Below are 72,089 nucleotides of genomic sequence, written 5' to 3'. Positions count from 1 at the left end.
GGGAAATCAGGGCCATACTTAGGGTGTAGATGTAATCCCAACCGTTGTCTTTGTTCTTCCCTCCATATTCATCTCACAATGAACTGAGGAAGAAAATGTCCAAACAAACCACCGTGACTGAGTTCCTTCTCCTGGGATGCTCTGACGTTTGGGAGCTGCAGATTTTATACTTCTTGGTGTTTCTAGTGATTTACCTGGCAGCCCTGATGGGCAATCTTCTGATCATCACAACCATAGCCCTCAACCATCATCTACACACCCCCAGTTTTCCTTTGAAATAATTTAAATGGAAAATATCTGAATATTCCAGATTGGAAACTTTGATTTCAACCAGGTTGCTAATATTAACATTATCCAGTAATAGTAAAATTTGAACCCAGACACTCTATTGCAACTGTGTATATTTCAGTTTCAAAAGTACACTTATTGAATGGCAATACTGAGAAAGCAGCAAAGTTGGTAGCCCACAGCATATTAATGCCTTAGATGGAGAACAGAGAATTGAAGCCCTCCCTCCAAAGCCTGCCTCTCTTATCCCAGCCAAGGACATAGAGAAGATGAATGGGATTAGAACCTAGACCTCCTGCTCTAGAGCCATATCCTCTGTCCCACACTGCTGCTGGCTAAACACACATGCTGTAAATGGGAACATACATGTAACAAGACATAGCCCATCCCACACAGAGCTCACAGTCCAAGCAGACCAAGCAGAGAAAGGGTCAGAGCGGAAACAGAGGCACTGGAGGGAAGTGACTGGTTCAAGATCACAGAGCAGGTCAGTGGCAGAGACAAGAATAGACCCCAAGTCTCCCGATGGCCAGTGACCTACACAGACATAACATGACAGAGGTAAGCATTGCAGCAAAGAGGTAGCTGAGTGATGTTACTACTCCATTGTTACACTTAGACAGAAGTGTGATCTTGTGTCACAAATCAATACATATGCAGGCAGCATGTCATCTATGTTGTGCTGCAGTGGAATCACTAAAGACAAGCTCTCATACACGATGCTGAGCAAGTCTATGTCATATTTCCCCGGAGAATGGATATCAGGCTGTCTTGGAGGGCTGTTTGTAGCAAGAGAGGATACAGCCTGCCTAGCATGTTGCATTGGGTTGTACTTTGATTCATCCTTCACACAGCATTTTATCAAGCCACATCCTGGGGCAGATCTTTAGATGGTGAAAACTGCAGTGGGGGAGGTTTAGGTTGGATATTAGGAAAAACTCAGAGAGTGATGAAACACTGGAATGTGTTACCTAGGGCAGTGGTGGAATCTCCTTCCTTAGAGGTTTTTAAGGTCAGGCTTGACAAAGCCCTGGCTGGGATGATTTACTTGGGGACTGGTCCTGCTTTGAGCAGGGGGTTGGACTAGATGACCTCCTGAGGTCCCTTCCAACCCTGATATACTATGATATTCTATGATTCTATGATGCAGCTCCATTGACTTTAAGGGAGTCATGTCAATTTGCACGTGTGTGATAACTCACCACTTCTAGTTAAATAGCAGTGACGAGTGCTGGGTATTGTTGACACTCACATAATGAGATAATGCTGCAGGGAATCAGGGCTACTCCCTATCTCACTCTAATCCCCACCACTGTCTATGTCCTTCCCTCCACAGCCATCACACAGTGAAATGAGAAAGAAAATGTTCAGCCAAACCACCCTGACCGAGTTCCTTCTCCTGGGATTCTCTGATGTTTGGGAGCTGCAGATTTTACATTTTGTGCTGTTCCTGGTGATTTACCTGGTAGGCCTGATGGGGAATCTTCTCATCATCACAGCCGTAGTCCTCGACCACCATCTTCACACACCCATGTATCTCTTCCTGGTGAATCTGTCCATCCTAGACTTCGGCTCCATCTCCGTTACCATCCTCTAATCCATGGCCAATTCTCTCATAAACACCAGGGTGATTTCTTATCCTGGATGTGTTACCCAAGTCTTTCTCTTTCTCCTCTTCATTGCAACTGATCTTGCCCTACTCACCAGCATGGCATATGACCGATATGTTGCCATCTGCCAACCACTGCACTATGAGAGAGTGATGAACAGGAGAGCTTGTGTCCAAATGGCAGCCAGTGCCTGGATTACTGGTATTGTCTACTCTGCCCTGCACACTGGGAACACCTTCAGGCTGCCCTTCTGCCAGTCCAGTGTCATCAGCCAGTTCTTCTGTGAAATCCCCCAGCTACTCAAGCTCACCTGCTCTGACTCATACCTCAGTGAAATTGGGGCTATAGCCTTTAGTATGTTTTTAGGTTCAAACTGCTTTGTTTTTATAATTGTGTCTTATGTTCAGATCTTCAAAGCAGTGCTGAGAATCCCTGCTGAGCAGGGCCGAGGTAAAGCCTTCTCCACCTGCCTCCCTCACCTCACTGTGGTCTCTTTGTTTCTTTGCACTGGCTTCTTTGAGTACATGAAACCCACCTCCAGCTCAGCACCAAATATGGATCTCATGATGGGTGTTCTATATTCCCTGGTGCCTCCAATAATGAATCCAATCATCTACAGCATGCGGAACAAGGAGATCAAAGCTGCATTAAAGAAATTGATTGCGTGGAGGTTAATTACCAAGTATTAAAATGTCCATCATTAGTACTTGACTGGGATTTCATTCTGAGCTTCTTTATGGATATAATCAACTGATGACAAAATTGTCCCCTTGAGAAAATAGGGTGCAATCTGTTAATGAAATCATAAAATCTGGACTAACTCCACTGAAGTAAAATGAGTTAATTTAGAATTACATCACTGTAAAAAAGATCAAAATCTAAATATCTATCCATAAATGTACACACACACCTTTCTATCTGTCTTATACTGCTAACGTCACCTTGCTATCTGAGCATGTTGCACAGAATATCGATAGCCATAGCTAAGTCACTAGTGGACTTCATGAATTTTCTTGCGCTTCTCCTTTTTAGGGGGATAAAATTTGTGATTGGGATATGAGAGTTTTGGCTTGTTTGTTTGCTTGGTTATTTCTTTTTCATGTTGTTTCATTTTATTTATTCATTGCTTGGTTTGCTTCTTTGTTCCAGGTGACTTTTGGGGAATAGGAATTTGCAGGGTGGAATATGTTTGATTAAATCTGGATATCCATTTATTTTGTCATCTATTCATTGTGTCAATATCATAATGTCTTTTAAAGGATTTTCTGGGTGACTTAAATTTTCCTTTCCGAAATGATGAAAAATTTAAAAAAGTTTCTGTAGATTTATGGATACCTGAATTCCTGTTTAAATGATTGTTTTAATGCTGATAGGATTTTATTGTCTTATTTATGATGTGATAGGGCACCTACTCCATATAAAATTATGTGTATTTTCTTTTTTAAAAAATAAATAAATAAATACTGTATTCTCCTTGCTATGATGAAAAGGCGTTTTGGAAGAGAAAACTATTGCAATGTTTCCTAAAGACAAACTGAGTCTGGGTAATAATCATAAAAGTTTATTCTACCAAACAACTGCAATGATTGATCTGGAATTGCTCATACTTTTTGTTATGTTACACTTTGTTCCTACAGTGGTAAATAAATTGTACTTTGTATGGTGAAGGCTGGGCTAGTCACTCAACTTGCTACTGGTCACAGCTCCTGTGGGAAGAACTGCCAAGCACAGTAGGAGAAATAACAGTGGGCGCACAAATTGCTATAGCCAATTTGAGAGGGAAAATCACATCATTCAACTGTAAGAGAGGGACAGGTGGAAGACGGAGACGTGGGGTGTGCACTTAAAGACCAGAGCAGAAAGCAGAGGTTATTCTAACCGTACAACCATAACAAATGAGATTTAGCCATTTGCTTCAAAGGATAGATTGGGATCTGGCCAGTGGTCTCTTATCCTCACGAGGATCCAATTGTGTCTAGGTCACATAAGTTGGCTGCATTATTGTTATTATTTATTGCCAGTTATCTCATCATAGAAGTCAATCAGGTTGGTCAGGCATGACTTGCCCTTGGGGAATCCATGGTGACTATTCTTGATCACCTTCCTGTCCTCCAAGTGCTTCAAAATGGATTCCTTTAGGACCTGCTCCATGATTTTGCTGGGGACTTAAGTGAGGCTGACCAGTCTGTAGTTCTCCAGGTTCCCTTTCTTCCCTTTTTAAAAAATGGGCACTACATTAGCCATTTTTCCAGTCATCCAGTACCTCCCTCAGTCGTCACGAATTTTCAAAGCTAATGGCCAATGGTTCTGGATTCACATCAGCCAACTCCCTCAGCACCTTTGGAGGCATTACATCTGGACACATGAACTTGTGCATGTCCAATTTTTCTAAATAGTTTTTGACATGTTCTTTCACCATTGAGGGCTGCTCACCTCCTCCCCATTCTGTATGCCCAGTGCAGCAGTCTGGAAGTTGATCTGGTCTGTGAAGATTGAGGCAAAAAATGCATTGAGTACTTCAGCTTTTTCCACTTCCTCTGTTACTATGTTGCCTCCCCCATTCAGTAAGGCTCCCACACGTTCCCTGATCTTCTTCTTGTTGGTAACATACCTGTAGAAACCCTTCTTGTTACTCTTCACAACCCTTGGTAGTTGTAACTCCAGTTGTGCCATGTCTTTCCTGATTACATCCCTGCATACTCTAGCAATATTTTTATACTCCTCAAAATTCCTCCACAGTCATCTGTTCAAATTCCACTTCGTGTAAGCTCCCTTTTTTAATCTAAGCTCTCAAAGCTTCACTTATAAGCAAAGGTGGTCGCCTGCCATATTTTCTATTCTGTCTGCATATTGGGATGGTTTGTTACTGCACCCTCAAAGAGGGTTCTTTAAAATACAGTCAGCTTTCCGGGACTCCTTTCCCCCTCATATTAGCCTCCCAGGGGATCCTGCCCATCAGTTCCCTACTGGAGTCAAAGTCTGCTTTTCTGAAGTCCAGGGTCCATATTTTGCTATTCTCCTTTCTTCCTTTTGTGAAGATCCTGAACTCAATCATCTCATGGTCACTGCTGCCTAGGTTGCCACCCCCTTCTACTTTCCCTACCAATTCTCCCTGCTTGTAAGCAGCAGATCAAGAGGAGCACAGCTCCTAGTTCAGAGGTAGGCAATCTATGGCACGTGTGCCGAAGGCGGCACGTGAGCTGATTTTCAGTTGCACTCACACTGCCCAGGTCCTGACCACCGGTCTGGGGGGCTCTGCATTTTAATTTAATTTTAAATGAAGCTTCTTAAACAATTTAGAAACCTTTTTTACTTTACATACAACAGTAGTTTGTTATATATTATAGACTTCTAGAAAGAGACCTAAAAACTTTAAAATTTATTACTGGCACGGGAAACATTAAATTAGAGTGAATAAATGAATACTCAGCACACCACTTCTGAAAGGTTGCCAGCCTCTGCCCAGTTTGTTCCTCCGGCATTTGTACCAGGAAGTTATCCCCATCACTCTCCAAAAACTTCCTGGATTGTCTGTGCACTTCTGTATTGCTCTCCCAGATCTCAGGGTAATTGAAGTCTCCCATGAGAATCAGGGCCTGTGATCTGGAAACTTCAGTTAGTTGTCCAATGAAAGCCTTGTCTACCTCATCCTTCTGATCTGGTAGCCTATAGCACATGCCCACGCCCTTGTTGCTCTTGCCTCTAAACTTAACCCAAAGACTCTTAACAACCTTTTCTCCAGTTTCATACTGGAGCTCTGAGCATCTTACTGCTCTCTTATATATAATGTAACTCCCTCACCTTTTCTGCCCTGCCTGTCCTCCTTGAACAGTTTATATCCATCTGTGACAGTACTCCAGTCATGTGAGTTATCCCATCAAGTCTCTGTTATTCCATTCACATCATAATTCCTTGACTGTGCCAAGACTTCCAGTTCTCCTTGCTTGTTTCTCATTCTTCTTACATTTGTGTATAGGCACTTAAGATAACTCGCTGATTGTCCGACTTTCTCAATATGAGACACGAGTCCTCCCATCTTGTCCTCTCCTGCTCGTGCTTCCTCCCGGTATCCCATTTCCCCACTTACCTCAGGGCTTTGCTCCCCTTCCGCTGGTGAACCTAGTTTAAAGCCCTCCTCACTAGGTTAGCCAGTCTGCTTGCGAACATGCTCTTTTGTCTCTTTGTTAGGTGGAGCCCATCTCTGCCTAGCACTCCTCCATCTTGGAACACCATTCCATGGTCAAAAGATCCAAAGCCTTCTCCCTGACACCACCTGCATAGCCATTTGTTGACTTCCATGATTCAACAATCTCTACCCAGGCCTTTTCCTTCCACAGGGAGGATGGATGAGAACACCATTGTAGCCCATGTGGAGAATAAGGAAAGGGTAGCAATCTGAGGGCTTGATGAGTCTCGGCAGTCTCTCTGTCACATCGTGAATCCCAGCTCCTGGCAAGCAGCAGACCTCTCCATTTTCCCAGTCAGGACTGCAAATAGATGACTCAGTCCCCCTGAGGAGGCAGTCTCCCACCACCATCACTTGTTTCCTTCTCTTGGAAGTGGTGGTCATGGTACCCCCATCCCTAGGACAGTGCATTTCATGCCTTCCAATCGGATGGAGTCTCCTTCTGCTCCCTTCCCTCAGATGTACCATCTATTCCACTCTCCACATTAGTACCTATGGAGAGAACATGAAAATGGTTGCTCATCTATATCTCCATTGCTGGTACATGGACGCTTTTCTTCTGGAGGTCACATGTTGCTAAATTTCTTCACCCTTCTTCTGTCCCGGCTGCACAGCCTGCTCTGATTCTTCAGAATGTTGTGCCCATAGAAGCATATCCTGACATTTGTCCAGGACATCTTCATTTTCTTGTATGCAACACAGGGTCGATACTTGTTTCTCCAGATCTTGAAACTTCTTTTCCAATATGGAGACCAGCTTACACTTGGTACAGACAAAGTCTCTTTTGTCCTGTGGAAGAAAGGCAAACATGGCACATCCTGTGCAGGTAACAACAGCTGAACGCTCACCATTCATATTACCTTTCTTCTAAGGTACCTTCCTCAGCTGTTGCAGTAACTACTCAGAGACACCTGCAAGATGAAAGCATCAATGCACTTTCTCCAGGTGAACTCCCAGGCAAACTCCCTCTCATAGACACATAGACTCATAGACTTAAGATCAGAAGGGACCATTATGAACATCTAGTCTGACCTTCTGCACAATGCATCTGCACAATGCAGACCACAGAATCTCACCCATCCATTCCTGGAACAAACCTCTAACCTATGTCTGAGTTACTGAAGTCCTCAAATTGTGGTTTAAAGACATCAAGGTGCAGAGAATCTTCCAGCAAGTGACCCATGCCCCATGCTGCAGAGGAAGGCTAAAAACCTGCAGGGCCTCTGCCAATCTGCCCTGGAGTAAAATTCCCTCCCAACCCCAAATATGGTGATTGGTTAAACCCTGAGCATGTGGGCAAGACTCACCAGCCAGCATCCAGAAAAGAATTATCTGTAGTAACTGAGATCCCACCCCATCTAACATCCCATCCCATTGGGCCTATTTACCTGCTAATAATCAAAGATCAATTAATTGCCAAAATTAGGCTATCCCATCACACCATCCCCTACATAAACTTATCAAGCTTAGTCTTGAAGCCTCTGTTAGCCTCCGCTGTTTGCCACTCATCTGATTTGCTGCTGACTGCCTTTTTATAATAGTCAGACCCTCTCAAGGCCTACCTGGAACAAAGAACTCCCAATTCACACTTTTCAAACAATCAAGCACACGGTGAAACTGACAAACTGTCTGTGCAACAGACACTCAGATACTCACCAACACAGCTCCTTTAATGCAGCACTTAGTGTACCTCCTCTTGGACAGATTCCAGGCAAAATCCCTCTGTTAGTCTGGAGTCACTGGAGTCAGTCTGGTTTCATACAGGTGTAACAGGGAACAGGATTCTGTCCAATATTTTCTTCCAACATGTTCAACTTCTTATGAGAGTTGGGTTCCAATATGAACATGAAGAGTCAAATATTTATGATGTGAAGAGCCGCATGTTGCAAACTTTCAAGTCTAATCCTCTTAATCCATCTGGTTGAGAAGGAGCAAGTGGAGTGACCAAGTGCTGGTCCCTAGAGGGATTTGAACTGGCATTAATCTCTGCTGCTTGGGACAAGCTTCCTCCGTTGGAACATTGCATATCCCGTGGTAGCCCTGCCTCGCTGTTTGTCTCCCTCTAGTGACTAAATCACATAGAAATGATGAGTCTTCTGCAGACTTTCAGCTGTGGGAGCTAGTTCTTCAGCACCAGCAGTATAGCATGTGCTTGCAGATCTGGCACTGGTGGGCCAACATGGATCTTTCAGAAGCACCTTGTCAGCTGAACGAAATCTGTTTAAAAAGCCAATGAGTAAAGGTCCTGGATTGTTTTCAAGACCTTGGCATTTCATTTTATTTTAAACTGATCTCTGGGGGGGCCCAGATCCCTTCCCCTCTGGATGAGCTCTGTTGGCATTGTGTTCCTCAAGGTAAAGCAGCAGGTGAGAGTGAGCAGGAGAAAATATCAAACAGTAAAATGGAACACGTGTGAGACTCTATTCATTGGACATAAATAAACCAGTTGTTAGCTTCACTGAAACCAGTGGCCATGGGTCTCCTTTCACCTTGGTTGTGATCTGACATCCAATGTAATCTCTCCTTTTCAAGCTATTCCAATGTGGATAAATAAAATGCCTCTGTGCCAGAAGGAGAGACAGAACAATGACCAAGAGATTGTCTGTCAGCAGCTCTAAACAGCCTGTGCTCCACTTCCCATGCCCTGCTGTGGACAGCACCATAGGAAATCCCATCTTAAGGGTTTGACACACAGCAGCCCCATGACTTCTGTTTGGTTTCTTGCCCTATAAACCCAAGGGGCTTTCTGGGAAACATCCAGGCAACAGTGTGGATCTTCTATTGTTGCTAAGACTGTTCCTTCTCCTAGCTGTAGAGCTTCTGGTCTGACCTCGGCTTCTTTCAGACTCTGTCTCCTGACTCGAACCCTGAAATCTGACTTGGACTTTGACTCTTGGTATTGATACTGGCCTGGAACTAACCAGAAACTCCTTGGCTACTCCTAGCCTGAGGTTTGCCCTGGCTCTGACCCTTGGTGCTGTTACGCCTGAATAAAGATATAGCAGACAAAACCAGGTATGCCAACCTGACCAAAGTCAGGCTAACAGAGGTTTTTGGGTAATCCTTGAGTGGAAAAATACTGAGAAGCAGCATGTCTCACAAAGCGCTGGGAAAAAGTGAGATAAGAGAGAGGTCTGCATTCCTGACATAGTAGCAGATGGTGCTGTGTTAGAAGCAGCTTGTTTGAAGAACTGATAAGAAGCCAGCCTCCCTGCTTTCACTCCTTGGTTCAGTTTTCTGTCTGTTTTTAACTCCCCTACATTCCTAACTTGTGGTGCTTGTTTAGATATTATTAATCATCTAATTTTGTAAACATAGGGGACTAGGCATGCATGTATACTAAAGGTGTCTAGTTTCTAGTTGTTAGAAGAGGGGGGGTGGGTTGCTCAAGTGAATGATCTATGACACGACGGAACTGTCTATATAGGCTTATAATAAGATATAAAGAGCTAGCTGGTTCTCTCTGGAGATGAGCTGCTCTTTATTGTCGTGTGCACTCTTCAATAAAGAGCTTTTGATTGGACCTTGCTGGTGTTCCCTGTCTCTCTCGCGGTCAGACAACGACCCTTGCCGTCTGGGTTCGAGTTCCCAACAGTGCTCACTGCCCTTGGCAGGATCCTGACGAAGACTAAGTAGCCTGGTGCTTAGATAACTGAGGTGGGATACTGGAAATCCAGAGGCTCTACAACAATGACTTTCTTTTCAAAGCATTTTTCCACTGTGGAACAGCTTCAGCAGGAGATACTGAGAGAAACCCTTGCCCAGTCACTTGGGCACTCTCCGGAGAGCTTTTAGATCCCTGTTCAAATCCTCCAAGTGCTTCAAAATGGATTCCTTTAGTACCTGCTCCATGATTTTGCTCCTCATGCAGTGGGGGACTGAGCACCCTCATTGCAGGGTTAAAAGTTATAGGAGAGATTCGCCTCTTCACTCTCACCTCCCGCCCCCACCATGGGTTTGTTTTGTGTGAGTTTGCATCCAGAGCCCAGTCTGCTAAGCAAGCTCTGAACATGCCTTCCTCATCGGGCCTCGCAGGTGAATTAAGGGGAGGGAAGCCAATTTTCCCTGGGTTCATGCATCACTCTGGGGCTTTGGTGTCCAGGTGCCTACAGTGCAGGCAGAAGCAGGAGTCCAAATAATGTCTTACTGTAGAAATTTAGACACCTAGTTTGTTTAGACACCTACAGTGTTAAGGTTGGAGGGTCAGTTGGAGGGTCTCACTGTCTCCTCTAACTCATTCTTTCTTTGCTCTGACTCCATATTCTCCCTTGTCTGAGGGCTCAGGCCTCACTGTGCAAATTGCTGGCACCTCCATCTCTCTTGGTTTCCAGGAGTATGAGAGAGACATGCTGACACTTCTCCTCTTTAATCCACACCCACAGCTGAATGCTGCTCCTCTGCCAATTGAGATGAATGGGACAACCCCCTGCAGCCCTGACCCAGACCAGCTGCCTCTCCCAAGTACTCAGAGTGACTCTCCAGATGATTCTGAGACCCTCTGGAACTTTACAGGAATTGGGAAAAAAGTAATTATCCAAACCAAGGTAGCTACATATGGCACTAGCCTCTCCTTCGCTCCTGACTCCTGTGAGTAACCCATGCTCAGGAAAGTGGTACCTTTAAATGCAGCAGAGGTGCTGGTGTAAACAAGGACTTCTGCAGTGAGGTTGGCTAGCCTGGACTGGGATGTGAAAGGGCTCAGTGTTACATTTAAGCCCTGCAGAGCAACCAGCTCATCATGTGTTTGTACAACACCTGGAGCAACAGGGTCTTGGGCCATGATTGGGGACTTTGGCTGATTGTACAATGCAAATAATAAATTATATTTGTAATGTCAGCAGTAAAACTAGCAGGGATTCTTTAGTCTCATAAAACATTTGATTAAAATTTCAATTTTTGATCCAAAAATAATATTTGTTTCTGCTGAATACTAAAAAACAAAATCAAGAACAAAACCCCCATTGGTATGAAAGTGAAAAAAACTTTATCTAAAAACGTATTTAACCCACCAACCCTTAATTGAAAAACTAATTTTCAGTCTCTTTTTTTTTCTTTTCAGGTTTTCCAATAAAAAATCAAAACCTTTTTGAGGAAACCTGACATTTTATATGAAATTGTTCTTTAGTTAAGATCCCAAATGTCTTTCAGAAAAAGATTTCATAGAAACTTTGTGACCAGCCCCAGTCATGAGGTGTAAGCAGGGAGATCTCATGTGATTTAGAAAGTTGTCTACATCAGGGCTGTTGTCTGTACCGTCGACATAGAGGACACAGCAATGAGTCTCCAGACTCAGTCATTTAAATCTCTTTGACAAACACTGTCAGGGGAGACATGGCCTTCTCCTGAAAAGGTACAGACATGAGCAAGCATCTCCATTTCATAAGGAGCATGTTCCACCACATGAAATTGCAGCTTGTGCTGATCATTAAAACAGCCATACAGCATCAGACCAATAGTCCATCTAGCTCAGTATCCTGTCTTCTTGACAGTAAGCAATGTCAGGGGCTTCTGAGGGAATGAACAGAACAGGGTAATTTTCGTATGATCCATCTCAGCTTCCAGCACATGGGGCTCTTTAGCACAACAATCCAAGTTGTGAAGGAAACTCAGAGTTAAATCTGAGCTCTGGCACCTGAATCCTGCGCATCAAACTCTGAAAAATGAGAAGAGTCATCACTTCAAGCTGCAAAGATCTTGGAGTTATAGGTAAGCACTATGTCCCCTACTACTCCTGCTTAGCATTGATATTTGCTCCTGTCATCCATGGCTACCAACCGTTATTTTTTTTTCCCATTTAGATTTTTAATTTGTCCCAGGCCCACCTTATTTTGCATTAAGTAACAGATTCTAATCTTTATACAATTCTCCATAGGAGCTTATGTCGTGCTCATCACTGTAGCATCTATTAGAAGTCAAGGCTTGAGTTTGTCCAGCTTTCCAAATTGTGTAACCATCTACCCCCATGTAAAGTGGATGGATCTAGACTGTTCTCAGTGGTGCCAGATGACAGAACAAGAAGTAATGGCCTTAAGTTGAAGTGGGGGAGGTTTAGGTTGGATATTAGGAAAAACTTTTTCACTAGGAGGGTGGTGAAGCACTGGAATGGGTTACCTAGGGAGGTGGTGGAATCTCCTTCCTTAGAGGTTTCTAAGTCCTGGCTGGGATGATTTAGTTGGGAATTGGTCCTGCTTTGAGAGGGGAGTTGGACAAGATGACCTCCTGAGGTCCCTTCCAACCCTGATATTCCATGATTCTATGATTAATTTCTGGCAATGAACAGATTATGTACATTTTCAGCTAAATTTTTTTGTCTTTCCAACCATTGATTATATTTTGTTTAGTATTGATTATTGTTTTTTTAGTTTTCAGCAGAAAACAATATAATTTTTGGATCAAAAGTTGAAATTTTGATTAAAACTTTCTACAGCGACAAAAGCATCCCTGCTAACTTTAATGCTGAAAATACAAATACAATTTATTATTTGCATTGTGCAATCAGATAAGATCCCCAGTCATGGGCCAGAAGCCGGTTGTGCTAAGTGCTGTGCAAACACAGGATGAACTGATTACTCTGAATGGCTGAAATGTAGCACTGTTAGGTCCCCGACCCTGGCTCAGTTGCCTCACTGCAGCAACCTTTATCCACACCAGCACCTCCACTGCATTTAATGATGCCACTTTCCTGATTACAGATTAATCACAGAAGTCAGAAGTGCAGGAGACTCTGGTGCTGTATTTACCACAGGCCTGATAAAATGAGGATCCCAGGAGCAACCATAGCCATCTCCATGGGCAGTTAGGAGAGGTAGCTGGCCTTGACCAGGCTGCAGGGGGCTGTGTTAGGTCACCCATAACCAGAGCCTTCTCCATGGGTGCTTAGGAGAGGCAGCTGGGATGGGCCAGGGCTGCAGAGGGTGGCCCCATGTCGCACGATTGGCAAAGGAGCAGTGCTCAGCTGCAGGTATGGGCTATAGAGGAGAAAAATTGAGCTTACCTCTCTTGTGCTTCTGGGAACCAAGAATTGCTGGAGACGCTGTCTGTTTGGCCAGTGAGGCCTCAGCCCTCAGATGAGGGAAGAGATGGAGTCAGGGCAGAGGAAGCATGAGGTAGAGGAAACAATGAGATCCTCCAACCTTAATACTATAGTATCCTAAACACTGTAAATGCCTAAATTTCTGCAGTAAGGGGTCATGACTCCCAGTTTGAGAACACCTGGTTTACAATAATATGAAGTGAAAAGTTCTTGAGAACAATCCAGGATCTTTATTCATTGGCATTTCAAACAGAATTCATTCACCTTATGGGGTGAATCTGAAAGCTCTATATTTTAACAATGCCATCTCCAGATGGATTGAACCCAGGAATGCCTGATCTGTAAGCACATGCCATACTGCTGGCACTCCCACCTCTGAAAGTCTGCAGAAGATTCATTGTTAAAATTGGGAGTCTTTCATGGAGGTCACAGAAGTCACAGATTTCATGATTTTCCAGGACCTCTCTGACTTCTACAGTGGTCAGTATGACTGACCTCAGGGCTGCCTGAGCAGGTGGGGCAGCTCTGGGGCCAGTCACACTGGTTTCTGCTCGGGCAGCCCCAGGGGATAGCTGTTTGGGTGGAGTCGGAGTCAGCCGCACTGGCCACTAATCGGGAGGCCCCAGGCACTTGCTCCCAGGAGCTGCCTGAACAGCATCAGTCTCAGGCTCTGTGCCAGGGTCACAGCGAGGCCCTGGGCCTTCCCTCTTAGCAGCAGTGGGGCACCACTCCCCCACCCCCAGACCAACAGCAGCAACAGTGCCCCAGAGGCCGCCAAAGTCCCTAAGATTTAGTCATGGGTATTTATAGTACAAGTCATGGACAGGTCACCAGGTGTAAATTTTTCTTTATTGTCCATGACCTGTCCATGATTTTACTAAAAATACTTGTAACTAAATTACAGCCTTACTCATAATTTCTATGTGATCTAGTCACTACAGGGAGACAGGGCAGATGGCTTTTACCACAGGTTTTATGTGCTTGTGCTTTTGCAGGCTATTTCTAGGCTGGAGGCACTGTGTGCAAATGATGCGATTTTATAGGCTTTATTGATTGAACATGAACTGTGCATCAGGAGATAAAGGCATCTGGTATCAAACAGAGCAGAGACAGATTGAGCAATAATTCAAAACAGCAAGAAAGAATACCAAGAGAGAATTTTTCTTTGACTCATGCGCAGAATCAGAATTGCTGAAGTAAAGTGCAGTCAAGTGACAGGGCTAACTCAAGAACTAGGTACTAGTGCTTTCACAGTAGAAACTGAGACTCCTCTCCTCACTGTGATTCCAAATGATGATATTTTCCAGCCAAATGACAATTCTGTAGTTCGCAAAATCTACTGGGTGGCTTTAACGTATGCAAAGCATAGATGAAAAAGTCTTCTTAAGAGCTTGCCTCCTTGCTGGAGTGAACCACAATGTATTTGATCTCTTGTAGGATCTTGTCTTTATTGTTCAATACATTTAGTCTGGCTGATTGAAGGAGTTTGGTGATGTCTCCCACATGGTAGAGAAAGCGAAGCATGGTGAATCTAATCCTCCATTCTGTCACATAGGCTGAAAGCAAAGAGTGAAAAGGTGTGAATACATTTTTAGGATGAGGATATTGATATTACAAATGTAGTGTCAATAACAATTAGAACTATTATTATGATTGCATTCTTGGGTCCCCAGGCCGTCGTGAGAGGAATATCTTGCTTCTGAGACTTAAGGAGAAGAATCAAAGGAGGCTCATATGTGGGGGAAAGGATTCCACAAATGCTCTACTCTCAATCCCAAAGCATCTGGATGTTTTATCTACAGCTATGAGCAGTGACATAGTTAATATAGTTGAAATCTCATCTTTAGGGGTTGGGAGTCAACAACCTCCTGAACTGAAATGGATACTTTGCACTTCCAGGGCCTGCGCTTCCATTTAGGCGACCTAGACGGTCGTCTAGGGTCCCAGGATTTGGAAGGGCGGCAGACTGCTCCGGTGGACCTCCTGCAGGCATGTCTGCAGATGGTCTGCTGGTCCCGCGGCTCCGATGGAGCATCCGCAGGCACACCTGCAGCAGGTCCACTGAAGCCGAGGGATCAGCGGACCGTCTGCAGGGACACCTGCGGGAGGTCCACCGGAGCCATGGGACAGGCCAGCCGGCCCTGCGCCTAGGGTGCCAAAAACACTCCTGCTGCTCCTGTGCACTTCTCAGAGCTATTGAATTAGGTTGTCTACAGACTCAGAGACTTTCCTTTAATTCTATCAAATTCATTCTCCTATTTTCCCTGATTTTTACCTCTCCCCCAGCTATTCTTTTCTCTTCTTGCTTTTCTCTGTAGTGTCCCATATGTAGCATGTTTGTGAAAAAACAAGGAGCAGATTCTGCTCTCATTTGCACTGAGGTAAATTAACATAGAGTACAACCTATGCCTCTACCTATCTAGGGATTTCAATGAAAACAATGGCATTTGGGTGCCTACATCCATTAGACTCCTTTAAAAATATTACTGCTGAGTTCTTATAAGACTCCCATCATTATAGGAACAGATCATTTAACATCATGACACTCTGCATTCACAGTGAAACAAAAATCAAGAGAAATAGAATTTGTGCAGAATGTCTGGGTGTCTGAGCTAGTGTAACACATGCCCAGACAGCTGAGAGAAGGTTAAAGGTTTTCCAACTTCTAGACTCCTTTCCATTCCTCTCTGAATTTGTCCTTATGTCCCAGACTCATCTCTTCATTGCACTAGCATAAATCTACATTTATTCCTTCAACCTTACTTGTGTAACAGAGTGAAGATTTGCCTCTGTGGCTTGACTAGCGCTAAAGAAAGAAGTTGCCTGATTCTGAGCTCAAAGAGTCATTTGATGAAACTGAAAATCTGCAAATGTGAAAATCATAAAAGCAAACACTTTTATTTACACACACACACACACACACACACACACACACACACACACACATTAGGTAATTAATTCACTTAGGCACTTTATAAATCCCACTAGATGCCTATCTGCATCTGTAGACACCTAAATACATTTGAAAATTGGGTGCAAAATGTTTACAAATGAGAGGAAAAAAGAACCAAATATAGATGCTACTGACAAAGGTCCCTTATGGCAGATAACTTTATAACTACCTAATCTGTGATTTCTCTAAACTTCTTCTTAAACTTCTATCACCAGATACCCACTAATATAGGACACGGGACTAGATCAATCTGACATTTTATCTCAATCCCTATGCCCCTTTGCTACCTTACCTCAGAGCAAACCAGCCTCATCTGTATTTAAGTCATCAGTGTAAGTGAAATGAGAGAGAGGTCAGTAGCATTTTAGAAAATAGGCGAAACGAAAGTTACCCGGGCAATTCACTCTGTTGAAAAGTGGGAAGTGCATGACGGTTGGAGCACCCTCTCCTCTGAAGATGTAGCAGTCGGAAGGGTTATCTGGCTCTAGGAGCAATTTCTCATCTATCTCAGGAAATGGGATGCAGTTTTCCTTACAGTATTTGGCAGTTTGCTTGAGGGCCTGTAAGTGAGGGAATCATGATTATTTTATTTAAAAAAACTGCTGCCCACAAGACCAGATAGCTCAAAACAGATAACTCAAAATCAGACTTTCTCTCTGAGTCCTCTACTAATTGACTAAGCAGAAAACCTCCAGTGGAAACCAGACCCTCTGCTCTTGGGATAGGAAGAATATTTGTGTAAAAACACATAACTGTCAGTAAAGAGACCCCCATAGCTGGGATTTCCAAAGAAGCTTAAAAGAGCAAGAATTTACCTCCATGGAAAAGTCAATATGGGTTGGCTTAACTCACTTAAGTGCCTTTAAATATCTCAGCTCACAGCCATAAGCATAGATCAAACATAGCACATTGAGTCCAACACACAAGAACAGAGCTAGAAGGTTCGCAGCAGCTAATAGCTGTTCAACAGGGATAGACAGAAGTGGTTCAGTAGGACCCGAAGGAGAGCTCCCTGTAAGCTCAAAAGCTTGTCTCATGCACCAATGCTAGTAGGTCCAATAAAAGAAATTACCTTACCCACCTTGGTTCAGTAGGAGACATTTTCCTGTACATGTCAACATTAGTCCCCAGTACTTGACACATGAAAGCTCAAGGCTACCAAAAGTTCATCTTTCAGTTAAAATGAAAAACAGATTTCCTTCCTTGAGATCACTATAGGGTACCTTTTCTAAGGCACACATGGGAATTTTTTGTCCAACTTCCATTGATTAAGGCACCAAACTGTGCATTGTGCATTGAAAATCTCCCCTTGCAGAGATCCATTGGGCCCTGGGACACCTCACAAAAATATTAGTGTTGACTCAAGTCAACTGACCAACTTGCTACTTGAATAGTAGGATTCTTTCCATTAAACATTCCCCCTGCAGGATAGAAGGGGATGGGATTTTTTGCTCCCTTCCTGTCCTGAACTGTTTTCCAGAAATAAAGTAAGGAAAATACTGCTTGATTGTTTTTTAAAGATTGTAAATTTCTTTGTTTGACGTTTATCACCTGGGGTCAGGGACAAAGTATTTTTCTGTGTTCAAATATCACCTGGCACAATTGGCTCTCATTATTAATTTGAATCACTGTAAAAATGTAACTGTGATAGGAGTTACCTTAAATGGTTCAAAAGGGCCATAGTCAAAGGAGAGAATCAGTTTCACTTTCCTTTCCGGGCGGAGAACCAGAGGGAAAGCACAGTTTATGGCTATTCCAGCATCTACCAAGGAGATGACTTTATCCTTCACCAGCTCAGTAGAGTCAAGAGCAGCTAAGGGAATGTAACCAAAAATAAAATTATCATACTAAGAGATTAGAATCTGCCTCTTATCAGTGGCAGGATTAATAAATAATATTCATTGCAACTGTGTTTTGGTAAAGTGTCTGTATCTTGTGCCCTTGTAAAGTAGAGCTACCCCCCACCTTCTGCTTCCTTTAGTGCCCATTTTACAGTATGGCTGCCCTTTCCTCACCTCTCGCTGTCTGCTGCCCCTAGTGCCCATTATACAATATAGTTCTTTTATACTTGATCCTTCCACCCACTGGCCATTATACAGTACAACCATCACTTTCTCCTTCCTGCCATTTATGGGGCATCATTATAGGCTGTAGTGGGGTGATCACCCGCTCTGGCCTTAAAGGGCTTAAAACAGCCCAGGAGAGGGCTGTGGCTGCGGAATGCTGAATGGAGAAGCAGACTCAGCTATGGCTACTTCCTAACCAGGGCCCAGCTGGCCCTTATAAGAGGGCAGTGGACCAGGAGCAGACAGGCTGAACAGGATATCTGAGAGGAGCAGAGCTGGGGAATTGGGCAAGGGAGCTGGGGAGCTCCCACTTGGAAAAGCCCCAGTCTGCGGCCTTGTCAAATGCCGAAAGGTACTAGGGTGCAAAGGTGCAGCCCAGGGTAGGCAGAGGTAGCCAGTCCAACCCCCCTTTGCCTGTGATGAGTGGCTTTTATACTGCAGTCTGCTCCAGTGAGTGGGGGCTAGATGGTGACTGGCATTAACCCAAGACTGAGGCAAGGTGTGGATGGGGGTTCCCCTAGGTGGGGACATGACTCCCACTGTCCGCAGTTTGCTGCTCCAGTGCAAAGGGGGCAGGAGGAAGGCACAGCAAGCACTTCCCTCGGCCCGTGCCTCTTCCCGCAACCCCCATGAGCCTGGAGTGGCAAACTGCAGACAGTGGGAACCGCGATCGGCCAAACCTGCCATCATGGCAGGTAAACAAACTGTCCCAGCCTGCCAGGGTGCTTACCCTGATGAGCCACATGCCAGAGGTTGCTGACCCCTGCTCTTCGATTATTCCTGTTGAAGGTAGGGGTCCGGTCAGAGACAGATGCATCGTGGAGGTGAATGCCTGGCTGCAAAGATGGTGTCGCCAGGAGGGCTTTGGCTTCCTCGACCACGGGATGCTATTGGAGGAAAGACTGCTAGGAACAGATGGCGTTCACCTTTCGAAGAGGGGAAAGGCCTTATTTGCGCACAGACTGGCTAACCTAGTAAGGAGGGCTTTAAACTAGGTTTGACGGGGACAGGTGAGCAAAGCTCACAGGTAAGTGGGGAACAAGACCTGGGAGATGGGTTGGAAACAGGAGGGAGCACGGGCTATAATGGCAGAGAGGAAGGAAGGTCAGGGCTAAGCTGGGAGGCAAGATCAAACCAGTATCTTAGATGCCTGTATACAAATGCAAGAAGTATGGGTAATAAGCAGGAGGAACTGGAAGTGCTAATAAATAAATACAACTATGACATTATTGGCATTACTGAAACTTGGTGGGATAATACACACGACTGGAATGTTGGTGTGGATGGGTATAGTTTGCTCAGGAAGGACAGACAGGGGAAAAAGGGAGGAGGTGTTGCCTTATATATTAAAAATGTACACACTTGGACTGAGGTGGAGATGGACATAGAAGACAGAAGTGTGGAGAGTCTCTGGGTTAGGCTAAAAGGGGAAAAAACCACAGGTGATATCGTGCTGGGAGTCTACTACAGGCCACCTAATCAGGTGGAAGAGGTGGATGAGGCTTTTTTCAAACAACTAACAAAATCATCCAAAGCCCAAGATTTGGTGGTGATGGGGGACTTCAACTATCCAGATATATGTTGGGAAAATAACACCGCAGGGCACAGACTCACCAATAAGTTCCTGGACTGCATTGCAGACAACTTTTTATTTCAGAAAGTTGAAAAAGCTACTGGGTGGAAGCTGTTCTAGACTTGATTTTAACAAATAGGGAGGAACTTGTTGAGAATTTGAAAGTAGAAGGAAGCTTGGGTGAAAGTGATCATGAAATCATAGAATTTACAATTCTAAGGAAGGGTAGAAGGGAGTACAGCAGAATAGAGACAATGGATTTCAGGAAGGCAGATTTTGGTAAGCTCAGAGAGCTGATAGGTAAGGTCCCATGGGAATTAAGACTGAGGGGAAAAACAACTGAGGAAAGTTGGCAGTTTTTCAAAGGGACACTATTAAGGGCCCAAAAGCAAGTTATTCCGATGGTTAGGAAAGATAGAAAAAGTGGCAAAAGACCACCTTGGTTTACCCTTGAGATCTTGCGTGACCTACAAAATAAAAAGGCATCATATAAAAAATGGAAACTAGGTCAGATCACGAAGGATGAATATAGGCAAATAACACAGGAATGCAGAGGCAAGATTAGAAAAGCAAAGGCACAGAATGAACTCAAACTAGCTATGAGAATAAAGGAAAACAAGAAGACTTTTTATCAATACATTAGAAGCAAGAGGAAGACTAAGGACAGGGTAGGCCCACTGCTCAATGAGGAGGGGGAAACAGTAACGGGAGACTTGGAAATGGCAAAGATGCTTAATGACTTCTTTGTTTCGGTCTTCACTGAGAAGTCTGAAGGAATGTCTAGTATAATGAATGCTTACGGGAAGAGGGTAGGTTTAGAAGATAAAATAAAAAAAGAGCAAGTAAAAAAGCACTTAGAAAAGTTAGATGCCTGCAAGTCACCAGGGCCTGATGAAATGCATCCTAGAATACTCAAGGAGTTAATAGAAGAGGTATCTGAGCCTCTAGCTATTATCTTTGGGAAATCATGGGAGACGGGGGAGATTCCAGAAGACTGGAAAGGGGCAAATATAGTGCCCATCTATAAAAAGGGAAATAAAAACAACCCAGGAAACTACAGACCAGTTAGTTTAACTTCTGTGCCAGGGAAGACAATGGAGCAGGTAATCAAAGAAATCATCTGCAAACACTTGGAAGGTGGTAAGGTGATAGGGAATAGCCAGCATGGATTTGTAAAGAACAAATCATGTCAAACTAATCTGATAGCGTTCTTTGATAGGATAACGAGCCTTGTGGATAAGGGAGAAGCGGTGGATGTGATATACCTAGACTTTAGTAAGGCATTTGATACGGTCTCGCATGATATTCTTATAGATTAACTAGGAAAGTACAATTTAGATGGGGCTACTATAAGGTGGGTGCATAACTGGCTGGATAACCGTACTCAGAGAGTAGTTATTAATGGCTCCCAATCCTGCTGGAAAGGTATAACAAATGGGGTTCCGCAGGGGTCTGTTTTGGGACCGGTTCTGTTCAATATCTTCATCAACGATTTAGATGTTGGCATAGAAAGTATGCTTATTAAGTTTGCGAACGATACCAAACTGGGAGGGATTGCAACTGCTTTGGAGGACAGGGTCAAAATTCAAAATGATCTGGACAAATTGGAGAAATGGTCTGAGGTAAACAGGATGAAGTTCAATAAAGATAAATGCAAAGTGCTCCACTTAGGAAGGAACAATCAGTTTCACACATACAGAATGGGAAGAGACTGTCTAGGAAGGAGTATGGAAGAAAGAGATCTAGGGGTCATAGTAGACCACAAGCTTACTATGAGTCAACAGTGTGATACTGTTGCAAAAAAAGCAAACGTGATTCTGGGATGCATTAACAGGTGTGTTGTAAACAAGACACGAGAAGTCATTCTTCCACTTTACTCTGCGCTGGTTAGGCCTCAACTGGAGTATTGTGTCCAGTTCTGGGCAACGCATTTCAAGAAAGATGTGGAGAAATTGGAGAGGGTCCAGAGAAGAGCAACAAGAATGATTAAAGGTCTTGAGAACATGACCTATGAAGGAAGGCTGAAGGAACTGGGTTTGTTTAGTTTGGAAAAGAGAAGACTGAGAGGGGACATGATAGCAGTTTTCTGGTATCTAAAAGGGTGTCATCAGGAGGAGGGAGAAAACTTATTCACCTTAGCCTCCAATGATAGAACAAGAAGCAATGGGCTTAAACTGCAGCAAGGGAGATTTAGGTTGGACATTAGGAAAAAGTTCCTAACTGTCAGGGTAGTTAAACACTGGAATAGATTGCCTAGGGAAGTTGTGGAATCTGCATCTCTGGAGATATTTAAGAGTAGATTAGATAAATGTCTATTAGGGATGGTCTAGACAGTATTTGGTCCTGCCATGAGGGCAGAGGACTGGACTCGATGACCTCTTGAGGTCCCTTCCAGTCCTAGAGTCTATGAGTCTATATAAACCAATAAAAAAACTGTTTCCACTGATAATCAAAATTTACTGGTAAGCAAAATAAGAAAAATGCTTCCTGAGAATTTAAATTAGAGTAGTTATAAAATAGACGAATGAATATTAAAAATCGGTATGATTTGTTGATTTAAGGATATTAAGTTTGTATATTTTGACTTATGATGTTGACAATTTGTGTTTTAATGGTTTTTAAAGATTTAAATTTTTGAATCTCTGTGTCTACTGTCATTAAATATTCATTTGATTATCCTCAATTTTCATCAGCTGCTAGGATTTAAATTGATAAGAATTAAAAATGCTTAAAATCTATATTTTCATGCATCTGAAAATTTAAATAAGAAACCCCAAAATGTTTACAGTAAGCATTGACACTGTCTGTCAAAATTTAAAAATAAAAATGTAATTCTTCCAACCTTAAAAATACTGTATAGGAAGATAACCCTTTCTCATGTTTCTGTGTGATGTATTTACCATCAAAACAGGACATCCACACCACAGAGTCAGTAATCCATATTTTACTTACAACATTTGTAAAGAAAGTTATTATTCGTTCCCCATTTCCAGGTCAAGAGACCATGAGTGGTTTTTTGCCACATTCTAGCGAAATCCACCACTGAGCCTGTGAGAGGGCACAAACCAGAATTCAAATATCAGATCTAAATATATAAATATATTCAGAAACATCTGAAAATCAGCTGAGATTTTCTTATCTCTTATTTGCTAATGCAGACAAGAAGCTGAGGGAAAAATAACCAGCATGTCTTGTATATAGAGCAAAAATTAAAAAGCAAAGCTGATTGTGAGGAAAAAAAGGGCATTTGTTACTGAGACAGACAGACGCAGTAGTATTCTGAGAATCTCAGATTCCCTCATTGTGCCACATAATGACCCCCATATGCTTGTTTGGATTAATTTGAGATATACCTATCCCCTAGAACTGGAAGAAACCTTAAGAGGTCATTGAGTCCAGCCCTTTACCCTCACTAGAAGGATCACATACTGATTTTGCTGTAGATCCCTAAGGGGCCTTCTTAAGGATTGAACTTACAATGCTGGGGTTAGCAAACCAATGCACAAACCCCTGAACTAGCCCTCTCCCCCAAATGAGAGTTGTCAGCTGTCAAGTTCTTCCCTGCACAGAACACTTGATGGCAGCATAAATCATTTCCTGTATTTCATTATGTAAAATATGTGGCTCAGTTAGTTTAGCTGCTGACATGAGCTGTGCAAATAACTGATTTTTGGTTCCACTATTGAACAAACAATTATAATTTAAAAATCCCAAATGAATATTAAAAAAAAACAGTGAAAAGAGAAAGTAAACAAAAAAAATCATTTTAGGTAGAATTAAATGTTTGGCTGTACTCAGAATGAATAGAGAGAGAGAGAAAGAGAGAGAAGGTTTTAAAAGTTATTTTAAGTGAAATTGAACCATTTTAAAAATTGTTTTAAACTGAAAAATCAAAACATTTCACTTTGAAAATTTCTGTATGAAATATTTGGGGTTTTTTTCTGATTTATTTTTGTTATAAAATAAACAGTTCCGAAAATTTGATGCAAATTCATGAAATATTATGGCTGACCCAATTGTGCATTTTTCAGGAAAGAAAATTGAGCTGAAAAATTTCACCCACTTTTAGAGTTGAGTTCCCTCAACTCCCAATAGAATTGGTTTGATCTGAGGAAACAATCTTCAATTGTTAAACACCCAAAATGGCCAAAATCCAAACACAGCCTGCTTATAATAATAATTTTGAGTCAATCTAAACATTTTGGTCAACACAAAATGACTTTTAGATGCCTAAGTGCTTTTGAAAATAACACTAGGCACTTAAATATCTTTGAATTCTGGTGCTATGTGACAAAGGAGCAAAATCCCACCTAAAGTTAACAGGGCTTATTCTCTGACCTCCTGTTCATGCCTTTTGAAAACACATTCACTGATATTGGTGAAGGGGCTCAGAAACTTTCATAAAGAGTACGACAAAAATCCCTACACATAAACAGGGCTAGTCCACAACAGCTTTGTGCTGAGCAGATATTTGTCAAAAAATGACAGCATGAGAATTATTCTTCATGAGGAAGGGTGAACAAGAGCCGAGGGATTTGTTTAACTGAACAGTTCATTGAGCCTGAGTCTCTCCTCACAAAGATGCAAATATCTCCTCATGCAGCCAGTGTACAAGAGGAGATTCAAACTCAGTCCACAGGGGATTAAAATAACTTACCCACTCCATCTTTAATGTTTTCAGTAATTGGCTTGTTCTTAGTATCTGAAAAATATATTTGAGTTATAGATCACTGCACACTCTCATTGACATTAATGCAATCACCTAGGCAAGAATCCAGATAAAGATAATGAAAATATAGTCACCACTTTTGATTTTTAATGAACCTAAGGGAGTTAGGTGCTCAAATATAATTAGATACCAATGGAATGTGTGTACCTAATTCTCTTAGTATCCTTTGAAAACCCAGCCACTGTGAACGGTATTCACTAAAGTCTCACCCTGACAGAGGCAAGTTGAAGGAACAGAGGAATGCTTGTCTCTTATTCTCTAGATCCACTTTGTCCTCACTGAGAGCTCTTTGGAAATAACTTGTGAAAATTATACTCTTCAGTTCTGGGAACATTTCCTATTTCCATGGCAAAGCTTTCTGATGTAGATGGATCTTGAAAAAAATACACTGAACTTTGGCCCTTGTGGAGGGAGGTCTCATTTCAGTTTCAAGAATCTCCACCTTTTTTTGGTTTGTCTCTTCTACTACTCTGGCTCTACTAGGAAGCCAAATTACAACTAATTTAGCCATGGCTACTTACATAGAATTGTAGAAATGTAGGAAAGGAAGGGGCCTTGATAGGTCATCTAGTCCAGTTCTGTGCACTGAGGCAGGACTAAGTATTATCTACACCATCCCTGACAGGTGTTTGTTAATCTGTTCTTAAAGACTTCCTATGTCAGAAATTCCACAACCTCTTTAGGGAATTTATTCCTGTGCTTCACTACCCTCACAGGAAGTTTTTCCTAATATCTAGCCTAAAACTCTCTTGCTGCAATTTAATCACAATGCTTCTTGTCCTGTCCTCAGTGGTTAAGGGGAACAATTTATCACCCACCTCTTGATAAAAATCTTTTATGAATTGAAAACTGTTGTCATGACCCCCCTCAGTCTTATGTGTGCAAAGAAAGCTCTTGCTTAATATTTTGGGAGTGCAATGAAAATTCCACCTCCCTGCAGAGAAGGAGTCTCTTTTTATTTCCAGAAACTCACAATTACTCAGTGGTAGCCGCCCCACAGGACAGAGAATCTGTACAAAACATTAGACTTTAAAGCTCTGGGAGTGGGCTGTGAATACTTGGTCCAAGGACCCATCAGGAACTGTGTTCATACAGATTTAGATGTGTCACCTAGAGACGATGAGGGTGAGAATTATTGTTTGCTCTGAAAGACTAGAAGACATGACCCCCAGTGATCTTGGCAAATGCAGTAAGCTAGATTCTTCTGTCATTTACTGATGTGTAAATTTATAGTAACTGCAATGACTTCCTCTTCCCAACGTATGCCACTGTTGCAGAGAATAGCATATGACTACAGAATGCCCAAATCCTATAAGCTGCAGTATTCATTGGACAGATTGGTAAGTAGGTTTAAAGCCAGAAGGGACCATTAGATCTTCTAGTCTGATCTATTGTATAGCATGGGTCACACAATTTCAAACAGTTACTTTCACCAAGCCTGTCAACTTGTGTTTAACTAAAGTATGTCTTCCAGAAAGGCATCCAATCACACTTTGAAGCCAAAGAGATCAAGATTCCACCACTTCCCCTGGAAGTTTATTCATAGAACATCAGGGTTGGAAGGGATCTCAGGAGGTCATCTAGTTCAACCCCCTACTCAAAGCAGGACCAATCCCCAGACAGATTTTTGCCCCAGATCGCCCCCTGAAGGATTAAGTTCACAACCCTAGGTTTAACAGGCCAGTGCTCAAACCACTGAGCTATGCCAATGGCTAATCACCCTCACCATTAATATGTGTGCCTTACTTCTCACTTTGATTTGTCTATCTTTAACTTCCTGCCATTGCTTCTTTTTAAATCTTTCCCTGATAGATTCAAGAATATGCCTGTATTTTCTCACTGTGAATGTATTTAAACACCATAATCTAATCACCTCTTGGACTTCTTTTTTCATATATTAAACAGACTGAGCTCCTTAAATTTCTTACTGTATAAGACTTGGCATCATTTCTGTGACACATCTCTGCATTCATCTTCAATGTCTCATTTTCAAATATGGACACCAGAATCAGACACAGTATTCAAGTATCAATTTCAGGCAATGGATTGGGAATCAATTCAAGGCAGTTCTACTCCTGGCTTTGCCAAAAGTTTTCTAGGTGATATTTGAGAAGTCACTTAGGCTGGGATTTGTAAGGTATTAAACACTCATATCCCATTGAATTTTAATTTTAACTTGTTGAGATTCCTTTGAATTTCCCCATTTTATTTCTTATTGAACCTCAGTTCCCCATCCTGAATTTTTGAAAGCTTCTCAGATACTTTGGTGGTGACCATCAAAGAGTTGCCATATTATTTAAGAAACAGGAGATTCCAGGGAGGCTTTGGTCCTGAGCACATATTTAGGAAACAGAGAACATGAGAATTACTCATGAGACTATGTCATTAACAATCTGGATATGATTATCTTCTCAAGCAGGAGTAGATCAGAAGCAATTCCACAGCTGTCAATGCAATGGTGCTTGTCTGAAAATGTGTTAGCAATCACTTTACTTGTAAGGGGTTTCCTGATCAGACTTGTAGGCTATGGGGCTCTAAGGGAGGCATGGGATCTAGGTTTTTTAAGCAGTCATTCTGAATAAAGCCAGCCTAAATCAAGGTGGGGAGAGTTTTGCCTCTCTGTCTTAGGGGGAAGACTGCTTTTTATCTCTCTGTTTTTATTTCCTGAGTATTAAGGTCCTGTTTTTGCTTTTTTTTAAATAAAGTAATATTACGCTGCAACCTTCTAGCAAGAGTATGTAATGCTTTTATCCAACTTCTCTGTTGGAATGCTAGGAACATAAAAGCAGTTACAGCTATAGGGTCAGAGTGAAAGATCCAAGATTATATATACCTACCTGGTGAAAAGCCTCCAGGTGAAGCTCCTGCTGGCTCACCGTGCAATGAGCCTTCCATATCACCTGAAAATGTCATATGGATTTCCAGTCATTTCACGCAGCCACAGACAATAACACAAATATCAAAGAGCTCGTTTAAACTGAAAACTTAGGTCAATTTAGCTACTTCTTTCAAAAGTGTGAAAAATTCACAACCCTGAGAGATGTAGTAAAGCTGACCTAAGCTCCAGTATAGATACAGGTAGTTTGATGGAAGAATTAGCCGAGCTACCTCCTCTCAAGGGGGTAGACTAACTACAATGATGGAAAAAACCCTTCCATCGCTGCAGGAAGTATTGACAAGACAGCACCATGGTGACACAACTGCAGCACCATAGCTGTGCCATTGTAACAACTCTAGTAGTGGAGACAAGGCCTAAGAAACAGCACACATATAAGAATGAAGACATTCTCCAATAGCTCAAGGACAAAGTTGTTAGCTGAAATACCTCAGGATAGATTCTTCCCTCTCCTTTCACATGGCTATAATCAATGTCCAGACTTTATTATTTCCCTTCTTAACTACTGCAGCCTCTTCCTCTATTGCCTCACAAAAACATTCATTAATCCCCCTCTGGTTAGTCCAGATTCTACCCCTAATGTCATCCTCCCCGTTGTCTGGCAATATGGCCACACCAGCTCGCTTTTGGAAAGTTTTCTGTCAAAACTATTTTTAGCTGCAAAATAAGGGTGTGAGGAGTTTGGGTTGTTAGCGACATTATTATGAAAATCCCCCAAAATTTCAATGAAAACAAAATTGTATATATTTAAAATAATTCCATTTAATCAAAAAGCTATTCTCCCTCTCTCTCTCTCTCTCTCTCTCTCTCACACACACACACACACACACACACACATGCAAACATGTATGACATGGTCTAGTTTGTTGATTAGCACTATACTGAATTCCATAAATAAACATTTCTATATTTACAAAATATGGTTGCAGATTCAGAGGCTGCAATATTCATTGAAGGCTGGGTATCACAGAGGAGAAAGCCAAGAGATGGAGTTGTGAGAGTGACCATGAAAAGGAAGCACAGAGATTGAGCTGCTTGGGCACAGAGCTCTTTGAGTTGCAGACATGGGGATTTCTGAGCAAGGAAACTGCTGGTTTTATTGGTCCTACTCTGTTCAGGGAGACATGATTTACTGTACATTTTTTTACATATATATATATATATATATATATATATATATATATATATATATATATATATATATATATATATATATATAAACACACTTACCAGCTTCAGGTTCAGTGGAGGGTATTGGAAATCCCTTGACTATTCCTTCCGGACAACCTGAAAATGTCATTAGGATTATCAGTCATTTCATATACCCACGGACAATCACATAACCAAATAGGAAGCAATATTCAGGTTACAAAGATCATGGTCAAGTGAATATTTTCCAGTTTCATAAGGAACAAAATCTATAGAAATTAGAAGAAATCCAATTTTTTTTTACCTGAAATAGTTTTTCAACCAAAACCAAAAGTAAACCAAATAAAATTTCTGCAGGTTGAATTTTTTCATTGTTTTCATGAGTGACTAGAGTAAGAAAACTGATTTTTTTACTGTCAATTTGTTTTGGTTTTGATAAAAAAATAATTTTTTTAGAAAATTGTTAATGAAATATTTTTTATTTCTAGTATTTCAGTGAATAACTGGTATTTTTTCCCCCAGGGGAGGGGAAGAGAATGACCCTTTATAGACATCAGCAGTAGGCACATTTGGTAAGTAATTGGAGTGACCACGGACTATGATGACCTACTTTCTTTAGATGGTGAATACGATTCTTTTTCTCCCTTAAAGAAGCCAAAGAATATGTCTAGGGGGGAAAAAATCTTAATTAGACAGGTCAATTATTTCACAATACATTGACAATAATTCAGTCCTTTAGAACACAAATTTTAGACCGCAATGATTTAGGAGAAAAAATATATTGATGAAATTATACCACATCTGTTTCTGTCTACTCCCCACCAGTCCTGTCACTAAATCTCTATCTTATCATTATCGCATGTTGAACACTCACTTAGTGTCCTGCTGTGTCACCTCCAGAAGTGCCGGGGACACTTGTAGAAGTTGATGTCACTTCTATTTGTGATTAAACTAAAGGGGGACAAAGTGACACTTGGAGTGGGAGTGGCTTATATATCCCTTTCTGTCTGCCCATATGACTCATACCATCATCTAGACCTCTTACTTCCCATTTAACACATTGACTTATTACGGCCTTTTTAAATATATAAAACTAGAGCTGATATAAGTGTTTTGACCAACATTTTTTCCTGTCTGAAATGTGGCTTCATCAGAATTGAAAACTTCCATTAAATATCAGTTTTGACTCCAATCTAGAGAGTCCCATCCAGCACAAAGTTGAGGATCTGAGCCCTGACTCCAGTGTGCTATGAGAAGAGAAACTGGCATACCTTTTATGACTTTTTCATTTTCTGTTTTGCTGCCAATGGCACTTCCCCACAAACCTGAAAACAAGAAGGAAAAGAGTATAAAAGGATTTGACTCTGTTTACTTACACAGGTTCTACTTAGGGTTGATCAAGGTATTTTCTTCACACCTGAACCAAAACTGATTTTTTTTTAATTTTTGTTTTGTGAAAAAATGTAATTTTGATATTTTGTTCTGATTTGGAAAAGGAATTTCTTTTGATAACTCAAAATTTTGTATGGCTTATGGAAACTGTCTTTACACCACTCAGCTATCTACATAAAAGCTGTCAAATATATGTAAATATTGCTCCATTTTAGAATCCCATGGTTTACTTCCGATATCTATGCATCTAACCAGCCTCATTTGTCTCCATCTGCTAAGAAAAAGGGGCATGATCATTCACCTTGTAGGTAACTCATGTTTTTCTCTTCTTTCTGCTTCTTTAGCTCCCCATTCTTGTATTCACTTCCAAAATATTCCATGGGTACACTTGCTCCATAGCCAAGGAAGCTGGCTTCATGGGGGGTGAACTCAAACCAGGTTGCTGAAAAATAAAAAGAAAGAGTTTGAAAACAAAGCCATGCAACAGTTTTGAGGTGGCAGATGAATAAGACAGCAAGGGTGGCATGAGGTATTCATAACTCAGGGGAATGTGAGCGTGCTTCAAACAACATCTACATTAATAAAATTTCTTTCCATCCATATTGTCGCATCTTCACATCCATCCTTGACTCCTATTCACATTCTGTATGAAGCTGTTGGTCCTCACCTCCCAGTTTCCAACTACAACCCCACACCAGCTGTGTCTCAGTTCAGAGTTCTTACCACTAAAGCTGAGCAAATAATGTAAATTTTAATTCAGCGGCTGAACCAGTTTGATTCAAACTGAAAAAAAAACATTCCTACTTTTACACTAAATTAAAAAGTAAATAAATCATTTTGAGTTGACAGAAAATGAAACATTCTTTTGTTTTATTAATTTCAAGTCCCACAAAACTTTTTTAGTTGACTCATTTTTTTTCTCCTTGATTAATCGGTTTTCACTTTTCTTAATGACCATATTTGAAATTAAAAGACCATTTGAAGTCAAACCGTAAAAACAAAATGTTTTACACTTACAATTTGTTTCCCTAACTGAAACTATTCATTATATTTGAATTCAACAAAAAGGGATCTGAAAATGCATTTTTAGTGGAAAAAAAATTATTGAAAATATTTCCCCCAGCTTGATTTGATCATTTCCTTTGCTCCAATATTGAATTCCCTATCTCCTCACCTCCTACCTTATCTTCTCCCATTATCAACTTCATGCTATCTTCCAAGAAACCCCATCATGCAGAGTTCTCTCAGTGTTCCAGAAGGCCTATGTGATTCCCTAATTCATCTACAATTTCTCCAACTGGTTCTCACCACATTTTAGTCCCTTAGCACCTCCCCAAAATGTGTGAACTACCACCTGGTTCTAAACCACATCCAAATTATAAGAGAAATTCTTGGCACATCTAGGGCTGTGTAGAAGCTGTTATTTCCCATTTGGAGAGAAACTCCACATTTGTGAAACTTGGTTTTGTTCTGAACTGGAATGAAAACAAAACAAAATGAAAAATTCCTTGCAAAAAGAAGTGTTCAAGACAATTTTAGTTTGGTCAATCAAAAAAGTTTTATTGTGATTTTGACTTTTTATTTCATGTTAATTTATTTTTTATAAAACCTAAAGTAAAAATAATTTTGAAGCAAAATGTCTTCTTGAAACTAAAAGTTGAAAGGCTTCATTTTGGTATTTTTCTAAATTGTTTTCTTGGAGGTCAAATGTGACCTATACTCACTGAAAGTTTTTACTTTGTTGGATCATTTTTAATTAGCTCAAGTAATAGCTAAAAGTGAATAGAGTGATGGTTGGTGAGTTTCTTGTGAAATGCTCCAGGAATTTTATTGTGTTATTAATGATATTAGCTTTCTGGATGCTTCAAGATGCATAATTTTATATTGTTACATCTGAATAAGTAAATAAGATAACAAATAAATTGTGTCTCCACCTAAAAAGACATACTAAACTAGGACAATGGGAAAAAGAAAACAATAGTGAGTTTGAATTTTTCTCAACAAAAGTTTTTGCATGAACAAAACTTATTCCCAACAGTAGTAGATGTTACCTGCATTTTTCATGTTTTTGAAAATTTCTGCCATAATTTTACTGATATTTTAAGGATTTTTTAAGGTTTTGTTTCACTTTCTCCTTTCTCACTGAAAATCAAGATTTTTGCTGAAGAAAATCAGCTTAAAATATGTTTTTGATAAAATTTCTAGGGGAAAAAAAGGAAACAAATATTGTAGAAAATGTCATGCAGTGTGGAAAAGGGGCCCATTAATAATCCTGCTGAACAAAAGAGATTTACATTTTTAAAAAAAAAATTAATTTTTTTTTTCATTTTCAATCAGCTCTAAAGACAACTTTTACATCTCTGCTGCCTCGAGGAGTTGCATATAGATGAAATAAATGACAGGCTTCCTTGCACTGACATTTCCTGTAGATTTAGTTGTTTGTTTTTACCTGGAGAGTATTCAGTTACTTTGGAAAAACTTCGCTCATCCACTGCTGCATAGATGGGGTAGGGATTATTTCCATTCTCAGAAGCACTCTGCTGCTCAGACAAGTGTCCCTTGTCCAGCTGTAAAGACAACATTTTATACGTTCAGACAAACACACTCTTAATTTTAAACCATGATTGTAACATTGCCTATAATCCCTTCCCTTACAGCTTGGTCCAAACCTGAGCTCAGGCATCCAACACATTTCCACATGTTGAGATGTTAGCTAGACAGATGTGGAGTTGGCCCCAGCCACCCAGGGGTATACATGAAGTAACTCCAGTAACTGCAGAATTCAGTGGAACCACTCAGCATTTATTTATTTATGAGGCCAAACCTTCCTCAATGTCTAAGTGGTCAAGCCATTAGCCTAAGACTTAATCCCCACTTCCTCTGAGGACACCCAAGACCCGTTTCTGTGCACACACAAATCAGTTTGACTTGGCTCTGCATGGACTCCGGACCCAAGGTCTTAGGTCATTAATAGAGTGGTGGGTCAGAGCCAGCGTCCCACAGCGACTCAGGTCCAAGCCCTCTTGTTTTGCTTTGTGGACTCAAATCAAGCCACAGTCTCAAGTCAGAAGATCAGGCAGTACAATATGACCACATTAGCATGGCTGTGACACCTAGGTCCAGCAGCTGTAGGTACATCTGCATTGCAAAGCGAAACCCACAGCATCAAGTCTTAGAGCCTGGGGTCAATTGACTTGGGTCATGGGGCTTGGGTGGTGGGGCTAAAAACAGCAGTACAGACATTCTCCTGTGGGCTGGAGCCCAGGGTCCGAGACCCAACCCCATCACCAGGTTTCAGAGCCCAGCTCCAGCCCTGACCTATGTTATTATTTTTAATGCAGAAGCCTGAGCCCCATGAGTCCAAGTCAATTGATCCCGGCCCTGAGGCTCAGCATCTCAGGTTATTCTTTGCAGTGTAGATGTAACTTTTAAGCCCAGGTTTACACTGCAGTGTGGACACTCCAGCCTAGGCTTGGAAATGCCAGGTACACCATCCTGGGTCCCACAGACCCAAATTTACAATGCAGTGTAGACATACCTTATGTGGTCTTGAGCAAGTCAAGCGGGGCCAGTTTTTTAAATGTAATTAGGTACCCTGTGGGATTTTCAGAAGCATGTAGGCACCTAAATCCCATTGAAATCAATGCGTGCTAAGTGCCTGCGTGCTTATCCCACAAGATGATATCTTGAAAATCTGGCCTTTGGGTGCTCTTTGCCTCAGTTTCCCCTCTGTACACTTTCCCACTTCACAGAGATGTAGTGAGGCTAAACACACTAAAAGATCATGAAGCGCCATAATACATTGGTGAGTGGGGCCATACAAGGACCTTACAGAGTTACAAAACGGAAAGTTTTTCACCTACCTCATGTAACATTCCATAGACCACAGTGTAAGCCCAGAACTCAGTTAGAGAGTAATTTTCATCTTTAGCTGCCTCAAGAAGCAATTTTGTTGCCTTTGGGACACTCCAGGTGTATTTGGAAAGTCTAGCACACATACTTTCCTCCAAGGCCTGCAATTTCTCTGTCCAGTCCTCATTTTTGTAGAGATATGACATACACCTATTACAGAGGCAAAATGCAGATGGTAAGAGGAACAGGATGTGGGCTATTTTCCACAGCCACTTCAATATCTGCATACTTATTTATTAGAATATCCTCACTCGTCGTTCTATCATTGCAATGCATTTGTAACCTACAAGGATCACATTGTTGGCTGGATAGGTGCTGTGGAAAGCCACAGTATCAGCAGAGATAAAATCCAAATCCCCCAGGTCCTTACCAGGCTGAGCAAATGGAGAATCTCTATTAGCAATATACAGGGTACCTGACACTGAATTTGAACAGCTCTGGTTACATTCAGGACATTTGTAACATCCACAGATCTGTCAAGACCATCATGACTCTGCCTCCCTAACATTGACTTCAGTGGGACTATTTGTTCAGAAAGATTTGGAGGAGAATGATGGTTCAGAAATTAGGACACTTGCCTAGAACTCGGGAAATGTGGGTTCTGCTCTCCCAGAAATTGTAGCCCTAGTTCCCAATAGGAAAAGGGGGCTCAGGCACTTTCCTATCTCACAGAGGTGTTCTGAAAATAAATAATATGGTGCTCAGACACTATGTTAATATGGGGCAGATAAGTAACTATGATAATTAGGAAGTTGCCCACTGGTATCAGTCTCCCTTTGAATTGCATCAACAACAGAATGCCTAACTCCCTTAGGCTCCTGTGTCAATTGCTACTCACTGTGAATAAAGCAATCAGTACGTGGCTCTGTTAGATTAGCTGGATGTTCTGGAGGACACAGTCTCTTTTTCCATTGAGAAACTAACTCTCCACCCTATCCTACAACCTTGCAACCATTGTTGTCTCTTTTCCACCTGGATAGCCCCGTCTTGTGTTACACCCTGTCACTTGTTCCAGTTTACCGAACCCCAGTTATGTCCATTTCTCACTGTTTCCATGGCCCAAACCATTGTACACACTCTGCCCTCTTGAATGGAGAAAAAGGGGCAACAGAAGGTAGCAGGCACCGTTCTGCTACCCTGCTTTTAGCACTAACGCCAACAACAAGTGTGCCAAAAAAGACAGGTCACAGAAGATCCTGAGTTTGGTTTAAAAATCATGAGATTTATTTAAAAAAACATGGGTTCTTTTTACTTGCCTTCTGGCATTTGAGATGGTAGGGTTCACATTTCCAAGCTTTTCTCCACAACCACCAGAGCTAGACACTTGTGCTTCATAATATAATTAAAGCCTGTTTTACACTAGACTGTTTGGCCAGCATAATTTTTGCTCAAGGGGTGTGAAAAATCCATACTCCGGCTTGGCATAGTTAAGCTGACTTATGTCCCTATGTAGGTAATGCAAGCTCAATGGAAGAATATTTCTCCTGGCTTAGCTACTGCCTCTCAAGGATCTGGATTACCTACACTAACGAGAGAACCTCTCCCACTGGTGTAGCTGTGTCTACACTGAAGCATTACAGTGGCTTAACTGCATCAGCTCTGGCATTTTAAGGGTAAATAAGCTGTAAGACTCACAAAAAACCCATGATTAAAGGATTTTGGCCTTTAAGGGAAACACCAGATATCAAGCAATTCACAATCACACTGCAAGATCTATAAATATTACATTAGATGTATAGGGCTTGGCCCCTATTATTTGTGCTCAGATTGAAATCTTAGGAGGATCAGACCTAAAAGGCATGTCCACACAGCAATGTAAGCCCAGGATTAGCAGAACTCAGGTCAGCAGGCTCTCGGTCTGCTAACCTAGGGCTTGAGGATCTATACTCATTTGTAACCTCAGGTTTGGAATTGTTGAACTCTGGGTCCCAATGTGGGGCTCCAGAGTCTACACTGCATTATGCAGGACCATATTTTGTCACTCATATCCCAGACTTTCTAGAGTCCTCCCAAAATGTGAATGCATTAGCCCTTTGTTTGTGGTGCAGTATGGGAAAATTTGACTGTCAATAGGAAAAAGGAAGTAATCCCTTGGGACATCTTTGGTTGACTCCCAGAGCATGAGTCCAGTGAGACTGTGTCTACACTGCAAAGCAATAGATCTTGAACCCTGGGTCCTGGTCTGACTCAGGCTAAGACCCTCTATCCTCATGGAGTCCTGGGACCCTGGGTCTAAGCTCTGGATTTGCATGATTTTTGGGTAGATGGAAGAGGTATTGAGTTTTAGCCTGGACTTACATTGCAATGTATGTAGGCCAAGGCCTTTCTGCAGTAAGAAAAAACACGCATAAGAGGACAGCAGCCACAAGGAGCTAAGAAGCAGGGAGTCACGTCCCATCTAATTTGCATCAAAACAATATAATATCAGGCTGCTAAGAATGAACTCCTGCCCTAAAAGTACCACAATCACCAGGTAAGGAAACAGATCTTAGGATGTTTATAGACAGCTTTGTTTGATAGTATTCTGTTTGCAAAGAAACCACTTATCAACAGCTGTGATGGTTAAATCCATACTTCTATTGTTTTGCCTTTATGGCCCCTACTTCTCTATTGTTTGTATGGTTCCTGTGTAATTATTTTATTGTTTCTGTCCATTGCATAAATAATTTCTGCAAGATTTAAATCAGCTAAGGTGTTGGAGCATGACTGGTTAAAGAATTGTTTCATAATGGGCTAGGACTGGTGAAAAACACTGTTTAGTTTAAAATGATTGATTAAGATATTGCTAAGTAGAATCCAGTTTTAACTGTATAAACTCGGGTCCATAGGGAAGTTCTTTGGCTCCTCCCTCCAGGACACAGCTCAGGATCAGAGCTGCCAGACCTCAGCACCTGGCAAAAATACCACACAGAAGCTGGAGCCTTGGAAGATCTAATATTGATTGGCCATTGAGTAAAGTTTATCTGCCTTATCAGGAGTAGTGAGAATTGTGTGTGTAGCATGTGTATTCTGTTTTGGTAACTATTAATAAATACAGGTTAAGGATATTACTGCGTAAGTTTCTTTTACTCGTAAAAGAGCCCATGAACCCTCAGAAGGTTACGTCCTGGGCCCAGGACTGGTAAGGGTTAGTGTCTTATGCCCCGACCCCATGCTGGGAAAGGGTGGGGTGACTAAATTAACTGGGTTATGCCTCGAGCTTTGGTAGGGTAATGATGGCATGGGGTGCCCTAGATTGTGCTGGTAACACATGTATTCTCACCTCCTGAGGAAATGGACAGACAGTGTTTTCCTATTGGTTATGAAGTACTCAGCATGTCTTTTGTTATTAATAACAATAGCAATACTTTCCCTTGGCTGTCAGTTCTATAGAAGGACACATTTTCATTCACTCTTGACATGCACCTACCAAGTTGAACCTGAAACCCCACACAAGTACATGATGGTGTCCAAGAGACCATGTTTTTGTAGCTCCTGCAGGGTTCCATGAAGGGCGATCATGGCTCGTAGACCTCCCCCAGCTCCCAGGATGGCGATATTGGGCACATCATCCTGAGGAAAGGAAAAGAGATGACAATGTATAAACTGGGATTACTGAGGAACCATCATTGCTCATCTAAGTTACTTTTATGGTATCTGCAGTCAAACACCTGCCATTCCCACCTAGAATATCCCCCATCATGTAATTTAAAAAAATATCTTGTAGGCCCCAATTCTTCAAGCATTCACCCATGTAAGTGTCTTTAATTACACTAGTTTAAATGGGACAACTCCCATGAGTAACTTTACTCACAAGCTTTCCTGAGAGCAGTTATGAGGCCTGATTTTACATTTTCATCTACAAGAATAACTCCAGTAGCTGCTATAATATATGACATTTGTATGAATTATGTAATCCATGTAGCATGAATATTGTTAATTATCAGAACTGCTGGAAAATATTTCAACAGGGTTGTTGTTTTCTTTTGTTTTGTGGGGGGATTTTGATGATAAAATCACCTTTTTGTTTAAAAGGAATTTTTTTTATTGATATTTTAGGAGTGTCTCCAAAACCTGGAAAAAAAGAATCAAAATTGATATACAGTGAGAGAAAGAGAGACCTCAATACCACTATATATGTGGTTTTAGGAAACAGAAAAAATCAGGTTTGAAGATTTAAAAGAAATTGTGAAAAAAATCAACATAAATGAAAAAAAATGTTTTCTTCATTTTTCAGAACCTGTTCTTTCCATCATTTATATTTAAACATGTATTTAAGTCCATCCCAAATCAGCAAAGCAATTAACCATGCACTTAATTTTAGCCATTCACTTATGTCCCATTGGATTCCATTTGTTTTATCCTAAAAGCTTTGAAAAAAACCAGAAAACAAACAAACAAACAAAAAACCCTTACAACTTTTTGATGAACACATTTTCACTAGCTCTGCATAAGTAATCATTACCATTGTCAATGTTCTGTATGTTCCTCTATAATTCTATAAGACTTTTTATAGACTCCTACCAGATTACAGGGAATCCCAAGGCTATCCAGGCATTTCTTCACCCGCACCTTTCTGTTATTTGTTCCTAATTTTTCCCCTTCTGAGAGTTCATGGGAAATTCTGATTTTACCTTCACCCTGGGGGAAAAAATGTCAAGAGAATGTATCATCTCTGAAAAATCTGTCAGGGATGGACAATGTACAGAGATCCAGATAAACCATTAAAGCATATTCCAGGTGGAACCCAAAGCCTGTTTGGAAAGATTTCACACATCTCTCCTACACTGGAATTACAGGGAGAACAATTCTGTGAGGAGAAAGAGAGATAAAGTGGGTGAGGAGGTATCTTTTATTGGACCAACTTCAGTTGAGGAGAGAGACAAGTTTTCAAGCTCCACAGAGCTCTTCTTTAGATCTGTGAACAGTACTCTGAGTGTCACAGATAAATAGAAGGTGGAACAGCTTGTTAAGCATAAGGAGTTAACACACGTTGCAAGAAATCGTTCAAAATCTAATATCCTAGGATCAACACGGTTACAACTACAATGAAAACAGTTGAGAAATTCATGGACACTTCCCAGCACTTGAGCCAGCCTCAGCCAACCCAGAGTGAGCTAAGCTGCTTCCTTTCATATGCCCCCTTCACTGGAAGCATGCCATCAAGGAAGAAGTGGTGGAGCCTCTTTGACCCAAAAAATGTTTAATTCCTGTGTCGCCGGTGCAGGGTTGATATATCCCATCACAGAAGGTAAATGGAAAATAAGTATTGGTCATGATGAACCCTACTGTTCAGAGTTTAAGATGTATTTTAGGAGCCACTAAATATAGCAAGATTGGCCCGAGTCTGCGTTACACCTCTACTTCTATATAATGCTGTCCTTGGGAGCCAAAAAATCTTTCTGCGTTATAGGTGAAACCTCATTATATCGAACTTGCTTTCATCCGCTAGAGTGTGCGGCTCCTCCCCCTCGGAACACTGCTTTACTGCATTATATCAGAATTTGTGTTAGATTGGGTCATGTTATATCAGAATAGAGGTGTATATAGTGTGATAGACCCCAGCCACTTGGGTACAGCAGAATAGCAGAAGGCAGATATAGTGGCCACTGGATTAACAGGGTTTTTTTCCCTGACTGATCAAAGCAGGGGCTGCTTCAGGCTAATGAGAACACCTGACTCTAATTAACCTGCAAAGAGTCAGGTGAGGCCATTAAGCTAATGTGATGACCTGACTCTAATTAAAACTCTGCTGATACTATAAAAAGGGCTCACTCCAGTCAGGCAGGAGGGAGCCAGGGAGCCAGAGGAGAGGAAGTGTGGCTGAAGGGCTGGTTAATGAAGACACCCTCGAACCATTGGTAAGGGATCCCTAAGGTAAGGGTGAAGAAGGGAGAAGCAGGAGAGCTGTGGGGAAGTGGACCAGGGAAATGTAGCAACTCTGGCAGTGAAAGATTGACTGCCAACAGCTGCTACCATTAGGGTCCCTGGGCTGGAACCCAGAGAAGAGGGCGGGCCCGGGTTCCCCTCAACCCACCACTACAGAACCATCTCCTGGCAGAAGAAGTCAGGGCCCTGTCAGGACAGGAGGCTAATCCATTCTGAAATAAGCCCTTAGGGACAACAGAGACTGTGGGAGTTCTCTCACCAACCTCCTTGCTGACCTATGATGAAAAGGGCTCAGTGGACTGTAACCCTGGCGCTAGAGAGAGAAGGGCTACATGGAGGGTCACAGTGAGCCACTGAGGCTAGTATAAACCGCCTTGAAGGGCAGGACCCACGGGGGTAAGGTCAGAGCTCTGTCACAATAGCTACAATGAAGCAATGTGGCATTGCTATTGAATAAATGGAACACATGAACTTCAGAAAAAATTACACAAAAAAAGCTGGAGATGAAATTGCTTGATCACCCTTCATGTTATAATTAGTTAATAAATGGTTAATAGATGTTATAAGCTCACTGAAGACAGAAGCAGTGTGCATTATAGGCAGTGATAAGCACACCAGTAAAATATATTATGGTTGCTTATACCCTATAACTAAAATAATCTGTTGAGCTGCTGGATCCTATAATAATTGATTAGCCATTTATTTAAAAATCTATTGATCTTTTATGAACTCTTTATGAGCTGTTTGTGACTGTACCTTTAATATGAAATGTGATGAAGCATTTCCAAGTAACAATAGGTAGGAAAACTGCAAAATGTAAGAGGAATGCTATACCTTGTGTTTATGAAATATTTCCATTTTTGCTTTCCTCTTTCTCTGTGATTTCAAATTCCTCCGTCAGTGAAAAAGGAAAATTCCACCTCTTTCAAGACTTCCAAAGCTCAGGCCAACATCTAATTTATTCTTCCTTGCTTTAAAGTATACAAGAGAAAATGAACATTTAATATAGTGACATAGGAAGTGCTGAAGTACTGAATCAGCATCTAGGTCCATCTAGCTCTGACTGCTACCATGGACCTTGGTCAGTACCAGATATATTTCAGAGTATTTCAGAGTGTATGGGGATAGATATAGATAGATAGATTCTTTTGTTTTATTTAAAGTTATTTTTGTAATGTGGTAATGGCTCTAGTGGCTACATTTTCAAGCTTAAGGGAGTGAAAGTCACCTCTGCTACTTGCTTCAGATTTAGAGTCTCTAGGAACACATAAATACCAAGGGTAGTGAGAACACAGACATCACAAGTACAAGGTCCAGTTTCTTTGACAAGATTTGTTAAAATTACAGTTAAAGCTATGATTACCCAAGCATATAGAAATCCTACACAGACTTATGCAGAAGTTACAAATATAGTTATACTCACAGTCTTAACAATAGTGTTGTGGTCTGGTGGGTCTCTCATGGATTGATCATCAGTAAAGGGATGATTTATGCTGGAATTTCCCATAGGGAGCTGAATTTTCCCATTGTTGGCACCCTCTTTCTCTAATGTTAGTCTGTCTATATCTACGTTCTGTGCATGTCCATAAAAGTATTAACCCTCCTTTTCCTTATTGGTCTGATGACCTCTAGAAACTAAAGGGACCCTGATTTCTATAGGTTGTGTACGTTCTTTTTATTCTTATTAGCATTGACACACAACCTATATCCTGTAGCTAAGACATGTCGAAAACAGATAAAATTAATCTTCCAGATAATGTTTTGCAATATTACCACTTGGTTCCTCTTTCCCCGTAATCTTAGGGTATCTAGTTATTCTTCAGTCACTTACTTATGTCAGCATTTCTTAGCTCCAAGGCCGAAAATAGCTAAGCTAAAATCTTGTAGGCACGAGTCTACAGGCCTTGTGTTTCAACTCTACTTACTTCGATACCTAATACATAATTACCCCTTCTAACTGCTCATCAATCTTATCCTTCTATAATCCTACAATTTAACTCTCTTTAGCATACATTGATGATATATGACATAATATGTTAGTTAATTATAACATCACACAATAAATGAACAATAAAGTAAAATAATTGTCTACAATAGAAAATAGACAGATTGAAGATAGAGAGATAGAAAAGAGAGAGGGAGACAGAAAGAGAGAGAGATCCCGGGACGTAGAAGGCAGCCAATTTTTTTTTCAGACACCTAACTGCTTTTGAATTTCAATCGGATTCGGGCACCCAATTCTCATGGATCTGCAGAAAATTCTAGCCATATTTGTAATGTATTGCCCTCTTGCTACAAAAGAAAAGAGAATGTCTACATTCACACACTTTCAATTCTTTTAAAGTTAATTATAAAGAAATATAAATAGACACATAGATAAAAGATATAGATGATACAAGATAGATAAATAGAATCCAGACAGATAGAAGAGAGACAGAGAAGATAGATATATAGATAAATAGATGGACAGATAGATAGATCGTTCATCCTGGGATTTTCAAGCCAACCTATTTTTTTTTCCAGACACCCAACTCCTTTTGGATTTGGGCATTCAACTCTCATAGGCTCTGCTGAAAATTCTAGCCATATTAGTAATATATTTCCCTCTTGCTCTAAAAGAACAGAGACATTGTTCATTCACACAGCCTCAGTTATTTTAAAGTTAATTTATGAACAAAGAAAATCAGTCCAGTCCAATGTTGTCATTGGCCTTGTTCTCTGACAGATCCTCTCAAGAGAGCATACACAAGGAATTGACCTAGAAGAGAAGCATTGTGGAACACAGCTGGCCTTGTTCTTTTCAGTGGATGTCAGGATATACATCTATAATCATGATGTAATACTGAAAAATAGGTTTTGTGTGCCCCTAAATAAACTGCCAATCACCCTCTTGGTTTGTTGTTCCCAAGATATGGGCCTCCAGTCCAGGGTAATAAAGGAAAATACTTGGAGGACATGTATATAACCTTCTGATAAAGTGATTGATATGGGCAGTATTCTTTTCAAAGCAAAGTATCTTTTTATTAATGTATCTAATAATCGCTACTACAGTGTAATCTAAAATTCTCTTGTAATTTAAAGAGCAGTTAGACTACAAGAGCCATAATATAAATGATTCTAAGCAGTTCACTTTGCTACAGAAGGCCAGGCCATAACAAATCACAGACAACAGTTTGTAACATTTGTTAAATACTATAATTAAAAACTAGCAGGCTTACTATGCCCTTTGGCTTTGCCGTATTATTTTCTTGTTGCTGTCTGCTGCTTGCAGCTTCTGCTTCTCCCTAGTCAGCTCTGCTCCTCTGTCTGTGGTCAGGTCTCTCGGCAGTTTTTAACTTCTTTCCAGCAGCTCTTCTGGCTACTACCTACTTGTCTTCTGCCTGTCGATGGTCTGCCCTTTATACTGCCCTAGCCTTCAGTGCTTTTATACGATCTATTCTTAACCTTAGATAACATATACTCACTGTCATGCATTAACTCATCCTTGGATGTTGCCAGCATTTCCCACATGCTCACTCCAGCTGTTTACTTAAGAGCTATGACCTTCCCTAATGAGCTTTTTGTCGTTGTGCTATAGTGGAACCCCTTGGATTTTTGCTAATGACCTTTAATAACCCTTAGAACCTTCTACTTGGCCTGCTCCATCTAGAAACACTTTGTGACTGTGCCTCATTCTGCGCTCAGCTCTAGTCATGTGATCTATATTGTCCAATGGTAAGTGACTGCAGCTGTCAATGGGAGCTGTGCAGAGGGAGCTTGGGGTAGGGGCAGCGTGTGGAGGGAGGGTCATGTCACTGCTCCCAGGGAGCATCACAATAAGCTGGGTAGAGAGCCTGCCAGCCCCTCCAATCACCCCACCTGGAACCACCGGGGTTCCCAGGCTGTTCCCACCCAAGCACCCTCGGTGACCTATGGACTGGCACCCCACAAGATTTAGTCTGGGGTATATAGTACAAGCCATGGACAGGTCACAGTCTGTGAATTTTTTTTTTTACTGCCCGTGACCTGTCCATGACTTTTACTAAAAACACCTGTGATTAAAATGTAGCCTTATTGTTGATCCACTCTCTAAATAGGTGGATGAATTCCTCTTAAAGTAAATGCTGCTTTAGCTACAACAGTCTTAGTGGAACTAGTCTTCTCTCACTGAAGACTCCACACTTGGGCAGAGCCAGACAAAGGAACACAGTTTACTGGGTAAGTCTTCCAAATGGGTTTGCAGTTCTTGGGAGTGCAAAAAAATTGCACATTCCAAATAGGCCTAAATCATCACGGATGATAGAGTGAACAAATTGCACCATCAAATTAATGCTGCAGAATCAGGTAGATTCCAACAGAATGCAATGGAGACACTCTAATTCCTCTCATTTTAATGACACTCAGGGTAAATCCAACTCCCTCCACAGGCAGTACAACCATTGAGGTAATGACTGGGCCAATCATGTGAATGCTGCAGCATTTCTTCAGGCATGCCAGTGACATACAGCTAGAGAGAGTCAAACTGGAGACCTATCTACACTCATTAAAGAAACATTTAAGCAGATTCACTTGCCAGTAGCTGTTAAATTGGGAAAATCCAAACAAAAGACAAAAGGCTACTCTGATAAAGATGAAAGAGAAAACATTTGGAAAATTGGAAATCAGAAGATGCTCCTATCATATGTTGTACCAGAATGCAATTTCTGTAACCAATGAACTGGGTCACACTATATTATGGATGAACTCAGTTCCTCTCTGTATACAGAATTAGGATCACAAAAGAGAAAAGAAAGGTGACTGCATTCTATCATGCTAATCACTTAATATTGTACCATACAAGAAATATATTTCCACAGAAAGAGGAACCAGAGAAGTGTAATGTAAAAGAGGAAGTGGAGGATTAGAAACACAGCCTAGAAGAGGGAAAAGAAAAAAAATGCATGTCATTACAACGCTGATGCTGCAATACTGCTGTAACGCTGCACTTCAAACAAAACAAGCAGACTGCTCCAGTAAAACAAGAACCTCCAATGCAAATGACTATTATTTTGAGACTAGCCTCAAACTTGCCTCTTGAGGCTCAGGAGCCAACATCTGGGCACGAGAATGAATAAGCCAAGATAGAATCATAGAAGATAAGGATTAGAAGAGACCTCAGGAGGTAATCTAGTTCACCCCCCTGCTCAAAACAGGACCAACACTAACTAAATCATCCCAGCCAGGGCTTTGTCAAGCTTCTAAGGGTAGAGATTCTACCACCTCCCTAGGTAACCCATTCCAGTGCTTCAACACCCTCCTAGTGAAATAGTGTTTCCTAATATCTAACCTAGACCTCCACCACTGCAACTTGAGACCATTGCTCCTTTTTCTGTCATCTATCACTACTCAGAACAGCCGAGCTCCATCCTCAAGGACTACAAGAAATTACAACACAAATTTCAACTGAAATTTTCTTTGAATGGGATATCAATCTGCACAAGAACAGTTTATAACTAAGATTTGTGATAAAATACTGTTTACCTCATGGACTAATGGTGCAACTTTAAAAATACATAAGGTGCAAAGTCATATGTCAAGTCTATCTAAATAGCAGTACATCTAGCACTGAAAGATGAGCATTGTGGAAGGATTGTGTATTGTGGAAAGATTTTCCATTGGAGATCCAGAAATTTGGAGGAGGGTATGTACATTATTTTCCAAGAAAATTTTAGTTGGTCAAACAGTTCTTCCAACTGCTCATAACAAATTTAATCAAAAGGTTAAAGGAGTAATAGGTGAGAAATTTGTTCTTGAATATGATATAGAAAAAATGATCAAATGACTTTGTTAAATTGAAGGAACATATCACTCCCTTAAAAGTAATCCAGAATGGAGAGGATATAAAACATATGTTACAACTGAAGATAAATCTTCAGCAACAAGTGATGAAATCCCATATGGATCATGGAAAAAAAAAACCAAATGCCAAAACTCAATAAACAAAATGGAGCACTGACCATATATAACTTAGACTACAAAAATAAAGGATAATATGAAGCCTGTATCGAAATTAAGTCACTGAGTAGTGTAACAGTTATTAACAAATATTTTAAGATAGAGGTACAGGCAATAGTAGTGAAAAAGGACTATGGGTCACTGAACCCTGTGGAATGTCCAGTTCTACAAGAAGGCCTTGCTAGTGTTCTTGCTGCCATGTCTATACCAGGGGTACTAATTAAACAAGTGCAATTTATGCATATCACTGATGTGTGAAATTTATCTAATTGCCAATGAATAAATTTAGTTATTGTTAGGATACTAAAGTTGAATTTTTCTTTTCAGTACTCCTAGTACTCCTTATAAGTAAGCTTACTTTTTATAAGCAACATATACAAAATATTGCCTGTCTAGGTATCAATATAAAAAAAACAACCTTTCTGTTCCCAGAAGAAAATGAGGGCTTAATCCTTTTCAAATGTTAACAATATTACAGGTTTATTTGGTACCGGAATGTCAATATGAAATAAGGTCAATGTTGAAAAAATCAAGAGACATATCCATTATGTGGTTGAGGAAGAAACTGATCAAGTAGTTGACCCAATGTTGAAAGAAATGCATGATTTAGCAACTCCAGAATGATTAACGTACATTAAATAACCAAATTGTTTAATAAAACTCAAAATCAGATGAACCAACTGATAAAATACAATGTAATAATGATTAGGAAAAAATAACTATTTTGGAAAAGAAATCATTTGTTCAGCTTATGACGAATATATATTAAACACTATTGATAATACCTTATAATTCTTGAAATTAAGAAAAGTACCAGAATTAATTAAAGGCAAATAGATTTTACATCAGTATTCAAGAACACAGAGAAGAAAAAGTCAAATGTCAAATTAAATGTTAAAATAAATATCATTTGGTTCAATTAAAAACTTGGAATCTGGGATACCACATCCAAATCATGCCATGTTATATAAAGAAAACTTGTGATATTTCAAAATCCTTATATGTCTCGTTCAAATTATCATTACCCATGTTTGATTCAAATAAGCATGTATTTAATCAATTAACTTCTGTCCATTCCATGGATCATCTAAAAGACAACATCTACTGAGAATGAATGAACGTACTTCCGCTGGTGATATATCATCACAATGCCCAAACACGGAAAGTCCCACAGATAAGTTGTTGCTCTCAATGGGAGCTTCAGTGGATCTGCAGGTGCAATGTGTTTGAGGTAACATTTCCTCGAGAGTATCAGAGGGTAGCCGTGTTAGTCTGGATCTGTAAAAGCAGCAAAGATCCTGGTGCCACAGGATTCTTTGCTGCATTTCCTCGAGAGAGACCTATGACAGATAGGAACAGTATTGTGTAGTATTAAATCACAAGTAATTTTATTATTGTCAATTTAGATGTGTGGTCATAAATCCAAATTTTTTTTTAAACCACAAGTACCTACAATTTCTAGGCATACAACAATAATTCCCAGTACTAGTTTTTGAAAATGAAATGGTTATTCTTAGCAATCTAGATTATCAAAATCTTATCAAACAAAGTGCTCCAGTGTTTCATGCATTTATACCACCATTAATTTTATAGCTAAAAGAGTTGTTGGACAGAAGAAATTCACATTAAATTTAAATTAGTAATGACAGGACTAAGGCAGACAAGCACATACAATTTGGAGGGTAGCAGCTCAAATGGAGTATTCACCACTCCTATAAGGATGGAAATTGGATGGAAGGAATGGATTGTTATCCATAGTATTCTCACTGTGAGTATTATTTTTACAGTATTTTATACAGAAAAAAATAGAACCATAAGTAAACAAAGGGTTAAGCCCAGTCTTGTTCAGTCTAACCTATTTTCATGGTCCTTTCATCTACAGGGAACTCACCAGTATCAACTAGAACTGCTGCAAGAGACTAAACAATTTATGAGGATATGTGTTGCACAAACCCACATCAACTTCCCATATGCAGCTGCACCAATATCCAGGAAAAGAATAGAGCCACCACTTAACATGATCCCTAGAAAAATAACTAATTCCTAATAAGTATAAAACAATAAAGTTACACATAAATTTAAGTTACATATGTGTTTTATTGTTATAAAAATTACATTTGCTTTTTATCATTAGGTAATATGTGCGTGATAGGGTTCCTATTACGCTTCATTTGTTTCATAATAACCACCCTGTCAAGGGGGAAGCTGTAGCCAATTAGTTTTCTTTTAATATTCATTAATCAACTGATATTCTATGTTATATATAACCATTGTATGCTAAATACATTTAAGATGTTGGATTATAGAAGGATAAGACTGATAAGTATTAGAAGTGATAAGTATGCATTAGGTATATAAATAAAGCATGGCTGAAATGCAAGGCCCACAGGTTGAGGCCTGTAAGATTTTAGCTTAGCTATACTTGGCCATAGGCTTTAGAAATGCTAGACATAAGTAAATAACCAAAGAGTGAAATTTTCCACCCATCAGTCCCTTTTTGGGTCCTCAAAAAAAAGGCTTTGGAGAGAAATATGAGAGCAAAAAATACTGACTGAAATGTGGTGGGGGACGAATTGAATGTCACCATCATGGCGGCCGCCCTGACAATCTCCTGGGACTTTAGGATGCACTGTGACATTGCTGGGCCTTTGTCGTCATGAACCTGTGAGATGTCTTGATGAAACCAGGCCAGAAAGAGGGCTCCAGATGATGCCGTGCTCTGGCTGAATCCCAGCCACCACCTGGGATGTGACAATTTGCAACTCCCCTTTTCTCCTCTCTACATCATTTTCCTTCCCTGACTTATTTCTTTTCTTTCCCATCTCTCTCCTTCTCCTTTTCCCTTCTGTCTAACAAGAGTCTGGCTTAGCCAGCCCAGACTGTATGTTTTGCAACACTGCTGTGAGTCTATGACCAGAAAGAGGCAGCTAAAGGCAGTGACCTAAACCATACACCCTAGTACAAGTTTGCCCTATCTGAAAGTGGCCGATAGGACCACATGCTGGGCTTGTGTTTCTCCAGCAGGAATATTGCAACGGAGAGTCAACACACAGAGAGAAGTTGCATTTTCTCCCTTTGCATTTTTTCTCTCTCCCCTTTTGTGTGTATTTATCTTGTTTGGTTTTTAGGAAATGGGATCAGACTTTAAAAACAGCAACCATTACAGTCCCAGCCCACTTCGGCTGAATTTATTCCCTTTTCTCCAAAAGAGTAGTTATTACCATCTTCATTACCATCTAAAAGAATGTCAGACAAGGAGTTTTACTTCTAAAGTTATAGCTAGATGGAAAGAGAACAAGGGATGTTGTTAGCATGAAAGCCTTATTTAATATTTTACATTTAATGTACTTTAACTGGTTTTCCTTCTTTTCCGAATCTTTAATAAAGAGTTAAGGGAATGCTTAATGGTGAGTTTGCCATAATGCTTAGCAGGCTGAGGTCTCTGTGTACCAAGCCTTGAACCTTTGAAAAACTGTTTAATTTTATTTATAGGGTTATGTTAACATCTTTGACTCTTTGGAACCAAATATTCCAACTAAATTAATATAACATCCCCTCTTATTGGCTGCCTATTCGCTGCCTGTGGCATACAGTAAAGTTGAGGGTTGTGATACTTCAGTGGGATTTTGGTTGTTTGGTTTCATGTGCCGGTGCTGAGTGATGGCCTGTTATATGCATGTGATCAGATAAGATGATGTGGTGGTCTCTTCTGGCCTTAAACTGTATGACTCTTGTAGGAAAAATATGAAATTAAAGAATTAAAGTTAGTGTAAGCTTGGTTAAAGAAATATGTGTTGTGAAGAGCGGCCCTGACAAGCCAATAGAAGGAAGGCCTTGAAAATAATAGGTTGCAAGGCCAGAAGGAATGAAATAGTGAGGATTTCTGGTTCAAAGAATAACTAATGAAATAAAAGGCAGTTTCTCAAAAGAAGGCCTCTGACAGATTGGCGTGGATGCAAATTATTTTAAATAACACAAAAAAAGTTGGTCTTCAAATGAGCCAACATGTCCCTTCCCACTCCACATACCAGTGTTATCTCAGACATCAAGGCCTACGTGAACTGGGGACTGATACATACCAGTGTTATCTCAGACATCATGGCCTACGTGAACAGTAAAGGAAAGCAAGAAGAAGGGGAAGAGATAGGAAGGAAAGGTCTTGGAAAGAAAGGAGGTTGTACATCGTATCTCTCTTTAGACTGGAAATAAGGGTGTTTTGTCTCAAGTTTTTTAGCTGAAGTCAGAATAACATCCCTTGTTTGTTAAAAGGTATAAAAAGTCAATTCTTAAAGGCTTCTTGCTACTACCCTCACAAATATATTGGAGCTGACTAATACGGGTCTAAGCGCCCCTGGGTTTAGCCCTTTTGTAAGAACCTTGATCAAATGCTCATACATATTTTTTTACTGTTTGGGGGTAGTGACTGCCTATTTTTAGGTGAGTCCGCATGTTTAGAACAAGTGTGCAAAATGCCATTTAGCCTTTTGATTTAATAAAAGAATTTATGGATAAATTGGTGTCTGGTGGTTTCCCGTATGAATAACAACAGATTTAAATATTAAGAATTCCAACAAGTCTGTGTCATATATCCCAAAAATGTTGCCATGCATTCAGGATAATAAATAGCCAGCAATCTGATTTTATCCTATTGTGGTGATTCACTCTAACTAATGGATGGGATAAAGAAATGAATGCCTAATTTCAAGTGAAATTCAGTGTGAGTGATGATAAATTCCCCCAGACTTCTTTGGAAATCCAACCCTGTATGTGCAATGCATGAGAAATGTGTAATGTTCCAAATATTGTACTGAGTTAATTATAGGTGGAGCCCTAGCATGTGCAGAGCAGGGCAAGCCCAGGACCAGCTGGAGCTTGAGGGCAGAATTAAAATGTCTGAAGGGCTGGCTCATAGAATATTAGGATTGGAAGAGACCTCAGGAGGTCATCTAGTCCAATCCCCTCTCAAAGCAGGACCAACACCCACTAAATCATCCAAGCCAAGGCTTTGTCAAGCCAGACCTTAAAAAGCTTAAGGATGGTGAAGAAGCACCTCTGTAAAATTAGAATGCAAGATAATCTCACAGGGCAATCAGATTCAAAACACAGAGGATTTCTTTCTGAGCAAATCTTTTAAGTTACACAAAGAAAACCGCTCTCCCTCTCAGCCCAGAGAAAATCACAAGCCGTAATACAAGTAAGAGAGTGCATTCCCTTGCTAGTACTTACTAATTCTAATGGAGTTGGATTGCTTGCTTCCTTGCTATGTATCCAGCAAGCACATAGAACAGACAGACAAAAGAACAGACAAAAACAAAGCCTTGCACCTCACACATCAGATTTGAAAGTATCTTGCCCCCTTATTAGTCTTTTTGGTCACGTGTCAGCCAGGTTACCTGAGCTTCTTAAACCTTTACAGGTAAAAGAATTTTGTGCCTTTGGCCAGGAGGGATTTTATAGTACTGTATACAGGAAGGCTGTTACCCTTCCCTTTATATTTATGACAGATGGAGATTCTGCCACCTCCTATGCCTTTCGGTTGATGGGGTCTTCTTCTGATCCCTTTTGGAAGAGGGCTCTTCCAAATCCTTCTCCACAGTATTACCTGTGCAGAGAGCCTGAAAATGGTTTTGCACCTTTATATGCACTTGGGGTTCATAGGTTCTCCTCTTTCTCCCACTGGAGGTCACATACTGCCAATATTCTTCCCCATTCTGCACCACCCTCTCTGATTCTTCAGCATGTAGTGCTTCCAGAGCCAAACACTGACTTCTATCCAGAAAATCTTCAAAAGAGAAGAAGAACTTAAACTAAAATGTACAGTTTCTGAGGTCAAAATCAAACAAGTTATTCACACACAACAATTTTACTAAAAACTTAGCAGAGTGCATGTTATGTAGAGTTCATCAATTTATGAAGCAGGCCCTGTTGTAGGATGCAAAAGTTAATTCTGTTGCTAAGACTTCGGCTGAGCTGCTGATTTTTCAGATTGTCCCTGCTTTTAAACAAGCAGGCAAAAGAGGGTGCAAGAACAAGGTAGTGAAACATGGAGGAAATATGGCCTGCTGCTGATGTTGAAAAGAGCAGAAATGCTGAGCAGGCAGAGTGGATACAACAGATGGATCAGTGGCATGGGACAGAGTCAATGATGGTTGCACAAGGAGATAATCACCTTTGGATGAAGGAGATGATTTGAAAATATTTGTTTTGGTTCTTGGTGGGAAAGTTTATTTTTTGACCAAAAAAAAACAGGAAGAAGAAGAAATAAAGAGTAAATTTTTTCAACTACAAAAAATTCTGAAATGCAGATGTGATGCACATGAAAGCTGTCTTTCACATCATTCTCTTCTATGGCCCACATTCCCATGCCGGACTCTGTTTCTTAAGATGTACCTCTTGCTGAGTTACCATGGTGCATAATGGTTGTCTTTGGCCATGGTGTATCATGAGTGATATAGTTCAGCTGGATAATGTGGCTCATAAGGCAGATTGGGGTCATGAGGAACCAGTACTACAGCCCCCACGAATACTAAGCTAATATTTCCAAATAAAAATAACATTTTGAGGTATTTAGGTTTAGAATGAAACATCCACATTTTCTAGTTGTTTTTGTGAAATAGTTCTTTTGTTAAAAACCAATAGCAACAATAGCAACTTTATGTTGAAATACAATGGGAAAAAAGTGAGATTGTCAGTTTTCAATTTTCTAACTTTCTCAGTTATCCATATCAGCTGCACTGCTCTGTGGTTCAGAAAACCAACTGACAGGCACATGACTATGCAAGAATGAGTCAGCATCTTTCAGGACAATCCCAGGTGATGATAATACAATGCTTTCATCTAGAAGCAAAACTGAGGCACTTCCGCAAGGCAAAGCTTCAGAAAAGAGCAAAGCATTTAAAGGAATTAAACTAGTCCATTGAAACATCAGAAAGCCTCTTTTGAATGAGGTGATATTCCTTCCTCAGGACTGGTAACAGACATCCCCATTAAATAATGTGGGATGCACACAAACCACTCAGGAGAAAAATGCTAAGTCGATAAAGAAGCCTAACACAAAACTGTCATCCCGTCAGTCCAGTCACAGAGCCATTATTCCCATAAATAAATTGTGAGGCATTGACTTTGAGTGAATAGAGCACTGGAGTGCAGGTCAGGACACCTGGGGTCTAGTGGATACTCTGCTTCTTTTCCTTTGTTTACTCTTCCACTACCTGTCTGTTTAGATTAGAAACTACTTGGAGCAGGAGCTGTTTCTTACTGTCTATTTGAAGGACCTGACAGAATGGAGCCTGACCTCAGCAATAGTATCAATAATACTGTAATTATTGCACAGGGATTTATTGGAACTCTGCAAGTATCAGCTCCAGCACACACAGGCAGATTCCTGCTACCTCCCTCCCCCAGATCATATTTAAAAACAAAATAACATACCAGACAACAATTTAGCACTAAGACAAAAATGCAGAATCTTCTGTTGGTGGAGGTGATGTCCACATTGATCATTATGACTTCCCCCCTCTAGTTAAATAAGAATCTTAATCAATAATTCCTAGGAATCCAGATAGTCTTCCATCCCTGCACATCCAATAAGAAGCAGCATTGGCACACCAACTTTGAGGCAGCTAGAAAATCAGTGAGCAGAACAAGGCCTGAGTTCTGCACTCAGGCTATCTGAAAGAGGAATGGCGGGAAATGGGTATCTAAGAATGGGATTCACAAAAGCCAGAATGATAAGCAGCTCTGCTGTCAGGAGTTCAGCTCCCAAGTGCAGGCTGACACCTGTCTCTGAGCTGTAAACTCTCTGCTGGCATTAGGCACAGATGTCACTTCTGTGAGGAGAAGGAGGACTTACTTCCTCTCTCTTTGACCTGTAGTTAGGGTACTCAACTAGGGTGTGGCAAGCCTCTAGTTCAAGCCCCTGCTGCCTGAGGGGAGAAAGGATTTGAACAATGCTCTTAAGGAAGTGTCCTAAGCACGAGCTGGTAGGATGCCCTGATTTAAAACTCCTGAATCTCTCCAGCTGTTGATAAATAATTTATAGACTCATTGGAGCAGCGGGACTGGATACTGGGTAAGGGGACAAATACTACACTACAGGGATTTTCTTGCTCTCTCTGACCCTTATTGTCTGCCCAGGTCCAAAACAGCCCAAATACCTCAATATACAAGACCCACTGTTATAATTTGACAGGTATGTGAACAGGTAGAGTGAGAGTGGCCGTTAGCTGCTCTAGCTTACCATATGATTAATTTTAATATATCACTCTGTTGAATGTTTTGTACTAATTCTAACTTTAATAAGCTTTAGGGTGGCAATAGTTCATGTGCAGGTGTAATATATATGAATTTTCTAGATCAAGCATTAGATGCTGCAAATGGAGCTGACTGAAAAATTTCCAATGCAGTATTTTTCTATTGGAAAATGAAATTTTGCCAAAAAACAAAACTTTCCTATGGAAATGTGATTTTGATAAAATGTTTTTTAAAGAAATGAAAAAAGTGTTTTGATAATATCAAAATATTCACTTTTGTTATCATTTTCATTATGAAGCATTTCAAACTCAGAAGTCTCCAAGATTGCCTGGCCAGAGCCATCCCACCGCCTATGGGGAAGGTTGCTGTAAACTCTGCCATCTCTGGAAGCAACAGCCAACTGTGAGCAGATATCATCATCACCACTGAAGATCAGAAGAAGATCATCATGATGGACGTCACAGTGCCTTTCAAGAACAAGACCCAGGCCTTCCATGATGCCCGAGCTTGAAAAGTAGAGAAATATGCCCCTCTGGCCAAAAGCTTGAGAGCTAGACATTACCAGGTTCAGATACATGCACTGATTGTCTGAGCCTTGCGCTCATGGGATCCCAGTAACGAGAGAGTGCTGAGAGAATGCGGAATCAGTCCACACTATGCTCTGCTAATGCAACAACTCATGGTGTTAGACACCATCACGTTATTAAGGGACATCTACATAGGACACATCACCGGACATCGGCAATACCAGGAGGGATGAGCTGGAGTGCCAATGAGAAGCACAGTCAGGAAAGTAACTGAGAAAGTTCCCTCATGGATTGTATTCCCTAAATGGACAACTTACCGAAGAGGAACAATCTCCACTCATTGTTATATTTTGCTTTCCACAACCAAATCTCTGTGCAACTTTTCATGAGTGATGTACCCGAGTATTCAGATTCTAATATCAAAACTGCATTGTTAACTTTGAGTTATTGCTGATTATGTACTCTATGTATCATATGACTTTAAAAACAAGCTTTGTATTTGTGAGTAATCTAAGCACTATACTCAGATGTACTCTTTCCTCAACCTATGCATTCTATAATTATTTTAACATTAGATTTAATAAAATTTCAAAATCTGTTCTTATCAGTTTAATTACAGAGGCATAACCTACACCTTCCAGAAGACTCGAACTTCTCTCCTGAAGAAGACTACTGCTTTGAAGGTGATTTCTACTTCTGCTGCTGCAGAAGAAGTTTTTTATGCTGCTTCAGCGACTTTAGGACAGACAGAGAAGTTCCACAGAAATCTTCTACTGCTGCTTGGACCGCTGCTGCTCCACCAAATGCCGATCAGGAAACACCCTCTAAGAAGACCCTTAGCACTTCCAGGACACCAGAGATGAGCAGCATTAATAGGATGAGCAGCACTTCCTTGAAGAAAACTCTTGGAGATGCTGCTGCAGGGAGAACTTGCATCTCGAGGACGGCCTTCCAGGAAATCACAGCCAGGACACACATCATCTCGCCCACTCTTGAAGAGTAGGATGCCACAAGGAGAACTTATTCTGCCTCTTCCAGTGCCCAGGGTCCTGATGCTGGTTGTTGTCCTACTGTGATAAAAGGTACCTCAGCCAGTGGGACCATCGTCTCCTCAGAAACCCTGAGCGGGACCTCAATACCTCACTAGATGCCTGCCCAGCTGAACCTCTCAATATTTCTCTCTCAGATAAAGGAGAATCCGCTGATATGACTGAAGCCCATTCAACAGAAGGAGAAGAAAGGGATAATGATTGCATCTACCTCCAGTATCCTCTCCCTATGGACATACTCCTTTGCCCCTTCTGCTATCTGTTCCTAGGATTCCAGTACCTTGGCCATCTCAGAAGACACCTCAAGAAAATCCATTACAAATGGATCGCCTTCCAGTGTTTCCTCTGTGATTTGCCTTTTGAGACACAGAAGAAATGTAAGTCACATCAAGTCACCTGCAAAGGACATCTTGCACCGGAAGAGTCCAACTCTGCCAGACTATGTTGCCACCATCCCATTTCTGCTCCGAATGCAGAAACTCCAGTTACTTTAACTCTGGTTTCTGAATCCCCAAATACTCTGGCTACTGCATCCCAGCCAGCTCCCCCAAAGCCACACAACAAAAAGGCAGTCCAAAAATCTGCTGATGGAAGGACTACCCCTGTCCCTGGGGCCACCCAACATGATACTACCATTGAAAGGGTAAGCGCTGCCTCAAAAATCCCTAAACTGGATCCCGCCAAGAGGAGGATTGGCACCCCCTCTCAGCTTAAACAAGGCAACTCCATCTCCAGATGGCTTAGTTCTTCCCCACAGAAGGTCCAGAAGAATGCCATTGTCAGAAGGGTCAAAGCCCCCCCTCTGTCCCCCCGGGTAACTCCATGGAACCCTGTCATTGGAAGAGCTAACGTCACTGCCCAGGCCACCCAGCGAGACCTAGCCAGTGGAGGAGCTATCTCCACTGCTAGGACCATGCAACAGATCCTAACCCCTAGGCAGACCAGTATGACCTCCAACACCATGCAATGGGAGCTTGCTCCCAGAAAGTCTCACACATCAACAAAGTCCCCCTCAGACAGAACTCATCCACAGAAAGACGAGCTTTGTCCTGGAAGCTCCCAAGCAAAACTTAATACCTAAAAGGGCCAGTACTGCTGCCTCTAAATCTGTCCCCCCTAAAAGGAGCAGTGCTGCTTGTAGTAAGTGAAGGCCCTGATAAAGGCCCAGTATGAGGCCTGAGGCCTGAACTAAAGTAATGATCAAGACTTAGCTAAAAAGCAATGTCAAGCTGTGAGCTGGAAGCCGGCCTGGTTCACAGAAGCTGGCAAGGAAAGGGCTGATGATGCATAAACATATAGTCACCTAGCATATTGAAGTATAAACATGGTACCAGAACACCTTACACTGGAACATTCCACAGATAAGAACGAACAGGCCGACCCATCCCAATGACAGGGGCAAAAGGGTAAAATGATGGATAGAGTTGTTTTGGTCAAACCAACATCTACAAGGTGAGAGGCGGCACCTTACTACGTAGAAGGGTTGTACCTTGCTACGTAGAGGGAACATACTTTAATATGTCAGGAGTGATGTGTAACTTGTTTGTACCTGTGTATAAGAATGCATCCCTGGGGCGGTGTCTTTGTCCAGCCTAGGGGGCAGTGGAAAGTCCCGCCACTAACTGAGCTGAGTCCATTGACCGTGGGTACGTATTTGTAGTATGCCATGAATTAGGCTAAGAAACCTACAGGGGACTACTACTGTATCCAATACGGCAATAAACCTGGCCGACGTGCCTTCGTACCTTACTAGACTCTGTGGTCATTGGGGATTCTTTTTGGGTCTGCTGCATCAGCTATCTGCGCAGAGCTGGGGCAGCACACAGAGGGAACACACACATGCAGCCGAGTGATACTAACAAGGAGAGAGCAGAACACCATACTGGTAGCATCTGACAACATCTCTGACAACACTGCTCTTAAATCTGTAAGGGAAGACGCTGCCCTCTTTTCGGAGATCATACCTCAAGATCCAGCCAGATGGAGTACTCAGCACTCGGAGGAAAATAAGCAACAGGCTAATCCTACAGCAATTCTCCAGCCTGAGCCTGCGGAGATTGAGCAGCCACAGGAGCAGCAGCCTTCAGTGAGGGCAGCCACACCACAGATAGAGGAGTTGGCAAGGACAGCCTCCTTCAATGACTTTGACCTCCTTGTAGACAGACTCAGTAAAGATCTGTCTGCAGAAATTGTATCTGGGAGGAAGAGAACTCAGGAGAACACAACAACTGCTCAGAGAACTTCTGAGTCAGGTCAAAACAACAACAAAAGCATGAAAGAAGCCAGGAAAAAGGAACATCAGTCACAGCTACGATCCATCACCAGCTCCCAGGGCCCAGAAGCTCTACCAGTGAAACCATCCTAAGGCTATGAGAGAGATTTTCAACAGGCCCTCTTCTTACTGATTAGTCCCATGGGAGAGACTATTCTCATACTTTAAGGGTGTGTTCAACCGCTTAGCGCAGAACAGCACACAGCACACAGTGCCTTCATCCTCTACCCCATGTTTATTGTGCAGGGGACCTGGAACAAGACTTTACATCATGGGAAGTAGAGACCAGACTTACAAATATCAAAACCACAGCCCCAGGAAAAGACAGCATTTGCTATAACTTCCTGAAAAAAAAAGAGACCCTGGTTGTTTCGAATTAAATGCCATTTTCAACAAATGCAAAAAAAAATTTCTGCCATACCCCCATCTCCTGGAAGAAGTCTATGATGGTGCTTATCTACAAGAAAGGTGAGCGAGCCAATCCCTGCAACTAGAGACCCATCACTCTCTGCTCCACCATGTACAAACTGTATGCCAGCTGCCTTACATCTAGGATACAGACTGGTCTGTGAAAAGAGGAGCCATCAGCTCCATCCAGAAAGGCTTCATATCCTGCACAGGGTGTTATGAACACAACTTTGTCCTTCAGGCTGCCATCCACACAGCCAGGAGGGCACAGAGGCAATATATCATAGTGTGGCTTGACCTGGATAATGCTTTTGGACTGATGCCTCACCAGCACATTTTTGCCATGCTGAGAGAGTTTGGGATGCTTGAAAATTTTCTCCAACTGATACCGGAACTTTATGAAGGCTGCACAACCACCATCCACTCCATGGGAGGAGAGATACCTGAAATTCCTATCCATAGCGGCATGAAGCAAGGTTGTTCCCTCAGCCCCATCATTTTCAACTTAGTCATGCAGCTGCTCTTTTGAGCCATCTCCAGCAGGCTAAGCGGTTTTGACCTGTACCAAAACAGCATGAATATCGTGACCTGCGCAGATGATCTGGTCCTGATCGCAGACAACCTCGAGAGTCTCCAACAAATGCTTGATGTCACCAGCCAGGCTACCAACTGGATGGGACTCTGCTTCAACACTAGGAAGTGCACATCCTTGCATATCAATGGTAGCAGAAGGGACTTGGTCCAGACGAGGCTGTTTCACATCCAAGATGAACCCATGATCTTCCTTGAGGATGGACAAATATACCAACATCTCAGCATACCCACAGGGTTCCACCTCCAGCAGACATGTGAGGATACCATTGTGGAAATACTATGAGATGTGGCCAGGATCGACTCCTCCCTTCTGGCACCATGGCAGAAGATCGACACCTTGAACAACTTCCTGATTCTCCATATCTCCTTCGTCTGAGAGTATCTGCCATGGTGAAGGTACCTCTTAACAATGCAGACAACACCATCAGGAAGCTACTGAAGAAGTGGATGATTCTTCCCCAGAGAGCCAGCAATGAACTGGTGTATATCTTGCATGGGCAAGGCAGTGCCAATGTCCCTCCTATGGGTGATCTGTGCAATGTTCTGGTGACCACTCATGCCTTACACCTTCTGGAGTGCTCAGATTCCATGATGAGGAGCATTGCACAAAGTGCTATGCAGGATGTCATCAAGAAGCAAATCGCAAGTACCCCCTCCAATCAAGATGTCACCACCTACCTGAGTGGCTCACTGGAAAGTGAATTTGGAAGAGATGAGGGAGACTTTGATTCACTCTGGACACGTGACCACAATGCTATGTGAAGACTGGAGATGCACATCAGCTGCTGCTTGATGTGGTGCGAGGAATGCCAAGATCTGGAAGTCTTGATGCCATAAATGAAGAATGCAGAGCACTCCATCATCACTCTCTGAGCTATAACCATGCTGGAGAGGACCCTGAAGGATGCCATCCAAAATCTGAAATGGAAGTTGGAGTTCGAGGTGATGTGCAAGTGGGATGCCAGCAACCACTTCCACTTGCTGACTGGAGGTTCATCTGCAGACCCCAATTCAGCTGTGTCCTGCTGAATGGAGCCATCTGCCATGGAAATCAGGACAAATGATGCAGGAAGTGTGGCTATGTCAATGAGACATTACTCCACTTCCTGTGTAGCTGCAAGCCCCATTCCAGAACCAGGGAGCTGCGATATAGCACCATCCATGATCGTTTAGTTAGAGCCATCCCACCACCCATAGGGAAAGTGGCTGTGAACTCTGCCATCCCTGGAACTGACAGCCAACTGCGACTAGACATTGTCAGCACCAACGAGGACCAGAAGAAGATCATGATGGTGGACATCACAGTTTTCTTTGAGAACAGGACCCCAGCCTCCCACGACGCCCAAGTTCGAAAGGTGGAGAAATATGCCCATCCAGCTGAAACCTTGAGAACTAAAAGTACCATATTCAGACACATGCACTGATCATCAGATCCCTGGGCACATGAGACCCCAGTAATGAGGAAGTGTTGAAAGAATGTGGAATCAGTCAGCGCTATGCTCGGCTGATGCAGCAACTCATGGTATCGGACGTCTTTAGGTGGTCAAGGGATATCTACATAGAACACATCACCAGACATCAGCAATACCAGGAAGGACGAGCTGTAGTGCCAATGAGAAGCACAGTGGGGAAAGTAACTGTAATACTTTCCACATGGATTGTATTTTCTAAATGGACAGCCTACCCTAAATTCTCAGTTACTGAAGGACAATCTTCACTCATTATCAGTGATTTCAGCTCCATTGTTGTTGCAACAACACTCTCTCTTGAGTCTTAACCAGCTCTGTTATTACACAGTGAAGAGAGGAAGGGTCAGATGGTGTCTAGGACCTCATCAGTTTCAAGTACTTATCCCCAACCTCTTTCAGCTCCACTGGGCTTTGGCACACATGTCTGCTGCCTAGCAAGTGCAGTTTTGTTGATGGTGAGTCCCTCAATCAGGGTATGCCAAGCACAGTTCTGCTGCCCTTGATTCACACAAGAGTAACAACCCTTTATTACCCATGCCCCCAAAAACAAAGTGATTTGTTATCCAACACCAGCCAAAAGAGGTTATTTTGGCAAAGCAGACCCATCATACTGAGCACCTAATCGGGGTGAGTGTCTCCATGCAAACAAGGTCAGCCCCTGACATCCTTTTCCCCAGCTCAGACCCTGCTGACAAATCCATACAAGCTATTCACTTAGTTCTGCTACTCAATTTTCACACAAAGATTAGCTAAATGGCCAGTTCAAAGGAATCATACATACTCTACAAATCAACTCTAATTATTTCCATTTTGTTATACACTAGCCAAAAATTAACGTTTGTCTCTCAGTTTATATACGAGGGAACTGACCAGGAGATTTTGGGATGTGTAAAAGATAGAGAATACTTTATTAAACATCCTCAGTTGATAGATTTTTCTTAATATATAAACAATTATGAGGCTCATTTGAAAAATAAGAAATGTTTCTGTCCCAGTCAGGCAGGATGGTGGAGGTGTAGCAGGTCTCCAAGCAGGACAGTTCCCCAAGAATAAGTACATGGGAGTGTGAAGGTGCTGATCAGCCACAAATAGCACAACAATGAGCACGTTCCCAGCCATCACCATAAAGTAGATCACTAGAGACAGCATAAGGAAAAGAACATGTAGGTCAGAGAGATTCCTGAATTGCAGAAGAATTAATTCCATGGACATTTGATTTCCTCAGTCTTTGATTGCCATGGAGTAAACCTAAGAAAGAACAGACAGTATAATTTAATTTGTAGATGGTAAACCTAAATGTTCACATAGCAGCCTCAGTTTAATTTCATCATTATCAGTGTTCCATCTCGGGCACCTGATTTACGAGCCCAAGGTTTAGCCAAAGAATGTGAATTTAGAAGACAGCTCTGTGGTATTTTGGTTTTGGTTTTGGTTTGTTTGCTTTGATTAACTCATGTATCCAGAGCAGCAAAGACAAGTTTGATAATTGCTTTATCTCTAAAAGATCTGCTCTAGGAATTATTTGGGGGCAGTTATATGGCTCGTGCTATCAGGAGTGGTGCCAGGGTTTTTGGTACCCGAGGTGGGGGTCTTTCTGCGCTCCCGGTCTTCGGAGCACTTGGGTGGCAGATCCCAGGGCAAGTGAAGAACCCGCCGCAGAATTGCCGCCGAAGACCCAGAGCGCGGAAGGGCCCCCTGCCCCCGAATTGTCCCCAAGGGTGGCAAAATGCCACTTTCCCAAATCCTGGTGACCTAGGCGACCGCCTAAGTAGCCTAAATGGAAGCGCTGGCCCTGTGTGCTATACAAGATGTCAGACTAGAAGCTCATGATGGTCCCTTCTGGCTTTGGAATCTGTGACTCTATAAACCTAGGTGGAATGGGATCAGTGGGGCCAAAGATATATGCAGGGCCTCTTGTGATAATTGAGCCTACAAATTTACCTTAATTTTAAGCTCAACTGTAAAAAATGAGTGAAAGTTCATAAATTGTCACTATGACCTTTTATACAAAATTGTTTATGAAAAGATGTAAGAAGGAAACAGAAAACTGAAATAATTTAAATAGAAAGGCTTTTATTGATACTACTCATGGACTGTGTTAAGATTATGACTAGTAAAGAAGAAGACCAGAGGACCAAAAATCAATGTTCTAATCTCAGTGTGTCAAAAATTAGCCCTCACTGGTGGACAAAGTAATATTCTCCTTAGCCTATGTGCAATGAGCCTCAGGTGGCATGTGACCAGGATTCATCACTGAATTTGGTCTGCTGCTTGGATCATTAGATTCCTCAGCCAGGGCCAGGTACTGACAGGTAGTGCAACGTGATCCATGTCCCCTGACAAAATAACGAGAAGTGAAGTGGGAAGAGAAGGTCAGGAGGACAGTGTCTGGTGCAAGATCTGAGGCTTGAACCAAAGTCAGCAAAAGTTATGCTATGAGCAAAAGTCAGACCCTATCAAAAGCAGATACTTGGCTAGAAATTCAGTGTCCAGTACATGAACTTGGCACTGGTAATGCTAGCATTGCTAAAACGCACTGAATGTGTAAACAGATTCCAGCAGACCAGCATAAGAACACCCCGACCTAGCACACAATGACATGGTGTGACAGAAGTGATGAATATCTTCAGGAACACAATAGCTGGAATTATTCCTAACTTCCTTGAAGATATGGTTGCCAAGCAACAGAAATATAAACACTGCTTTTAATCCTAACCACTGACTAATAGTTGAAAGATTGGCTTTTCTTCCATATAATAGCATTTTTCTTAAATAACTGTAAGTTTGTTTTGGATATCATGTATGTTGTCCTGTGCAGTATGCTGTGAGTGTCACGTGACTACTTCTTTTTTTTTAACTTTGTTGCAACAAAAGTCAATTTTATACTTTCTTTTTAATATAATTGGCGCACTATTTAATATTATATTTAATAATTAAACATTTAATGGAGTGTAACCATTATAATAAAAATTTTTTTTGCAAACCTCAAAAAGTACATATATTTTTGCCTACACAAAAAATGCAATTGCAAAAAAAAAAGAGAGAATTCTTGTTTATCAATCAACAAAGATGTTTTTATTCAAAGGAAAAATGTTAAAGGAAAGCTCAACATTAATATAAAGGTAATATTAGCAAAATGTCATTTTCTTGTTTGAGTTAATAAACTTATTTGCTTTATTAAATACTGAACTATTGTTATAAGAATGTTATAGCAAAAAATCATGAAATATAATGTATATGATATCTGGTTATGTTGCAAAATGTTAGTGCTAACCAAACAATTTCAACAGGTTTCTGCCTTTGTCTCCCAAACAAAACCAAATTTCATAAAAATCAAACGCCCTCAAAGTGTTTGCATAGACCCACATTTCAAATTCATTTTAGTTTATTTTTTATATTCTTTTCTTTTATGCTGTGTTAGAGGGAAATAGTGGTAGTTAACATTTGTCCTGTCAAATAATTAACAAAATTTGAATTGGTATCACAATCAAATTAGCTCTAAAAAGCTCAGGCAAGAATTCTGTTACCCTTTTGATAAAACAGAGCTCAGCAGGAAGAGCAATGCACCTTCTCACAGAAGATGATGAGCATCTATTTTAACAGTCAAAAACTATATTTATTATGAGTAGTAATGTATAGATTTATTGAAAAGGAATGTCTGTGTTACAAATGCAAACATATCTTAAATGGTTCTGTTTGCGCTAAAGAATTTGGACAATCAGAAGAAGAGAATAACTTGTGTTATAAAAGACTTGGTCCCTATTACATTGTAAATAAACTAAATTAATCTGTGTATAAAATTTTGGTAACTGAAAACAAGAGAAATGTAAAACAAACAAGCAAAAACTTTATGTTAACCAACATTAAGCTGTTTAAAGATGCATCCCACAAACCAAAGGCATGAGAAGATATCTGTGCACAGTGAAGAAACCCCTGGGCATCAAGAAAATAAAAATGAAATGTTTTATAAATAACAGACTAGTCAACTCTGTCTACCATAAGTGGACAATTAAGTGGGCAAAAAGCTCGAAAATAGTAGCTGGATCAGGTCCAACTGGCATTTAAACTTGCATCTTATTGAGGAAAGTGATTTCAAGTTCCTGTGGTTTCACATCTTTATCATTGAAACACAGATGAATTTGGTTATTGTGTAAAAGCAACTGTATTATTTCTGTATACTTCTTTGTTAATTGATAAAATAGCATCTTATTAGGAATGTATAGAAGATTAAAGGGCTTTGCAAAAGACTAATCTGCGGCCTGATATTTCACAAAATAGTGGACTCCAAAAATTAGATGAAATTATGGGTTACGTTTCAAGATTACCTGACTCTGAAGATCTATTTGGGATGGGATAATATGAAATGTAACAACAGAACATTAACTATTTTGACCACTAGGCAGCAGAAACTGTCTCTGAATGTGTAATTTCTGATAGTAAGGCCCTGGCTACTGAAGAAATGGTACATCATTTATAACGTGCATGACAACACTAAACTTCTTAATGAAATACAAGTAAAAAGTAACAAACTAATTGCAGCAAACAATAAAAGGCAAGGAAAAAGCAAATTGGTAAACAATTTTTTGTACAGCTTATGGAAGTTACCTAGTAACTACAATTGTGTGGACACAGTCCCTATTAGTACCACTCATAATTTGGAGTTAATGATACTGTATTCTAAGTGAGACACACATTATTTAAAGCAATTCTGTTCAGTGTCTGGTTACCAATATTGAATACAGACTAATACAGCAATAGTTGATAAATTGCTTACGGTACATCTAAAAGCAGAGGGGTAGCTGTGTTGGTCCGTATCCACAAAAACAACGAGGAATCCGGAGTCACCTTAAAGACTAACAGATTTATTTGGGCATAAGCTTTTGTGGGTAAAAAATCCACTTCAAATGCATGGGTAAAAGACCCACTTCTTCCATGTATCTGAAGAACTGTTTTGGTGTTTTTTAACCCACGAAAGCTTATGCCCAAATAAATCTGTTAGTCTTTAGGGTACATTTAGAGGATTACCTGGAAGACAGTAACTGGATCTATGTCAGCTACTGGTGTATCATTGAGCAGTGCAAACCTAAAGAGCATAACACCATGGCTTGTTATTCCAGGAATGTTGTTGACATCACAAGTCCAGTGAGTGGCCACGAAGATTCAGACAAATCCAATTGAGTGGAAAAGATAGTCACTCCTATCTCTTGCCTGGCAAAGATTATCAGATGGTAACAACTGACAGAAAGGGTAGCCTTCAACATGGTTGGACACTGCTGTGTACTAACTGATTTCAAGAAATTTGTATTCAAAGGCCTCATCTGTGATGTCACTACTCCAAGTTTCAGTTTTACTCTTTACATACATAGCACTGTGGAACACTCTGAAATAATGTCTATCCCAGTGTTTCAGAACAAATCCATAACTACACCTTTTAATCAAAATCCTGAATCTAACATTTCCATATTCAATATATGGAACTATACAACTGACAAAAGGTAATTTGTCTATTGGTGGTATGGCGGAATGTGCAGACCAAGGGACAGATGAGGCATGAATGCGTGGATTGTAATGTAAGGTGGCCAGCTAACAGTGTTTAGTCTTCTGGGTCATCTGCAGTACATGCATTCTACTTTTTGTGTTGATGGGTAAACATCCTCCACAATCAAGAGCAAAAAGTGGGGGAATGGAGTAGAAAGAGGGAGTCTGGTGGACAGGGCCTGGTGGAAGGCCTGAGACCTGAACCAAAGATAGTAAAAGTTATTTTATGAGCAAAAGTTAGGTGCTGTCAAAAGCATATCCTTGCCTGCATGTTCAGTGTCCAGAACATGAGCTTGGCACCAGTATTGCTATCATTGCTAAAACATATTGAATATGTAAATACTTTCCAGCAGGCCACTGCAAGAACACACCAACCTAGCACATGATGAGATGGTTTGACAGATGTGATGAAGAGTGATTTTCCATCTGAAACGTCAAGAGTAAAGTACAAAAAACAGGTGGTGAATAAGGATGTTTTGTTTAAAGCATCAGGAGAAAGGTACAAAGGGAGGTAACAAACATTTAATGAAAAAGTAAGATGGTACATAAATTATTTATCCCAAATTTGTCTGTCTCAGTCTATAATGTCGAGGTACCTCATCTTGACTCTTTGTCTAGCCTAGAGGGAAGGAGAAAGTCCCACCATTCACTGACCTGGTCCATTTGGGCAGGTCCATTGAGGTCTTTTGGACCGACTACTTGGCCAGAGTTGGTGCAGCAAACAGAGAGAACATGCATGTAGCCAACAACTGATAATAACAGGATGGACTAATCTGTTCATCAATCCCCTTTGGAGTCCTCAGAAATAAAAAGATTTCAGGAAAAAATTAGCAGAAGAAGCAGCTGTCTGCCAACTGCTACAGAGAGTTTTATCATCATGACTCCTACCCTCATCATCCCTTAAGACCCCGAGACCTTCTTCATTCTAATTCTGAGAGATGTCCAGATGACCAGACTGAGTCCGAAAGAAGAGACCAGATGATGTAACCACCTTCTATGGCACAGGATAAATCCCAAATACACCTCAAATGTGAAACTTCATCTCTTCCTACCTATACATGTAGGGGTTCCTTCCCCAGTTTTTTCTCTTCTTTCCTATCTGTCCTAGTTTTTTGCCCTCTCTCTAAGAAGAGTCTGTCTTAGTTGGCCAAAACTGCCCTTTTGCAAACCTGCTTTGAGTCTGTGACCAAAAAGAGGCAGCTAAAAGCAGCTCATTAAACTGCCCAATGCTGGCACAAGTTTGCATGTCTCAGAGTGGTCGATCAGCCCTTGTGCTGGTCCTGCATTTTACCAGAAGTGAGAGACAACACCAGAGACAGAAGCTGAATTTTCTATCTTTGCTGTTCTTTTCTCTCCCCTTTCTTTTTGCTTTCCAGGAAATGGACCCAGACGTTAACAAGAACATCACCATGAGATCCAGGCCATCTCAACTATCTTCTTCCTTTTCCCCCACAAAGTACAGTTACTGACATCTTTAATGCCATTCAACTGAGTATTAAACAAAGTGATAGCTGATGGGGTTCTTTCTGAAATGAGGGACATTGTTACAATCAAAGCCTTACTTAACACTATACATTCCATGTGCTTTACCTCTTTTTCCTTCTTTTCTATGTCTTTAATAAACAGTGAAAGAAATTAACGTTGAGTTTGCTATGATACTGAGCAGGCTGATGTCTCTGTTTACCAGACTTCAAACTTTGTATAAAACTGTTGGAAAGTGACTGGGTTATGTTAACAACTTTGACTCTTTGGGCCCCTATGGTCCTTCTAAATTAATAAAAACAGAGGTTGTGTGCAAGAAGCAGCAGCTTGAACTAGATGTATTAAGAGTCAGAAAGACTGAGATAGTTGATCTGGAATCTGAACTTAGAATCCAGATTTTCTGTTTCATGGAAAAATCTTCATTTTGAAACTTGTTTTTGTTCTTAATTGAATGTTGAAATTTACCATGAGATAAACTTTTTATTAAAAAAATTGGGATCAACCAAATATTTTATATTGACACTCTATGTGGATATTGAAAATGTCAAACCTGAATAGTTGAACAATATCAACCCTCCCGCTCCCTATTTTTTAAAAACAAAACATTATTGAAATCAAAACATTCACGGAAAAGTTTTGGTTTTAACCAAACAGAAATTTCCAAAGGAGAAATATTGTGTTGGAAAATTGCTCTTTTTACAACATTTAATGCTTGATTTAAATTAATTGTACATAGAACACCTGCATTTGTAAGCTGTTGACATCCTAAAATCCATTAAAGTCAGAAGGAATAAAAAATATAATTCAACAGCACAATATATTACAATAAATCAGCTACACCCACTAAGCAGCAGCAGCTAGACTATTGACCATCCCTAGAAGCTCTCTCAGATACATGAAAAATTATAACAGTATGTGCATAAGATCAAAGCCTTTGGGCTGTTTTGGACCAGGGCAGGTATTTAGGGCTAGATGTTTGACACATATTGATTTCAATGGGTGTTAGGAGCCTAGATGCTTTTGAAAATCCCACAATATCACTTAATATTTTTAAAATCTGTCCCTTTAATTCTGGAATTTAAGTAATACCAATTTTTTAAAAGTACATCAGAAGCAGGAAGCCTGCTAAACAATCAGTGAGGCCACTGGATTATTGAGATTCTAAAGGAGCACTCAAGAATGATAAGGCCATTGCGGAGAAACTAAATGAATATTTTGCATCAACCTTCATGGCTGAGGATGTGATGGAGACTCCCAAACTTGAGCCATTTTTTTAGATGACGTATCTAAGAAACTATTCCAGATTGATGTGTCATTAGAGGAGGTTTTGCAACAAACTGATAGTCTAAACCAGGGGTCAGCAACCTTTCAGAAATGGTGTGCTGAGTTTTCATTTATTCACTCTAATTTAAAGTTTCACATGCCAGTAATACATTTTAACGTTTTGAGAAGGTCTCTTTCTGTAAGTCTGTAATATATAACTAAACTATTGTTGTATGTAAAGTAAATAAGGTTTATAAAATGTTTAAGAAGCTTCATTTAAAATTAAATTAAAATGCAGAGCCCCCCAGGCCAGTGGCCAGGACCCAGGCAGTGTGAGTACCACTGAAAATCAGCTCATGTGCCGCCTTCAACACCCATGCCATAGGTTGTCTGCCCCTGGTCTAAACAGTAATAAATCACCAGAACCAGACGGTATTCACCCAAGAGTTCTGAAGGAACTTAAATGTGAAATTGCAGTATGTAAAATTGTGGTATGTAAGCTATCATTTAAATCAGCTTCTGTGCCAGATAACTACAGGACAGCAAATGTGACACCAATTTTTAAAAAAGGTTCCAGAGGTAATCCTCACAATTGCAGTCTGGTATGCCTGACTTCGGTACCGGGCAAACTGGTTGAAACTATAGTTAAGAACAGAATTATCAGACACATAGATGAATGTGATTTGTTGAGGAAGAGTCAAAATGTTCTTTGTAAAGGGAAATTATGCCTCATTTGTCTGTTAGAAATCTTTGAGGGGGTGAACAAGCAGGTGGACAAAGGGGATCCAGTGGATATACTGTATTTAGATTTTTAGAAAGCCTTTGACAAGGTCCTTCACCAAAGGCTCTTAAGCAAAATAAACTGTCATGGGATTAGAGGGAAGGTCCTCTCATGGATCAGTAACTGGCTAAAATATAGGAAACAAAGGGTAAGAATAAATGGTCATTTTTTCAGAATGGAGAGAGAAAAATTGTGGTGTCCCCCCAGGGGTCACTACTGGGACCAGTACTGTTCAACATATTTATAAATGATCTGGAAAAAGGGGTAAACAGTGAGGTGGCAAAATTTGCAGATGATACAAAACAATTCAAGAGAGTTAAGTGCAAAGCAGACGGTGAAGAGTTACAAAGGGATCTCACGAAACTGGATGACTGGGCAACAAAATGGCAGATGAAATTCAATGTTGATAAATGCAAAGTAATGCACATTGGAAAACATAATCCCAACTATATATTTAAAATGATGGGGTCTAAATTAGCCGTTACCACTCAAGAAAGAGATCTTGGAGTCAATGTGGATAGTTCTCTGCAAACTTACACTCAATATGCAGTTGCTGTCAAAAAAATGTGAACAGAATGTTGGGAATCATTAGGAAAGGCATTGATTAGACATAAAATATCATATTGCCTTTATATGAATCCATGGAGATCCCATATCTTGAATACTATGTGCAGGTATCTTTGCCCTATCTAAAAAAAACCATATATTGGAATTGGAAAAGGTGAAAAAAAAGGCAACAAAAATGATTGGGGGTAGCTTTCTGTATGGCAAGAGATTAATAAGACTGGAACTCTTCAGCATGAAAAAGAGACGACTAAGAGGGAGATGATAGAGGTCTATAAAATTATGACTGGTGTGGAGAAAGTAAATAAGGAAGTTTACTCCTTCTCATACTAGAAGAACTAAAGGTCACCCAGTGACTTTAATAGGCAGTTGTTTTAAAACAAACAAAAGGAAGTATTTCTTCACATAAAGCATAGTCAACCCGTGGAATTCTTTGCCAGAGGATGTTGTGAAGGACAAGAATATAATATGGTTCAAAAAGAATTAGATAAATTCATGGAGGACAGGTCCATCAATGGCTATTAACCAGGATGGGCAGGGATTATGTCCCTATCCTCTGTTTGCCAGAACCTGGGATTGGGCGACGGGATGGATCACTTGATGATTTCCTGTTCTGTTCATTCCCTCTGAGGCACCAGGCATTGGCCACTGTCAGAAGACAGGATACTGGGCTAGATGGACCTTTGGTCTGATCCAATATGATCGTTCTTATGTTCTTATGATGTCTAGTTTCATATGTGTTCCAGGATTTGAGATGCTCATTGCTTAGAACCTCCATCCAATTTAAATAATCATAAAATATTCTATGATATTGATATCATGGTTCATAGACAGAAACCTGTGAAATGGGCACCCAGCTGGGAAATTGGCTGATGAATGTATAGAAACTTGCTAGGTATCATAACAGAGATAGTGAGGAATCAGAGAGCAGGAAAAAGCCCAGTCATGGACACCCACCCAGAGGAAGAATTTACTCCAGCAGGACACAGGCCTTCTCAGAGGTACCCCAGGAAAGAGTGGGGAAAAGTGGTGTTATGACTGTAAAAAACTGGGTTGTATCTCTCAGAATTGCCCCATCTATCCACTGATGGTGAGAGCAGTCCCAGAACAACTGTCTGAGCCTCAGCCTTATGGAGTTAACTTTGTGACTGGTTCAGGCTCTTTGCACACTCAGGAAGATGTAGCTGCATCATTAAACCCTATGCATTTTCCCTCTCTCATAGCAATTGTCTCAGGCTGCCTATAGATTGAGGCAGGTGTTGCATTGGTTAACTGAGGACAGCCCACTCCATTCCATGAGTGATTGGCTCATGCAAGACTCAGGCAGCCATTGCTCTATTGATTACACTTGGTTTTTGTCTTAGCCCTCGTCCAGACTAACCCGCGGCATCGGCGGGTTAAAATCGATTGCTCGGGGATCGATATATCGCGTCTAGTCTGGACGCGATGTATCGATCCCCGAGCGCGCTTACATCGATTCCGGAACTCCATCAACCCGAACGGAGTTCCGGAATCGACACGGAGACCCGCGGACATCGATGCAGCGCCGTCCAGACGGGTGAGTACCTCAATTTTAGAAATTCGACTTCAGCTACGTTATTCCCGTAGCTGAAGTTGCGTATCTAAAATCGATTTTAATATCTAGTCTAGACGTGGCCTTAGGGAAAATTTTCAAGCTTTCCTTCTCAACCACGAGGACTAGAAAATGGCTATAGTTTAGGAAGTGGAAGCTGAGATTCTCTTGTAATGTCATGACTCCTGGAGCCGAAGCCCTGGACACTGGTTTATAGTCCTTAAACTTTAATCCAGCCTTAAATGTTTTCCTAATACCTTCTCCATATGCAGAGTTGCTTATGTTGGCATATTGTGTGAACCTGAACTGGCAAGGGACATAGTCTCTATAATCGTGTCTGGGTGGAGAGACAGTTGCTGAGATGATGAAGGAGAGGGGAAATGTGCAGAAGGCAATCTCTCTAATAACATTAAAATAATTGTTTTAAAAGGAACTCAGCTAGCCACACACCTATAGAAACTTTTTTTCAATTCTTCATCCCTAGGGAAAGGGAAACCTCTGGTCTCTCCGAAAACCCTTTCAAAGAGATATCATTGACACCTTGAATAAATGACAAAATAATCTGATTCCTACATTTAATCAAACATATTCCACCCTGCAAATTCCTACTGCAAAAAGTCATCTGTAACAAAAACAAGTCAACCAATGAATCAACAAAATGAAACACAAAAAAGAAACAATCAAGCAA

General features: G+C 41.0%; 1 protein-coding gene and 1 pseudogene across 4 annotated transcripts; one reads left to right on the top strand and one right to left on the bottom strand.

The window, feature by feature from the left end:
* Window positions 1-1,651: 1,651 nt before the first annotated feature.
* On the top strand, window positions 1,652-2,646 carry LOC115638230 (annotated as a pseudogene).
* A 10,645-nt stretch (window positions 2,647-13,291) lies between these two features.
* Window positions 13,292-43,007, bottom strand: LOC115638322 (cytosolic phospholipase A2 gamma-like). Of its 4 annotated transcripts, none has more exons than XM_030539917.1 (16): window positions 42,874-43,007; window positions 40,490-40,626; window positions 38,291-38,407; window positions 37,197-37,339; window positions 33,739-33,937; window positions 32,325-32,442; window positions 30,177-30,317; window positions 29,755-29,808; window positions 29,094-29,150; window positions 28,565-28,621; window positions 27,276-27,338; window positions 24,367-24,411; window positions 22,662-22,757; window positions 17,729-17,883; window positions 16,462-16,630; window positions 13,292-14,673 (listed from the first exon to the last, which is right to left on the bottom strand). In XM_030539917.1, the coding sequence occupies exons 2-16, from the start codon at window positions 40,511-40,513 to the stop codon at window positions 14,501-14,503; spliced, it is 1,611 nt and encodes a 536-aa protein (XP_030395777.1). In that variant the 5' UTR covers window positions 40,514-40,626; window positions 42,874-43,007; the 3' UTR covers window positions 13,292-14,500. The 4 variants fall into 4 exon arrangements, with proteins under 4 accessions (XP_030395777.1, XP_030395776.1, XP_030395774.1 ...); XM_030539916.1 differs by lacking the exon at window positions 42,874-43,007 and adding an exon at window positions 41,079-41,165; XM_030539914.1 differs by lacking the exons at window positions 40,490-40,626; window positions 42,874-43,007 and adding an exon at window positions 41,079-41,339.
* Between the last annotated feature and the right edge of the window lie 29,082 nt (window positions 43,008-72,089).

Source organism: Gopherus evgoodei, chromosome 21, assembly GCF_007399415.2.
Source record: "Gopherus evgoodei ecotype Sinaloan lineage chromosome 21, rGopEvg1_v1.p, whole genome shotgun sequence".
NCBI classification, from domain to species: Eukaryota; Metazoa; Chordata; order Testudines; family Testudinidae; genus Gopherus; species Gopherus evgoodei.
Note: the sequence above shows the minus strand (reverse complement) of the source record. Positions and strands in the feature narration are given on the sequence as shown.

What these genes read in the sequence shown, in the direction of transcription:
- LOC115638322 (XM_030539914.1), bottom strand. Translation starts at nt 41,162, where the DNA reads ATGGGAAATTCCAGCATAAATCATCCCTTTACTGATGATCAATCCATG. An exon ending in TAACTTTCTTTACAAATGTT is followed by an intron (nt 17,884 to 22,661) that starts GTAAGTAAAATA and finishes ACATTCCCTTAG; the next exon opens with CTGCTCTTGACTCTACTGAG. An exon ending in CAACAGAGTGAATTGCCCGG is followed by an intron (nt 14,674 to 16,461) that starts GTAACTTTCGTT and finishes CTTTGCTTTCAG; the next exon opens with CCTATGTGACAGAATGGAGG.